At 50.8% G+C, this 70,075-nt stretch overlaps 2 protein-coding genes and 1 non-coding gene across 4 annotated transcripts; 1 reads left to right on the forward strand and 2 right to left on the reverse strand.

Annotated features, from left to right (window-relative positions):
• Nucleotides 1–15,120: 15,120 nt before the first annotated feature.
• ACKR1 (atypical chemokine receptor 1 (Duffy blood group)) lies at nt 15,121–18,355 on the reverse strand. The gene is made up of 2 exons (XM_007530595.3): nt 16,422–18,355; nt 15,121–16,143 (listed from the first exon to the last, which is right to left on the reverse strand). Exons 1-2 carry the CDS (start codon nt 16,440–16,442, stop codon nt 15,166–15,168), a joined length of 999 nt encoding a protein of 332 aa, XP_007530657.2. The 5' UTR covers nt 16,443–18,355; the 3' UTR covers nt 15,121–15,165.
• A 1,075-nt stretch (nt 18,356–19,430) lies between these two features.
• On the reverse strand, nt 19,431–46,244 carry CADM3 (cell adhesion molecule 3). Of its 2 annotated transcripts, XM_007530540.3 has the most exons (10): nt 46,027–46,244; nt 29,732–29,833; nt 27,465–27,605; nt 26,823–26,975; nt 26,081–26,218; nt 25,443–25,613; nt 23,399–23,489; nt 23,037–23,206; nt 21,217–21,342; nt 19,431–20,367 (listed from the first exon to the last, which is right to left on the reverse strand). In XM_007530540.3, exons 1-10 carry the CDS (start codon nt 46,112–46,114, stop codon nt 20,249–20,251), a joined length of 1,299 nt encoding a protein of 432 aa, XP_007530602.2. In that variant the 5' UTR covers nt 46,115–46,244; the 3' UTR covers nt 19,431–20,248. The 2 variants fall into 2 exon arrangements, with proteins under 2 accessions (XP_007530602.2, XP_016046981.1); XM_016191495.2 differs by lacking the exon at nt 29,732–29,833 and having other exon boundaries at nt 46,027–46,243.
• Nucleotides 46,245–59,350: 13,106 nt separating this feature from the next.
• Nucleotides 59,351–59,424, forward strand: TRNAR-UCU (transfer RNA arginine (anticodon UCU)). Its single transcript has one exon. It is a non-coding gene; the product is annotated as a tRNA-Arg (tRNA).
• Nucleotides 59,425–70,075: the final 10,651 nt, after the last annotated feature.

Consider the following 70,075-nt stretch of genomic DNA (forward strand, 5'->3'; position numbering starts at 1 on the left):
CTTGTAAACAGGGCTGATGGCCATACCTCCTTCTCGGTCTTTACCTTCCAGAAGCAACGTCTCCACCTCTTCACTGGAAGTAACTCCCTTCTCCTTTACTAGTCTCTCTCTGTCCCTTCCCCGTATGACATCCCCACCTCCACACACCTGAAAACATCTTATCTGCAATGCTATCCACTCCCTCAGCAAACTCCTGTTTATTCTCTGCGCCTGGCTATGAGCTCGGCACACATTTGTGGTTTGACAGTATGAATGGAAGTGTGGCGCATGCTTGAAGCCTTGAAGTATCTGGGATCCAACTCAAACCCCCACAGAGACTTGATTTAATTCAGCACATGTAAAGTTGGAGTGTTGAACTTGTACTTGGCCCTGTACCAAAGATTATACAGGACCCAAAACATGTGTCAGAGTTTCTTGGGAATCTGTGGACAGGCATGACTCATACTCATGAGGAGATTGCACCCAAGGGGGTGGTGGGAGGACTTGATAAGAAAGAGTCCTTAAATCACAATGCTCTTTCTAAGCTCCTTTACGTTGGTGGTCTGAAAGTTGGAGCACATTTCCCTAGGAAGAAGCCTTGCCTTAAATTTCATTCTGTTTCCAGCTTTGTCTCACCATATTTTGCCACAAGAGTTGCACATTGAAAGGATGGGAGGACACATCCTTTTGAATTCTCTTGTTTTACAGAAATGCAGTGACTTTCTCAGGTCACAAATGAGTGAGCTGAGATTTGAGTCTCATCATCTTGAAGTCCCATCAGTGTTCATCCTAGTGACAGTAAGGATAATTATGTAAATAACAAAAGCATGGGGCTGGGCCATGGTGCACCTGGTTGGGTGCATGTGTTACAATGTTCAAGGACCTAGGTTCGAGCCCCCAGTCCTCACCTGCAGGGAGAAAGCTTTGTGAGTGGTGAAGCAGTGTTGCAGGTGTCTTTCTGTCTGTCTCCCTCTCTACCACCACCTTCCCTTGAGATTTTTGGTTGTCTCTATCCAATAAATAAATAAAGACAATTTTACAAAAAAAGAAATAACAATAGCATTACCTGATGTCCTGTCCTCTGTCCCTCCTGTTAAGCCCAGTTGGGTTGGCTCTTAGACCATCCCTTCTCCCATCCCTCCATCTCCTTCCTGTCCATCCCACCTCTGAAACTGTCTCTTTAAGGAATTTCCCCATGCAGCTGCTTTAGTGATTGACCTGAAAAAATTAAGCCAGATGGCAGCTAGAGTAATAGCTCAGCTTTCAGAGCACAGGTATTTTGTGTCTGGGTTCCCGGTTTGATCCCCAGAACCACATGTACTAGTGTGGAACTCCTGACTCCTCTCTTGTTCTCATTCTCATATGAAAGTCTCTCACATCTGAAATCAATGAAAAAAATGTTTAAAAAAAAAAAACCCAGACCATCTAGTTTCTATGCTTAAAAGATTTCTGAGTCCACATGAGCTAGGGAGAAACTTCACCCTTCCTGCTGGGAAGAACAATGTTCTCCCATCTCTGAGTACACCTTTGCCCCCACCCCTAGCCTCCCACCCCCTTGGCAGCCATGTATACCTTCTCTATTCCACTCTGCTCAGACCTATTCTTCTGGGTCTGAGCAGAGCGCATGCTCCTCATACCAGGTAAGTGCCATCTGTCCTCAGTGACAAGTGGCATCTCCCTCTCCCCTGGTTGCTTTGGTCACACCTTAAACCATTTCTGAGCTCACACCTATCACTGTAACATGAAAATAATCCATTTAGACACCATCTCTGCCAAGTCTGTCAGCACTGAGGAAGGGCTGTATCTTATCCTGTCTGTGTCCTCCTGTCTCAGCCACAGTGAGTAACACACAGTAGGTACTCAGGAATGAGTGTTCCTGTAACTGCATTCTCTGATCTCTTGTATAAACCAAAGGTGATCCTACCAACAGGGAATTCATATCATTTGACCTTGATGGCTACACTCTAAACAATGATCTTCTCCTCATGTGAGGGGACTGAGACATTTGAATGTCCATGCACACTGAAAATGTGTGCAAAGATATTTACTGAGGGGTTGGACGGTGGAGTACCAGGTTGAATGCATACATTACTATGTACCAGGTTCAAGCCCCCAGTTCCCACCTGTAGGGCAAAGCTTCATTATACATTGAATCTGTGTTACAGACATCTCTCTTTTTCTCTCCCTCTTTTCCCCCCTTCCCCTCTTATTTCTCTCTGTCCTACCAAATAAAATAAAATTATATTTATTGACCCATCCACTCAGCTTCTGTACCTGCAGTTGCTCTTCCCTCACAGGAATGGGAAGGGGGATGTTCTGGGAGGTGGACAAGAGTCAGAGATTCAGGGTGTACACTGGGGTCTTCTTCTAAAACACAGAGTCCACCTGGGAGCTGATCAAATAGTCAGTCCAGCTGAGGGAATGAGGTAGGTACATGGCTATTTCCCTTCTCTCTCTTTTATTATTATGATTGTTATTATTATTTTACTTCTATATTTATCATTCAATAAAGAGAAATTGAGAGGAGAGGGGGAGATAGAAAGGGAAAGAGACAGACAGACACCTGCATCCTTGCTTCATCACTCATGAAGCTTTCCCCCTGTAGGTGGGGACCCAGTTCCTTGTGCTCTGTAATGTGAGTGCTTAACCAGGTGCATGACTGCCTGGCCTCCATCTTATCTCTCTCTAAATTGCAACAGGTGGCAAAGAGGAAGGAACAAGCAGTGACCAGGGACTCCTGTGGGCAGGACAAATGCAAGAAGTCACATGCAAGATAGGTGAGTCCTTCTCTATCTCTCTGACCCAGAATTGTCACTGGTGAGGAGTCTGGATAGTGACAAGATGGTGTCATGGGGTGGGGTAGGAGAGGATGACAGTGTGTCTGATGTCCAGCAATGAGCTATAAGCTGGCTGTTCACCAGAGCAAGATGTGGCAACATCTCAACTCCTTTTAGGAAACAGGCACCATTATGGTTAACTGGAATATTGAGACAGGTGAAGCCCCTGCCCCAGCAAGGCAGGAGTTTTCCCCAGCTTCTGAGCCTGGGCTGGAGATCTGGAGAGTGTCAGTGTAGTACAGGAAAGGAGCCCCATAGCTGGATGGCTGGGCATGACTGAGAAATGAAATTCAAGTCAAATAATGGTGAGTCATCCTGATAAGAAAAGGAGCAGGCAGCTAACAAACCCCCTGGGGCTTCCCAAAGAGCTCTTTGATGAGCTGGGATTGAATAAAGAGCTGCTCCAGAGAGAAGGGGGAAGCACCTCTCAGCACTAGTCCTAGAGTTCTGAAGTTCCTGCCAAGACAGTGAAACCCAGTGCCCAGTGTTCAAGGAGGGTGTGTGTTTCTGTCTGCCCTGAGCTGTTCTCAGCAACTGGCTTCTCGGAAGAAGCATAGGTGAAGAATCAGAGAAGCAAGGTGGTTAGTTTACTGTCTCAGGGAAAAAAAAGCCATCTCTCTCTCTCTCTCTCTCTCTCTCTCTCTCTCTCTCTCTCTGTGTGTGTGTGTGTGTGTGTGTGTGTGTGTGTGAGTAGGGGGTCACATGCAAACAAGCGCCAGTATGATGCCCCTAAATTCTGTGTCCCCTCCTACTTATAATATATTTCTTAGGCACCACAGACAGCAAAAATGCTTAGGTTTGAGGCAAACTATGATTTCATGTAGTGTTTATCCTATCAAGATTTATTTTTTAATATTTATTTATTTATTCCCTTTTGTTGTCCTTGTTGCTTTATTGTTGCAGTTATTGATGTTGTCATTGTTGGATAGGATAGAGAGAAATAAATAGAGGAGGGGATGAGAGAGAGAAGAGAGAAAGAGAGACACCTGCAGACCTGCTTCACCACCTGTGAAGCAACTCCACTGATGGTGGGGAGCCAGGGACTTGAACCGGAATCCTTCTGCCAGTCCTTGCAGTTTGCGCCACCTGTGCTTAGCCCACTACACTACTGCCTGACTCTCCTTGTCAAGACTTAATTCATTTATTTATCTGGAGAAAAAGAGAGGACAAAGCTATTTTCTGGAATATGTGGTGCCAGGAATTGAACCTGATGCCCTGATGTATGCCATTCCTACACTCTACCCACTGAGCCATCTAGCTATCTCTCCAGTAGCATATGTGATTTATAAAGGGACTGTTCTATGTCTCGGGAAGTATAAAGTAATGGGGCTAGTGGAGGTGATAACATGGAAACATATCATTTTGTGAAGCTTCCCTCTGTAGGTGAGGACTAGGGACTAGGTGGTTCCATGCACACTGTGATTGATGTGTGTTCAACTAGGGGCAAACCACCTGGTCCCTCTTGAGCCTTATTTTATAGGGAGTTCTGGATTCGAACCCCAGGCATCATGAATGACATCACCATTGATGGTGAAGCAATGCTATAGTATCTCTACTTTCCTCTGTGCTTTTCTCTCTCTCTTAAATGAAAAAAAAATTGACCTAGGCAGGTGGTATCACACAGAAATAAGCATTGAGTGTAGCATTAAATAAGTAATAATATGAAGAGTTCCTAGTTGCTCCCAACTAAGGATTGTTTTAGGATCCCAGAGCCAAGTCAAGAAGGTTTAGATGATCAGAAAGGGGGGTGGAGGGGTGTGGAGGTGAGAACCGTGGAAGCCAAGACCCTGAAGCCATTGGCCAGCTGTCCCCTTTCACTGCACCGAGCTGACTGGCTGATGCTTATGCTGAAGGTGGTTTCCTAGAGAGACGTCACCTGCCTCTCCACCCACATCCAGGGATTGAAAGTACATGGTGGAGTGGACACTGCTATAAGGAGCTGTCCCAGTGGGGTAGAGCCTCCTGTGACCGTGGCCATGGCTATGGCACATGCATGACTCTCACCATTCCATGAGCCTTACCCGGCTCTGCCTTCATGGCCCTGGGTTGCCTGTTGACAATGGTGGCTCTCTCCTGTGACAGGTGAGAGGAGGGAGCCATGTACTCACTGAACTGGGTTCAGGTTAAACCAGGCCCCTGTGACTGTCTCTTCACTGATAGGAGAGTATGCTCTGTGTTCTGTTAGTTTAATCTGAGCTCTAAATGCATCCTGACTTGGGGCGTCTGAGGGGAGCAGAGAGAAGTCAGAAAGTGGGGTCACTGCATGGATTGGAAGCTAATCTGGGAGCAGGGTCCTCAGATTGAGATTTTAAGCCAAACAACCCCAGCACTAATGATAGATGGTGGGCTGATACTGGGCTGGGTACCCTGCCATCTGCCTTTGGCAGCTCATTAAGGAGAAGGAAATGGAATGCCGGCGAAAGAGTAGTCTACTCTTAGACTGCGTTTTTTGTTTTCACATTTTGCCGCAGACTGGTACAAAAATTGTCACAAACTGGCAGCAGTCCACAGACCATTATTTGGGAAACATTGGATTAGAGGGCTTTCAAGGTTTTCTTCTTCTACAATCGCTTGCTGCGAAACCGCGCATGCCAGCATCTCATGATGACTCTCTTACATGTCGTCTAGGATCTGAAAAGGGTCCCCAGTGCCAAGTGATGTGTCAGGTTCATTCACAGCATTAATATAATCCTCCCTGCAACCCTGTGCCATTCAAATTCTCAGTCCACCTGTTGTGGAGACAGAGACTCCGAAAGGCTGTTGGGCTTGGCTCACGTCACACAGTGTGGAGTCAGGCTTTGGTCTCTGCGTCTGGTGCCTTTCTTCACAGACACAGCATTGTGGCTGCTACTGGCCAGTAGCAATGGACTATTTATTCCAAGTGCTTTCACAGACTCTGAGTTCTTAGGTGTTACCTGAGTGTCCACTCTGCCAGCAGCCCTAGTGAGGACAGGCTTTCCTCTCTGATATACAACCTGAGAAGAAGTTTGTCCTCCAGGACTGTCCTCCCAGTGTGGGAAAGAGATCAGAACACAGTGTATCTCTTTTAGAATTTTTAATTTTTGTTGGTGATTTAAAAGGTTATAAGATAATAGGGATATAGTTCCACACCACCCCACTACCAAAGTTTTAGCACCCTGCACCAGGATAACCATCATAATTCTCCCAAGTTCTTAGAGAAGGCATGTTTACTTTTTTTTTTTTATAAGTTTCTGCATTTCCGTTCTCTAGAGTTCACACATGAGGGAAATCATACAATACAAATCATCAATGCAAGTTGTCTTTCATTTCCTTAATACTTCACTAAGCATATTCACTTCCAGTTCCATACATTTTGTCCCAAAAGACACAATATTATCTTTTTTTAATTGCTGAGTAGTACTCCATTGAGTATATGTCCCATAATTTTATCCAGTCATCTGTCCATGGGCTTTAGGTTGCTTCCATATTTTGGCTATAGTGATCTGTATAACTGTGAATATGGGGGTACATTTGCCCCATCAACATATTATTTTCATGTTTCTGGACAAGTGCTCAGGAGTGGTGTGGCTAGGTCATAAGGTATTCCCATTTTGATTTGTATAAGAAGCCTCCATACTGTTTAACATGTGTCTTTATCTTCCCCAAGCTTGAAGCCCACCATTCATATCCTGAGAGACCAGCAGCATCCCTGAGGGTCTTTTTGAGTGTCTGTGCCTTTGAAAAGCTGGTGGGCCCACTCTGCTGTGCTGTGAGCCCCCTGGCAAGAAAGTCAGATGCTGGCAGCAAAGCAGAGGGAAATGAGCAGCCTGGCTTCACAGCTGAGTCACAGGAAGCCCATTCTGCCCTGTGAGCCAGGCTCACTTTACTGCCTCCCTAAAGACAGGAGAGGCGTGGCATGCTCAGGGTGCCTGTGCAGGGGGAATGTCTCCATGTGAGCACTGGGGGACGAGGGCATTGAGGTCTGCATGTACACATGTCCTCTGTGGTGTGAGCACAGAGCACAGGGTGTTGAGGTCTCGCCAGTGCTGTCTTCAGTGAGCACATCAAGTGTGAGCTGGGATTGCCCCCACTCCCCCAATTGCCCCACAATGTCCACCCTCCCATCACACCCTTGTATACTCAGTCCCATGTTGCCCAGAGCTGTGGGCAGGTGCGAAGGTGGTGAGAAGAGAAAAATCTATTCTTGACAAGGGAAGGTGTGATTGTCACAACTACTGAGGCCTGGCAGTGAGTGCTGCAAATGTGGAGATGAAGGCTAGGCTGCTGTGTGTGGGGGTGGCCCTCTGGGAGGCCACAGGAAGGGGGCTCTGCATGTTCTCCCTTGGGCTGGGGGCAGTTGGACAAACATATCATCAGGATGCCTCCCCTGGAGCTGAGTTTGAGGGCTCTACAGCATCTGGTAGTCACACTCAATCATTAGAAATGTTTCTTGTTCTGGCCAGAGGAGGTGTTCCTGTTCCCATCCTCCTGTCCAGTGGTGAGGGACATTAGCATTGTCCTATGTGTGGATCTGGCCACTGGGGTCTTCAACGCTCTTGTCTGTGAAAGAGGAAGACAGAGGGCCAATCATCCACTCCCCCACCCCCAGGTGTGAGAGGGACACAGACACAGTACAGAATCTCTACCAAAGTGTGGAGTGGGGGTGCCCCATGTCCATTTTGTGAGAGGCCCATGCACCCAAGGCCCTGAACTTACCCCTGCCCTGTGCGCAGGCACAGCACACAGTGTGTTTACACTGACTTGTCCTTGCACACGCAGTGCATACAGCACACACATATATCTCTGCCTTTGCACACACTGGCAGCACACGGTGTGGCTGCACCGAACACTTTGCACCTGGATCAGGAGCAGGCATAGACTGGCCTGAGAACTTTGGCCTTGAGTGAGCAGCTCTCAGGCCACAGGTGAGGTGACCTTGGCAGCATTTGTTTGTCCTGCTGGAGAAGCTTGTGGAGTAAAGCAGACACCCCACACCCCAGAACAGTTGGTGGGACACAGAGGCTGATGCCAGGTGGGGAGCCTGTTCATAGAGAGGAAGGTGGGGATCCACCCTACAAAGAGCCTGAAGAGGGGATGTTCCTGTGTTCCTGGGAATGACTCCCATTCAGTACCAATGGCCACAGGCTGACTGGGCAGGTTGGGAAGGTAAGGGGCCACTGGGTGGGCTATGGCTCTGCTCCAAGGTGATACTCTGGAGTGTGGACAAATTGCAGGATCTCTGTGGGGGGAGGGGAGCTTGTTTGGAGCTGGGTAGTGGAGATCAGTTCCCTTGCTTGCCGAGTAGCAGGGTCTGCAGTTCAGCAGTGAGGTCAGGAGTTGGGAGACAACATGGGAAAATTAGGGGTGGGTGGGAGTAAGGGGACAATAGAGGGGAAAATTAGGGATAATGGGATGGAGGGAGGGAGGAAAAGTCAGAGTAGATCTTAAGGGCCACAACTAGGGCTAGGCATTTGGAAGTAGGGACAAGGGGCAGGTGTTGGGATTCAGAGGTGGGATAGATATTAGGGACAGAAATATGGGAGTGCTAGCATCCCAGCCCCTCTCAGATCTTTGCTCTGGAGGTACCCTGCTCTCACTGTTTAGTTCCTGCCTCATTTTGGCCATAGCTTTTGGTCATGATTGGTCCCAACCATAGCCTCTGTGAGCTGTGAGCCTGGCAGGCAGGAGTCACCTTCTCAAGTGAGCAAGTCTTAGCTCTGATGGAAGTTCAAGACCAGGCCCCACAGGGCTCAGCCTCACATACTCTATACTTTCCAGAACAGAAAGGATCCTCGAAGTCCAGGTAGATGGTTATATTAATGTTGTCTACATTGGCTACTAGAGAGAGACCTGGCCCTCCAAGACACGTGGAGAGGCTCTGGGCAGCGAGTCTGTCATTTCTCTACTCTAGGCTTTTGCTTAGAACTCTTCCCTTTTTCACCCCTTACCCCACCCCACTCCTTCACCCCATGCCACCCCTTCCCCCCAGTGCCATCACCCCTAATTCTTCGAACGTAACAGGTCTGGGGGGGTGGCAGTGCAGCTACTGGCCACTAGAGGGCCCCTGGACTCCAGGGACACAGCTGACTGGTCCCGCCTGCCCTGTGGCTTCCTGGAACCCGGGGTGCGGTGTCTGGGCCTCTGGATGCAGGCCCTTGGCTGTTCTATAAACCAGTCCCCAGGGAACTCAGAGATGAAAGTAACCTCCACTAGAGCTCCGGACTCCGAATCCATGTGTCTGGGCCTTGCCTTCTCACTGCACAGACTCTCATGGGGGCTCAGAGTCTCCTGGCTGTGGGTTCTGACTCAGGACATGTGAGGTTGAGTCAGGCCTGGGGTCTGGAAGGGGAGAAGGCAAGAGCCCATGGACACTGCCAATTTGGAAGACAGTCACCTAGTGTGGAGGATCCCTCCCACACAGTGATGTCACTGCCCCACCCAGCCAGTCCTGCTGTTCTGGGAGCTTGTGAGCCCTCACTGTAGTGACCCAGCACTTGTCTCTAACCTCATCTGTCACTAAGCACCTATGTTTCTGATTTCTGCAAGTTCCATAGTGCAAGGTCCCCTTATGAGAGCTCGCTTTTAAGGGGAAGGGGGAGGACAAAACAGTGTCCTGTGTGTGCATACATGTGTATGAGCATATATGATCACATGTGTAATCTAAACTACTGGATAATGCTCCCATCTGGAACACTTTCCCTCATGGCCACACTCCATCTCTTTTATGCCTCCCTTTCTCATGTTCCTGTTTCTAAACCCCTGGTACCTCCAGGCTGCCCTGCTTTCACATAAGGACACTTAGGTTAGTGAGCCATTGACTCTGGTGTTTGCTCCAGGGTCAGTCCACTACCTCTCTCTCCCTATTCTCCCATAGAAGGTGGGGTCAGCTCTGACATGTTCCATCAGGGCAGGAGAGGGTGACGTTACCCACCATCAGCTGTGTCCTACCAACCAGATTCCCCATTAGCCCTTTGGCCACCTGCCCTGTATGTGGCTGTATACACGGGAGCTCTTGGTCAAATGAAATGATTGTATTTTTTTTCCCCTCAAAATGTCTGTTGTGCTTGCTTGGTGTCTTCCTGCTTTGTTGCAGCTGATTTCAACACCCCAGGCCTGGACACAGCTCTAGGAAGTGTTCTCTCATTTCTGCAGGCTCTGCTGTCCCTGGCATCATTCCTATGGCTACCTCCTTCATACTTCCAGAGCTTTATGTCCCTGCCTTCTGAGCAGCACAATGCAAGTGAAGTGACTGTCCCATAGGGAATGAGATGCTGCTGAGGTCAGAACTGTTTGGGCTGAGCAGAGTGTCCTCCTCTTTTCCTGGATCACAGGCAGGAAAGGCTGAGGGTGTGAAGAGCTTCCCACTCCACACCCATTCCTCCCCCCTCCAAATTTCTTGAAACCCTTGGCTTCTAGAAATCACCACTCCCTGGTGATTTTGCTTGTGTGTGTGTGTGTGTGTGTGTGTGTGTGTGTGTGTGTGTGCGCGCGCGCACGTGTGTGTGTCAGGAGACAGTCCTGGATTGGTCATTGTGACTTGCTGGAGGGTCTCAATTGGAACACTGTGACCAGGATAGAACAGTGGAGGTGACAAGGATGTGTGGGCGTCCTCTGTGTTGTGGGACCCAAAAGTATTTGTTATCTGGGAAAGTTCTGAGAACCATGCAGGGGAGGGACAGAAGACTGAAGTGCCTCACAGACTTGGATGCAATAGACTCTCACAACTTTAAGTAGTCAGAAGTCCCACCCTGAAGAAAACCACTGACAGGGCCAGCAGATGGGTCACCTGGTGGAATGTTGGTAGTCTTCGTGTTGATTTGGCCCCCTTCCCCCTACCTCTGAGAGAAATGGTTTGGCCCTTGCTAGTTTCATGCCCCTCTTTCTCCCTGCCCCTTATGCTAAGGACGGGCAGAGTACCAGCAGCAGCGGCAGAGGAAGAATGATTGGGAAGCACATGGTGTGGTGATTTGCCCGTTCGTGAATAAAGATATACAGCTTCCCAGCCCAGTCGTGTGTCCCTGAGTCTCTGTCTCTGTCTCTGTCTACCACCGCAACTCTAGCCCGGCCTGCTGGAGCTTTAGAAACTTTAACAACAGTGGAACATGTGACATCCCAAGTTTGAACCCCGGCACCACACAGGAATACCATGGCAGCACGGAGGGAGCTTCATGGATAGTGGAGATGTTCTGAATATCTCTCCCTCTCTCCCTTCTCTCTCAAAATCAGTAAAGAATGAGAAATTGTCCTGGGGAGGTTGCTCAGTGGTATCACATGTGTGCAGGACCCTCGAGTTATTCCCCAACATCACATAAAAGTAAAGAAACACCTGCAGGGAGACAGGAAGCACATGTAGGTCCAGAAGGGTGCAAGGAGGTCAGTGAAAGGTACTCACATGTGGGTTTGAGACCCTAGAGGCAGCTCCCACCCATAATAGGGGAGCCCCAGTGCTGGCATTACCTCAAGGAAAGATGGTAGATAACAGTGCCCTCTGAACCCACAAAGGAAAGAGTCCTGTCCCAAGATCACTGTGTCCTGCTCCTGTCAGAGAAATAGGTTCCTGGCTGCTTCACCCATTTTTCCCAATTGCTGCCTGAGGGCTGGAAGAAGGGATCTGTGTTCTAGCAGGTGTCCTCAGAGTTCTTTTGCCCCAGGACTAGAAACCCAGTGGGAACACACCCTGCTCATGCATATTTAATCAGGATGTGATGCATGCTGCTAGAGAGAAGGTTTTACTCATAATTTAAACACATCACAAACAAAGAGAGGTGCAACATTGCTTCAGGGGGTACAGGCACCAGCCTGCTATGGGGAGTCTGTAGGTTATAGAGCAAGCAGGATGCACTCCCTGGGGGAGCTCAGTTTTGGGAGAGGTGACATTTGCCCTGAGATCCCAAGGATGGATTGGCATTGGCATGGAGACACTGGAAAGAAGAGACATCAGTGTAAAAATTTAGGGAGAAGGGGCCAGGTAGTGGTGCACTTGGTTGAGTACATAGATTATAGCATGCAAGGGCCCAGGTTCAGGTCCCTGGTCCCCCTGCAGGGGGAAAGCTTCATAAATGGTGAAGTAGTGCTGCAGGTGTCTGTCTTTCTCTCCTTATCTCCACCCCCTTTCAATTTTTCTCTGTCTCTATTCAATAATAAAAAAATAAAACAAAACTTTTTTAAAAAGGTAAAAAAAAATACTTAGGGAGAAGGGGGTCCCTTCCAAGGACCATACCTGGGTGGGGTTCCTGGAGTGTGGGCTTGGGGAGGGGTAAAGCCAAGGCCTGGCTCTGGAAGTCCTGTAGGCAGGGTGGGCTCAGATCTGTGTGCAAGCATGTTTCCCTAAAGAAAAGACTTAGAACCTACACTGGAATTTCCAGGGTGTCCCTGACTGGCTCTTCCCCAAGAGCTGTCACCCTGATTTCCAGGAGGCTAGGCCCAGGCCCTTCAGAGATATAGCCAGCACTGGGGCTCCCCTATTATGGGTGGGAGCTGCCTGTAGGGTCTCAAACCCACATGTGAACGCCTTTCACTGACCTCCTTGCACCCTTCTGGACCTACATGTGCTTCCTGTCTCCCTGCAGGTGTTTCTTTAGTTTTATGTGATGTTGGGGAATAACTCGAGGGTCCTGCACACATGTGATACCACTGAGCAACCTCCCCAGGACAATTTCTCTGGCAGCAGGGGTGAGGCTGGAACCTTAGACAGAAATCTCAGGGAGCAGGTCACTTTAAGTGACCCCACAAAGGGACGGGGGGCAGTGTGGGGGTTGCTGATAGGTAGCTGGGATCCTCCCTTGTCTGCCAACAACTGGGAAAACAGAAGAGGCATTTGAGTGCAGAGACATCCAGAGAGCTTCTTAAATTCAAGTGACAAGAAGAAGCCCCCCCTTCCCAAGAAAATTTCTCCCCCCAGTCTCCTCCACTAATTGTCAGGAGACCCCCTACCCCATGGGAGCAAGCCACCTCTGCTTGTGGAGTTGATTCGGAAAGACTTGGACTTTTTAATTAACCTAAACACTCACAGCCGTCTGCGAGGTGCATTCTTGTTAATTAAAACAGCAATTCTCCGTGTGCCCAGACGGCGGGCTGTGGTTGTCAGAATAATTAGAAAGCATAAGACGGTCTTCGTGCAGATCTCTGGCAATTAGAGCTGGCGATGAATTGGGTTTGAAATCCCAGGGACGTCTCAGTGGGAAGTCCTCTGGGAGGCTGAGAAGGAAGGTGGGCTCTGGCCATGGAGGAACAGGCTGGGTTGAAAAGTATAAGGACCAGCCCCTTTTGTCCCCCTGGTCCCCTAGAGAGGCCAAACAGAGCTGAAAGAACTGGCATGTGTGAGATGTACATACCTCTCCTCCCAAAGCCACTTGCTGGGTCTGTTATTCTTCCAGAGGATTCTTTCTGTAGCCAGAGGACCAATAACTCACCTCCAGCTAAAGTCCCTGCCAGCCTGGAGATTAAATTTGTACGAGATTCTAAGGAAGGTGGATTTGTATTCTTGCTGGGTTGTGGAAAAGACATAGGCTTCAGAGCCTTTGGGAGAGGCTGGGGGCAGTGTGGGTTTTACCAAGAACAGAGAGCACTGAAGACATGACTGGGCCAGGCAGGGCTGGGCTGGGAGAAATGACCTGCGCTCAGTCTAGATAAGGACCATGAGGTCTGGTGGAGCGGGATCTGGCCAGGGGCTCTGCTGGGACCGCTTATCAGTAGCTGGTGTCTGCCTCTTCTTGGAGAGATATGGAGTCATGTGGTCTCTAACTGGATGTACTAGGAGGTGGGGGGGGGGGTAGTGGTGAGGGATGGAAGAGTGGAAAGAAGAGGAGGAGAACAAGGAGGAGGAGGATGTTTTCCATCTGGTTGTGGGGCAGATGGATAAAATAGTTGCTGGCTCTCACACTTTACCCCCCTGCCCCAGGTTGGCCCTGGAAGCTCAGGGAAGCTGAAAACACCCTCCTCTCCTTTGCACTGCAGGGGCTTCCCTGTTCAGTCCCACCTAACATCTGGGAAGAGGATCAAGGGCCAACTGGAGGGAGATGGAGAATGAGGGGAAAACCTCACTGAGCTGAGATAATGCTGGTTTACCCAGGCTCTCCTTGTTCCTCTGGTCCTTCCTCTTCTTTCAGTGGCAGGATGTCTCCCCTTCTTGATCTCATCCCTAAGCCCCGCCTTTCCATCAAGGACCTGCCAATCAACTGCTCACCCTGTGGTTGCTAGGAGACAGGAGGTAGGAAGGGCTTCCAGAGACTTTGTCACCCCAAATACACAGCTTTAGAAAAGCTCTACCAGCCTGAGTTGCTCCTGTACATGCCCCCCCACCCACCCACCCACACACACACCATTAGTCTCAAAGTCCAGAGTTGGGTGTTGCAGGGATTGGGGGAAATAAATGGTTTGGCCAGGTGTATATTATAGCTCATCTTTTGGAAAATGGAAAGACCCAGATGGATGCTACATGCCACTCAGATGTCCCCCAGCTTTCCCCTAAACTTGACTGAGAGGGCTGAGCATCCTCCAGGGTCCTTATAAAGAGGACAAAGCCTTTGGGACATTTGGGAAAATTTGGGGTGGCCAGGGTACAGGGGCACCCTGGGAGACAGACAGGAAGGCTAGGGGGGAGAAAAGGGTTATGGAAATAAGGTTCTCTGATCCAGAGCTGAACTGAAGGGGAGAAATCAGAGCTTTTAAGCTAGGAGTCAGGTCAACCTTCCCTGTTAAGTTTCTCTTCCTTCCAGCTTCTTGGCGGAGGAGGAGCTGAATGGGGTTGTGACCCCAGGAAGCAAGTGCACCATGAACTATGCAAAGTCACATAGGCAGGAGCCTCCGACAGGGTTTTGAAGGGGACACCCCCTCACTCTACGGGATCAGGCCATGCTGAGCAAGAGCACTAAGCTCAGCGATAACTTCTGATAGTGGCTTCTAGAATTCTCTGGGGGTGTCTAGGATAGGGGTTCCTCAGGCTGTGGCCTCCCTTCTGCCCAAATGGCCTCCAAGTAAAGCTAACAGGTCTTGAGGAGGTGTGTGTGGTGGGAGACTAGAGAGGGCTCATTCAGGACTCCATCTCAAGTCCTCTCTGGGTGTGACTCCTGCTTCCCTGCTTTCTGCAGTTTCCTTCTGTCCTTAGATGCAAAGCCATCACCCCTACACTTTTAGGTTGAGCTGTGAACTCTCCTGCACACACACACCTGGGACCTGTCTATGCTTAGATGGGTGTGGCCCCATGCCTAGGAGAACACCTTGAGCTCAGATGTCCATGCCTCCTTGGCCTCCCTGACTAGTCAGGGAATCAGGAGCATTTGACAGGTAGGCCCTTCTCCACTCTTCTTCCTCTGCTCCCTCCCCAGGAGAAATAAGAGATTGCTTTCTTCATGGGAACAGCATAGATTTTAATTGGGGCTGCAGGGGGTTAGGATTTACCAGCAGGGGGCTCCAGGTAGGAAGTTGGTCCCTCAGGGATGGGCAGGGGGGCAGGGCGGGTTGCCCGGTGGCAGTAGAAGGCCAGGAGCATCGGGGTGGCCACACAGTGCAAGATGGCCAGAGCCTGGGCCAGGTGCAACAGCAGGTCCAGGGCCTGCTGGGTGGAGCACACAGACAGCAGCACCACCCGGAACTTCACCAGGGTTTCCATGCCCAGGACCACTCCATGAGGTCCCCAGAACAAGAACCAGACCCACAGAACATCCACCTGGGGACATGGGCCCCGGCCCAGTACCTTCTTTACCACCTTGACTCCCAGTAGGCCCAGCGGCAGCAAGAGGAAGATGGTGAAGCAGGTAACCACGTGAAAGGCGTACAGTGGGCCCGTGGCCAGGTTGAGAGCGCAGTGTCCTTGGGGGGTCTTGCTGGACAGGGCAATTGGCAGCCCCAGCAGGATGGCCACTAGCCAGAGTCCCAGGGGGAGCCCCAGAGTGAGCCTGGGGGTCTGGACTGCACCCAGTTTGGGGCCCAGGCAGGCCAGGAGTGCTATCAGCAGTGCCTGGGCGAAGGCTGCACTGTACCAGCCCAAATGGGCCACTTGGCACAGGGAGGTGGAGAAGGCAAAACCCAAGCCCGGAGCCATGAGGGGCAACACCACACAGAAGAGGGTGCAACCCACTGCCAGCTGTGCCAGGAGGGGGCGGCCGGCAAGGACCCTCCAGCCAGATAGTGGTCTGAAGAGCTCCAAGAGCACTGCGGCGCTGGCCAGGATGCCCAGGACGCTGGCCACGATGAAGAAGGGGAGTGAGGATGCATCCAGCAGGGCACAGGAGCGGCAGGGTGCTGATGCCCCCAGGTCTAAGTCATCATAGTCCAGCATGTCATCGTAGAATGACTCATTCATCCCCCAGTGATCGGTTAAGTTGCCCAGGCTGCTGAAACTGTCATTAGCTGTGTTGGAAGAGTCCTGTATGACACAGGGCAGAAGGCATCATGGCTGGTCCCTAGGGGCCTGCCTGGAGGGGGTGTCAGTGCATCAGATAGCTGGCAATGGAAAAGGGATCATGGGAAAGCAGGGAAGCTCTGGATGAACAATGAAAGAGGCAAGCTGGCTGCCCAGGTGAGAGAGAAGGGGGCAGGGAAAGACTTAAAAGCAAAAAGGAGAGGGGGAAGAGGTGTCAGCAAAAGATAGAGACAGACAGACATGAAGGCCTGGGCCAGACAGGAATGACTGTGGACACTTACCCAGGACAAACAGCTTCCCATGGCTTCAGGTGATAAAGATGGAGGAGGCTAGGAGGCCAGGATCAGGCAGGAGGAAGGCGGGTGCCGTCTGCAGCTGTGCCTCCAAGATAAGTGTGGAGTCCAAAGAAGCCTCCTCAGACCTGGCAGGCCTTGTGGGTGGGGGTTTAGGAAGCTTGTGCTCCACACCCTCCCCTGCTCATGGGGCATGGCCCAGCTTCCTGTTTTGAGGCTGAAGCCTTCTTGTGGGCCCTGTAGTCGGGAAAGGGAAAAGGTGGGTCCAGAGAGGGGTGTTTTCCCAAAGGTGGAGAGGGAGGCGGAGGAGCCAGGGGCTTCCCAGCAAGGAGGGCACCTGAAAGTACGAGGAAGGAAGAGGGGCCAAAGGTGAGGTATGCGGCAGAGATAAGGGTCTGCTGGGAAGTCCAGAGGGGGCAAACTTGACACCCGTCTGCCACTCTTCCAGCCCTTGAACTTCGTCCAAGACAAAAGAATGCAAAACTGATCTGTGAAAGGGTGTGTGTGTGTGTGTGTGTGTGTGTGTGTGTGTGTGTGTGTGTGTGCACATCACCTGTGGTTTGTGAGGTGTGTGTGCTGTCTGTGGTGTATGTTGTCTGTAGAGTGTTCGGTGTGGACATTATCTGTGGTATGTGAGGGATGTGTGTAATGTCTGTGGGTTGTAATTATTGTGTGTTGTCTGTAGTGTGTGAGGTGTGGGTATTGTGTAAGGAATGTGTATTGTCTGTGGTGTGTGGGTACTGTCTGGTGTGTGAAGGTGCTGTCTGTGCTACGTGAGTGGGTGCTGTGGCTGTGTGTAGTCTGGATTGTCTTTGATGTGTGAGGGTGTTGTCTGTGGTGTATGGGTGCTTGTGTGAAAGTGTTGTCTGAGGTGTGTGGGGTGTTGTCTGTGAGGGAGTGTGGGTGGTGTCCCAGTTGGATCTGTGAATGCCCACCCCCTTAGGAGGGTTCATGTGTAGCAGAGCTGCCCTGTGCCAGTTGGGATAAGCCTGTCCTTCTGAGATCTGTGTTGGCCAGTGCTGTGTGCACATTAAATGCTGTGCGAGCAGGTTGCCAGTGTGTGTGCAGCTCCCTGAGGTAGGGGTGTGTATGTGGGCAGCTCTAGGTGGCCTCACGCAGCTTCTGAAGGGACCTGGCGTCAGTCACTACAGTAAACTTTTCCATGGGAGGGAGCACATGGCTGGGGATCTGGGGGTCCCATAGGGTCATCTTTGTGATGAGACACAAAAGCTTGGAGCTCTGCTCTGACCTGGCATGTTGCCAGAGAGAACATTTCTTGTGGGGAGGAGAGAGAAAGAGTATCTGTCCTGCAGAGGATTCCACAGCCAAGCTCTGCTCTTTGGTAGCTCCATGGTCCCTGCTCTCTCCCATCTTGCTTCTTCCAATAATAGCCTAGACTTCAGAGGCGAGGGCGGGGGTGAAGGCAAAGGCAGAGCCTGAGGTGCCAGGGAGAGCATCGGTGTTCCATATTTCCGAGGAGTGATGCACAGAGGGAACAGAGTCAGCTCACCATTGTGTACCCCAAGGAAAATGGTCTGAACCTCAGATTTCATATGGAAGTGAAAGAGCAAGTTCAGGGGAAGACTATTGGTGCTGTCAGGAAGGGGGATGAGGTGAGGTGTCCATCTCCAAGTTCACGTCCAGGTTCACCTCCAATGGGTCCACCACCTGAGCATAGTCAAGCCAAGGGCAGGGGAGCCACTAGGCGACTTCCCCCAAGTCACCTCAAAAGCCAGAAAGGTGAATATGTTCCAGCGGTCAAGTCCAGCTGCTTCCACACTGGACACCCTGGCAACACTGTTTTCCCAAACCTGGCACCCCTAGTCGGTGCCCATAGCCCCCACCCCCAAAAGGAGCAAGAGCAGAAGAAGGAGGCAGCCCAAAGACACGGTAACCAGATATATTGAGGGTTGCCCCTCGAGATTAGCACAGGAGTTAGAAAGATTATAAAGATACACGACCCCACCTGGTACCCCCCCACAGACAGACACACACAGCACAGCCCCCCCCCCCCGCCCCATACAAATATGGCTTCTGTGTAATATGGACAGAGTGGTTCAGCTCAGAGAAGAAAAGTCATTTCTGATAGCAGGTGCTGGGAGATGGGGTGCCCAACAGGCCAAGGCTGGGCCCCCCACTACTGGAACATGTGGGGCCTGCCTGGCCAACTGGTGGCTGGAAAATTCACAGGGCAGTACCTGAATGGAAGGGGCAGAGCTGCCAGGCAGCCCCCAGAGCAGAGCAGGGAGGGAGGGCGCACGGGGTGAGGAGGAGCAGCCTCATCTCCATGGCAACCCACTCCCCCCAAGGAAGACAGAGGGCACGCAGGGTGGAGACGGGAGGGCACAGGGCATCACTCGGCACGCTGGGCACAGACAGGAGAAACTGTGTCACTCCAGGTGGCTGCTTGGCAAAGGTCAAGGTGCATAGCAACAGTTGCGGCACTGATCCACGACTGCTGGAAGGGACACTGAGGCCAGAGCTGGGTGGTCTGTATATTTGGTGAGACAAATGGCCAGTGGAGCGAGAAAACATGGGAGCTGTTTCCACCCAGACAGAGGAGCAGTGCGGGGACCCAGATGGAGCAGGGCCCCTGGTCAGCACAAAGTCCCTGGCTTGAGGTGACCCTCTACTCTCTAATCCTCTCATGCCCCCCAGTTCACCCAATGTCCAGGACTCTTAGTCTCTCCCTAGCATACACACACAGCCACATCTGCACAGGGCACACAAACCCAGTCACTGCACACAGAGACAGACACACTCATGCACACACACACTCACACGTGATATAGACCCACACACATTCACCTGGACACACACACACCCACCCCGTGCACACACAGGCGTGCATGTTCTGTATGCACACCTGACCACAGGAGGGTACATGTGCAGCTACACGCACATGCATCCCACTCACATACACGCAGGTATACAGACACGTGCACACACACACATGCACAGAGTTCACATTATCCCTCAGTCGGGGCAGGAAACAGCTCAGAGCAGTGAAGCGCCTTTAGTATTTTTGTTGTTGCACCTGCCTGGCTGTTGCAGGGGTGAGGGGGGGACACTGGGGTGCCTAGGTGGGAAGGGGTAGGTGGGTAGAGGATGGGTGAAGCCATGAGAGGAAGGGTGCAGGAGGGGTGCTGTGCAACTATCTAGGGTCTGAGAGGCTGACCCCATGACCACTGGACAAGTAGTGACCACCTTGCCTGCTGGCCCCAGGGCTGTTCCCTGAAGGACGTCCTTCCTCTTTAATTCCCCCTGCCACAGGCCTGTGTCCTGCCGCGATGGGGCCAGGGATCCCCATGGGGCTGCATGTCTGCAGGTCACCCGTGATGGCCTCAGTCACCCTTCTTCACTGGGTAGAAGAGGCTGTTGGGGACACCTCATCATAAATAGATTGAGGGGTGCAACCAAGGAGAAACTGCCCTTCTGTGGAGGATGAGGGATACAGAGACCCCCTGATGGAGCTCCTTGCTGGTCCAGACCCTCCCTGCCTCCCCTCCTCACACTTCCCTCAGCCGGGGCCCCTACCACTCCAGCCTGGAGACGGATTGGATTTGGGATTGTTACAAAAATAATAATAACCCAAACGCAGAGAAGCCACAGAAAGGGCTGAGGGCACCCCTCCCCCCGCCCTCCTCCCCCCCATTCCAAACCGAGTACAAAACCGCACCCAAAGCAGACATTCTGTACAGGGGTGGGGGCCGGGGAGCAAGCGGGAGGACGGCCCAGGGGTCACTCTGTACAAGTCCAGTTGGTGACGGCCCAGCAGTCCCCATGGGGCTCTGAGGGCGCAGGTGGAGTGTCCCCTAGATGAAATATTCCTTCTTGTCATCACTGCCTGGCTGCCCGCCCTCTGCGTTGATGATGGCCGTGTCCGCGTCTGGGGCGTCGTCAGAGCCTTTTGCCTCGTGGGTCAGGTAGGTGCCTGGGAGGGAGGAGGGGGAGAGAGCTCCCCTTTCAGTCCCTGAAGCTCGAGTCCACCTGTCCATCTACTCCTGTGTGTCTCCCCACTCCTGAGTCTTCTGCCATTGTTTCTAGGCTGACCACGACCCCCGTGGATTCATGAATCCTGCCTTCAATTAGGTTCTCAACCTAATCACACAGGCCAAAAGGGGTTCACACGGGCCTGTCTGTCCATGTTGTGTTCATGTATGCATGTATGTACATGTGTGTGCACACCCCCATGTGCGAGTTGATGCATTGTGCACATGGGCAGAAACATGTGTTTACATGGGTGGACTTGTGTGTGCTGAGTGTTGGTTGCATGCACCTGTGTGTGTCTGTATGTGTGTGTGTGTCTGTGTGAGGTCCTGAGTATCTGGACACGTGCACAACCGTGTGCATACACATCTGTGAGGTGGTGATGGGGTGGGAGACGCAACTCATAAATGGTCCATTAAATATCTGGCAGTTGAGAGAGTTCCAGCTGTTCTGGAAGTAGTGACAGTGAAAGTAGTGACAGGGGTGTGAGGAAGGGTGGTATAGCAGTGGGGCAGGGCAGGAATCTAAGAGCATGGAAGGTGTGTCTGGGCACTGCAGGGAGAAGTGCAGGAAAGGAGCCATAGTGAGGGTGGGAGCTAACGATCAGGAAGGCCTGACTCCCTGCAGGAGGTGGGAGGGTGCTCCCAGGCCTATGGGTTCCTCTGGGGATCAAGTGGTTGTATTTTTTCATTCTGAAACCTTCCCAGAGACCAGCTGACTCTCAAAGCTCCTCCCCCCACAGCCCCTCCCTTGCCAGCCCAGCCCCCCCCCTCCAAGTGCCAGAAACCCTGACCTTTGTGCCGGATCAGGTAGTGTCCCAGGAAGATGAGCAAGATGAGCAGCAGGAAGACGATGAATGCCACAACACCACCAATGATGGCATGGTAGGTGCTGGGGGAAGACTGCACTGGGCTGTGGTCTGCAGGGAGGGCATGCCGCCATTAGGCCAAGGAGACCCTTTGGGGTGTGGGGATGCTTTGGGCTGCAGGGGACTAATGAGCTCCAGGGAGAGAGGGACTCATCATTCATGGGGGCTGGGGGTATGAGTGTGTCCCTGATTGCACCCTAGTTTCCTGTGCAGTGTCTGGAACCCGGTGATTGCTAAGAATTGATGCGCTCATGAATAACTAGATGAATGGGCTCTCACGCAGCCCTTCCAGCTGAGTTCCTGGTACGGGTTGCCTGACCTTGGTCAAAGGGCACCATTTTTCATATCTGTTCTCTCTCCTGATTGCTTGCTCTCTCTTTTCCTCTTTCTCTATTGCTGGGGGCAAGTTGGTAAACCTATCCCTTCCCTAGTCTCAATCTTCTTTAGCTGCTGTTGCTGCCTGAGTGGCTTCTCCAGGACCTGGGGTCAGTAGGAAGGAGAGCAGACTTCTGAGCAGGACCTGGCTTTCTGGCAGTGTGGCTTAGAAGACATCAGACATAGAGCACCATAGAGAGCAGGGCTCCATCTTGGCGGGGCTCCAGGTTCCAGCAAAGCCCCAGACCCCTTGCTTGCTCCATAGGGTGGGGGTGGGAGTGCTGGGACTCATCTCTGCTCTCACTCATAAGTCTGGGGAAAAGCAAAATAGAGACTGAAAGTATGGGGCACAAGGAGTCTCCCTGACTCTCACCCACGAGACAGCCTCTGCTTTAGACACTCAGCTGGAGCCTTTGTGTGTAGACACATGTGTGCACTCATGGGTGTGATGTGCCTGTGCAATGCACACTGTACTCTGGAGTTTGAGTGTGTGTGTGTACGCATGCATGTGCCTGCACCTTGGTGGATGCAAAAACTCAGCTAGAGAGTGAACACATGTGTGGACACACAACACAATCAATGGGGCTACATGTGTGTGCTTCTGTGACCAAGAGACCTGTGGGGTCACCAGCTGCAGGTCCCCACCTCCAGGTTGAGCTTTGTGAAATGTCACTATGGGGAGTTGGCATCCTCAGCTCCCACGTTCCCAGGAGATGACACAGTGGCTCATCCACCACTAGGTGTCAGCACTGGGAGCACAGGCACCAAAAGAATGTTCTCAGCATGGGGGAGGCCCCCTGCCTACCCACCCCCACCCCCCAGAAAGGACCAGGACTGAGGGTCTACAGTTCCCATGGTCAGTTCTCAGCAGTGGGATCAGAAAGACCCAGAGCTGTTCTCCAGTGGGGACAGAGGTCACTACCCCTTCCCAGGTGTCAGGAAAGACCTGGCTGATTCCATCCTTAGCCCAGAATGTGTGATCTCAGTGCCATCCAGACAAGCTGCTACTGAGGGAGCAAGGCTCCCTCTTCTCATTACCTAGGTGGTTCCTTCCTAAGTCAGCAGGCACCTCAGGGTCCCCTGAGGCCTCCCCACTGGGCCACTGAGGCAGGCATTCAGACATCACCTTGTGCCCCTGGGATCCTGGAGAACCCCATGTCTCCCCACAAGGGGTTTCTGTGTTTCTCACTGAGGCCCAATCTGAGGTCATTCCTTTGGAGGGGGATCCACACTCCATCCCCTCAACAGATGCAATATCTGAGCAAAGAGTCCAGGCTTTCTGACCTGTCTGGACCCAAAGTATAGTGTGCAGACATCTGGGGAATGGAGAGGGGGTGCTGGATGGAGGGGGATACTGGGACAGGACTCACCATTCACGTTGAGGGTATAGAAGGCCTTGGAGCTGCCCATGTTGCTGGTGGCAGTGCAGCCATAGACACCGCTGTCACTCTTGTTGAGGAAGGGGAAGAGCAGGGCCCGCTCCTGCGCCATCTTCAGGGGCGGCTCACTGCCCTGCTTCTCCCACAGGAACTGCTGTGGACTGTGTGGTCAGAAGACAGCCATTAGGAAGCAGGGGCATAGTGAGCTATGTGTGTGTATGGTGGCTCCCTGGGGTCCCATTCCAGGAAGAGGCGCCCTCTAGCTTGGATCTCATTTAGTGCAGTTCCTTTGGTCTCAGAGGACATGGCTAGTGGGCTGGGGAGGGCCTGGGATACGGAGTTGGGGGTCTTACACAGGGTTGCCTCGGCTCTCACAGTGCAGTAGCAGCTTCTGACCCTCTCGGGGGTGCGGTGGGTCAGGCCGGATCACTGCCGTGGGTGTGTCTGTCAAGGAGGAGAAGGTGTCACTGCAGAGCCCCTGGGTCACCTAGATATGCAGCTTGTCCCCAAAAGGTAGACCAAGGATCACCAACTAGACCAACCTCGCCCAGCATGAGAATCTATATTTATTTATTGAGTTAGTTATTTTAAAATTTTTAAACAGGGCCAGGTGGTGGCACACTTGGTTAAGCATACACATTACAGTGTACAAGAATGCATATTCAAGCCTCTGGTCCCCACCTGAAGAAGGAAAGCTTTGTGAGTGGTGAAGCAATGCTACAGATGTCTCTCTGTTTCTCTCCCTATTTCCCCTCCCCTCTCAATTTCTCTCTGTCTCTATTAAATAATAAAGAAAAATTAATCAGAATGCACTACTCAGTTCTGACTTATGGTGGTGCCTGGAATTGATCCTGGGACCTCTGAGTCCCAGGAAAATCTTTTGCAGAACCATTATGCTGTCTCCCCAGCCAACTACCCTCACCCAGCATAAGCACATGCTATGCTGGGATGTGTAGCCTTGTAGAGGCTGACCTCAGAGGCTGAACACTTGTTCAGCCTCTGGGGCCCTGGTCTATTTCTTGGGACCTGGTTTTGTCTGTCTGACTAGAGAGAGAAGGTATGTGCATCCCACAAAGCCCCTGGCATGCAGATGGGATGCCACCTGGATTTCAGACCCAAGACACAAAGATGAGCCCTCTTTCACTGGTGCTCTGGGCCTTTCAGCCCTCACAGACCTGCAAGGGGCCTATCCCAGAAGCAAGGCCTGAACCCCAGTGTATTCAGTCCAGAGATGAAGGCTCTGATCCTAGAGAGATGGGGTGGATTCTGGCTGCACAGAAGAGACTTGAAAGACTCCCAAGAGGGTTGGTGGCACCTGCTGACTGGGGCTGCTGGGAAGGTGGGTCCAGATAGCAATTAAAATATCATCAAGTATGGGTTAGGGCCTGGTAAGAGAGAGTGTTTCTGAGGATACAGCAAAGGTGACTGCTCCTTCCCAGCAAACAGGGCACAGATGCAGGCTGGTGGCCTACACACAGAGACCTCTGTTGGGGTTACTGGTTGAATGACCGGTGGTCTGTGGGTCCCAAGAGATGGCTTAGAACCTGAAGACTGAGCTGAGGTTTAGATGGGGTGGGAGGCTCCCATCCATGCAGAGTTTCTCATCAGAACCTTCTGTAAACAAAACACTGATGTTACTCAGTCCTGTGTGGACACCACATCCTGTGTGTGTCCACAGACAGGTTGGTGGAGCAGACACAGGCTGTCCAGGGCAATGGTGTTGGTGGAAGAAATGGTGATCAAGGAGCAACCCTGAGTAAGTATGACCCCTAAATCTGTCTTGCATTTGAAGAAGGGAACTAAGAGTTGGATTAAAACAGTACTGAAATTAGACATTTTAGAATATATATATATATATACATATATATACATATATATACATATATATTAATTGCAATCAAGTTTGTCACTGGGGGTTGGTGCCTGCACAATACATCCACTGATCCTGGAGAGCATGTTTTTTCCCCATTTAAAATGCTTTTTCTTTTTTATTTGATAGGACAGAAAGAAGTTGAGAGGGAAACAGAAAGGTTGTGAGGCAGAGAGACATTTACAGCACTGCTTTACCACATGGAAGCTTCTCCCCTATAGGTGGGAACTGAGACCTGAACTTGGGTCCTTGTGCATGGTAACATGTGCTCAAATGGGTGCACCATTGCCTGGCCCTGCCCCAGAATAGAAAGACTTCTAGTGATTTTGGAAAAGCAGCGAAATTCAGATGAGTGAAGACAAGAAACATGCTATTTTCTAACTCACTGTCTCCTGCCTTCTTCCTGTCTCTCTTCTTCTTTGGTCCCTCCCCTGAGCAGTCATCCTCATGTGTAACTCTGTGCCCCCTGCCTAAGCTCCTTTTCCTCCCCTCATTTCCCTGCTCTTCCACCTGAGCCCATGGCCTACACAGAACTTCAATGCGCTGAGCAGTGGAGCGGTCGGCTCCCTTGAGGGACTCATGGATCACTGAGCATACAATATCTGCCCCGTCGTCTTCCCGGGAGACCTGGAACGTCACGGAGCTGCTCACGGTGAAGGTCTTCCCATTGGGGTCTTCCTGGACCCGGGTTTGCTCTCCTAGAGAAACAGACATACAGACAGAGTTAAGCCCCACATACAAATATACAGACAGGGTGAACCCTATATACAGACAACACATATATAGTCAGAGAGTTCCACATCAGGCAGATAGACATATGCAGACAGGTGGTGCCCCCTTTGCAGGGTATAGGCACCTCTGGCTACACACAGAGGGCCTGTTTCAACTCAGATTTCCCTGAAATTGTGAGTGCATCTGTGCATAGGAGAACACACACCTTGGCATTTGTGTGCACATACCAACATGCCCCCTTCTCCTTCTGCTCCATGCTTGCTGTGCACAGACCAGATACAGAGAGGTGCCCCCTCTCCTCATTGCCCCACCCCCATGATCCCTGGGCAGGAGCAATGTACTCTGGGGCTCCTAGAAACCCCCACCATGAAGGAACAATGCATTATGGGGTTCCTGGTATCCCTGGCTGTGATTCTCATGCAGAAGCACCTACCATTGAGCTGCTGGTCACCTTTCTTCCAGGTGAGTAGGGCTGCAGGCTTGCTCCCAGATGACTGACATCTCAGTGTGGCTGTGTCTTTTTCCCGCAATGGCGACTTATAACCAGTGATGACAGGCTTCTGTGGGATTCCTGCCATAGACAAGGCATGGCTGAGAGGGGATGCTCACCCCACTCCCTTGCCCAGATACCTCCCTGGACCCAGAATCTCCTGGCTCTCTACTTGATTTCTGGTTGGTCAGTAACTCAAGAATAACCTTTTCCTATAACCTTCCAAGGGATGGAAGGAGAACCTGACAAGGAGGACATCCTGCTGGAGATGTGTCTCATAGAAGGACACAACAGCAGGACAGACAGACAGACAGACAGACAGACACACACACACACACACACACACACACACACACACACACACATGCAGGGCTGAGGCACAGGAGTGAGAGCCTGTGAGTGTGAGAACACCCAGGGTTGGATGTCCTAGAGTTCATGCACTCAGCAGTGAGTGGGCAGACAGCATGGTCTCATTGTCCTGTGGCCATTTGGAAGACTGTTCTGAGAATTAGCAGCAGGGGACCCTGGGGAGGAACTGGGACCCAGTGCTTTGGGCAGGGCATTTCATTGTCAAGGGCAGGTGAACTTTCCTGAAGCTGGGATTTCCCTGGCTCTGCCTCTAGTCTGTCAGGATGCTGGTGTGAAGTAAGTCTGGTGAGACTGTTGGTTGGGCTGGGAGCCTCACCAAGCACAGTGACTAGGGACTTGGCGGTCCTCACGGGCATGGTGAAGATGGAGCAGGTGTACTCGCCCTCGTCTGCCAGTGCCACATTGCTGATGCTGATGCTGAGCTCATGGGGTGTCGACTTGACCAGCTGGATCCGGTTGTCTCGGAGGGCTGAAGGTGTGGGGGGAGAGGGGTGACGGCAAGATGTTTATTTTACCTTCCACTTCACCCCACCCCCACTCTATGCCCCCCACAACTTGGAGGGGGCTGTTGATGGTTTGGGGTGAAAACTGCCCTGAGTTGGGTCATCTGGTCACTTTCCTGGACATGGGCCTTAGACACACAGTGGGGTGGGTGGCATCTGAGGAGTTTCTTGTGAGAGAAGACATACAGAGTCTTTTCCATCACCATCATGGAGACCTTTGGATGAAGTCCCTCTAGGAGCCCAGGATGCTGTCTCTGGAGCCCAAATGAGCTGCAGACACTTCTGTTTGTGTCTCATGTCTCTCAGTGCCCAAGTGACAGGGACATATCCTCAAAGCCATGTGACCCCCTCCTTGGCTTGGGCTCCCAGGAGAGATGACTTTGGGACACTATCTCTGGGGTCCTACAGCCCCGTCCCCATCCCAGCTGCCCAAGAGAGAGGACTCAGGGTGCTACCTCTTTTTTCTCCAAAGTAGAGTGTCTGCTGGGCAGGGTTGGACCACTGCAGGGATGAGTCCTCGTGTTCCCTCACTTGGCACTTGAGCACCACGGTGCCGCCCGCCACCACGGTCTCATCAGACGTCCAGGGCTGGCTGTCTGCAGGAGCAGAGCAGGGTGAGTCCTGGGAAGCTCTGCTGCTCCCCATTTCCAAGACCACAGTCTTGCTCTCATGCTGATGCCCCAGCCACCTGTCTCTGAGGCTCCTGAGGAGGATGGAGGGGCAGGGGAGAGGGAGGAGCTCCTTTTGCTTTTAAATAAAGTCATGTGTCTGCTGAGTGAATGGTGGTCATGGTGACCCCCCCATGCCCATACCCCCTGCCCCTGTGAAGAGGGCTTTCACACTGAACACGCACCACCCCTAAATGAGCCACCTGCTAATTTGAGAACAAGATATCTTGAGGCTAATAGTGGACAAGCCCCTGGGACTTTCAAGAGGCTTTTACCTAAAACCACAAAAAAAAAAAAAAAAAAAAAGACACAAAGTAAAAAGGAAAAAAAAAAACGTTTTAATACAGCTTTTCTTTTTTCCAAACAGATTCAACTTTACTCACTTAACTATGCCTCCCTAACACATCCTGTTAGCATTAGAACCTGGGTCAGTTGACAAGTCCCTCACAGCTCTGGGTTCTTCTAGAAAGGAAGCCTGCAGTCATTCCTTCTATGTGGAGGATGTTCTAGTCCATCCTTCCATGGCCAAGTTAAGCAAACAAAAAGACTAGCAAGGATTTGACAAGCTTCTTGAATCTATGCAGAATCTGTGTTCCTTTGTTCTATTCCTGTCACTGGAGGCTCCCACAACCCCACCACCCCTACCCTTGGCTGTGGGATATTATGGTCCCCTACCACCCACATTGTCCCCTATGCCCACAGCAGGGATTCTGCTTCCAGGATGGACTCTGTGCCCTCACAGCACTGACCTACACAGACCCACTGTTAAGCAACCTCCCTGTTCAATTCAAATTCAGAAGCAGACATTGTCTTTCATAGTACAAAGGGCTGAACAGGAAAACACTTGCTGCCTCCCCTCCTGGGAAGTTGAAGCAGCCCATGCCCCCTTGTTCTTTCCTTGGCACCAAAACCCCATTTTTCATAAGATGGGGGACACTCTAGTGAGCATCAAGGGCACAGAAGAGACTTGCAGAGGTTGGCAGTAGAACTGGTACTTTGGACTGTCCTTACTGGTGCTTCCAAGATATGGATTCAGAAATTAGAGCTACAATTACAGCTGTGTATGTGGGGGGTGGTGGTCGCTTGAGGACTGAGGATCATAACTCCCTGGTTTTGTAGGTGAGAACAGTGAGGCAATGAAGCTGAAATGCTGTCCAAGACCATTATGCCACCTGGGGATTCCAGCTTCAGCTAGAATCATCTTTGGGATACTGGAGCCATCATTCAACCTGGGAATAGAAACCTTGACTCTGAGTTCAGTGAGCCAGAGACTGAGTGGCTGGGTAAACATGGAAGTGATAGATGCCTTCAATATCTCAAGCTAAAGGGCAGGAAGCTGTTTGTTTACTGCTAGGCAGCCCTCTCATCCCCCCTGCTCAGCTCTACCTGCCACCCCCCCAAGCAGCTATGGAGACCTTTCTGAGCAGAAATTGTGAAAAGCAAAGAAGAAATTACCATTCATTTATAAAGAAAAACTTTTGAGCCCTCCCAGAGATAGCCTACCAATTTCTTCCAAGTAGCACATAAAAACAACCTACAATGGCACTGAGTTATGAAGAAGCCAGAATGCACAAAGATCCTCAGGGGGAGGCATCTCTGAGAAGGACTGGGGGACAGCTCTCTGTCTTGGGGTTATGCATAGACCACACCAATGACATTTGGGCTTTTCTTGCCATTTGTCATGACAACCGTACTCCTCTTTGGGCTCCTCTTGCTTTGTGAGTACACGGACCCAGGTAGGACTTTTATAAAAGAGTCACAGCACTAACTCTGGCACAGTTACTCAATAAGTACTCCCTGGCCTCTGGACGCTTTGGGGGTTACACGCAGACTGTCATTCTACGCCTGCTTTTCCTGAGTGAGGCTCTTCCCCCAGCTCGCTCTCTGTGGACAGAGGTGGTCCCAGCCCAGAGGGAGGGGAGGAGGGCCGGTGTGGTGTGCAGAGCTGGAACTATGATGGAGGGGTGACGATGAGCACGTGGTGGAGGGAGGGTAGATGGCACGTAGATGTGAAGGGTCTGTGGAGGGACGCTGGATGAGGGCCTGGTTCTCACCTTGACTGGCCAGCATGTCGGGGCTGCTCCAGCCTGGGGAGCTGATGGCCTCATCCATGGGAGCCAGGGTCCCCAGCTCCACGTCCTGCTCCTGCCAGGGGCCTGGGAAAAGAGTCTGTATCAAGGTGAGCCCTGTATACACTGCTGCCTGTAGGCCTGTACTCCCTGATGGCTTGGGGAGAGACTGGAGGAGAAGCTGGGGGCTCAGGTAGAGGCTGGGGATTAGGGAGATATTAGGGAAGAGGTTGGGCTCTTTGGGGAGATACTGGGGGCTGTGAGAGAAAGGCTGTAGGAGAAGTTGAGGTGGGGGAGTGGTTGAAGGCTGGAGGTTTGTGGCTGGGGAAGAGACTGATGGAGAAAGTGTGGTCTGGGAGAGAAGGTGGGGCTGGGGTAGCGTGGGGGGCTGGAGGAGAGGTTCAACAATTGTGGGGAGAGAGGAATTTGGGGGAGAGACTTGGGAAAAGGACGGGGGTATGTGAAGGGATATGAGGTAGGAGAGAGGTCTGATGATATATATTGGAGGGACTGGGGCTATGGAAGTTGGGTCACTGGGATGCCAAGAAGAAGGTGATTTCTCCAAGTTCGCTTTGAGGAGGGAGTGAGCCATGCTTTTGGGGACAGAGGGGCATGGGGGCCTCACCAGGCAGTAACTCCCAGCCAGCTTTAGGACTAGTTCCCCTACCTCATGGGGATAGGGATGATCGCACAAGTCCTGTGCCTTGGAAGGTCCCACAGGCCTGGGAAAGCAGGAATTGCACCTCTCTCTGACCTCAGACTTTCTGCCAGGTCTCTGTGCAGGAAACTACCACAGGTTGTTTCTAGCAAAGCTGTCAGCACACTCTGCACTTCCACTCTCAACCTGTGAACCCTGCAGCCCTGAAGGCCACCACCCCAGTTTGCAGAGAGGAAGTGAGCTGTCACCTGACCCAGGTCACACCTGGGGAGAATGTCTAATTGTAACCGAAAAGCATATTTATTTCAAGGTGAGGCTCTGGAGTGAAGGCATGGCCCCAACCTGCCAGGGTACCCAGACCTTCTAAATCTCCTCCGCCCCTGTCCCCTGACCCTTGGTCCCAGCCTGCGCCAGTGTCCCATCAGGACTCTGCAGCCCCGCCCCGGGCCCCGCCCTCTTCCGGAGCCCCGCGCGGTCTCAGGCTGTTCCCGGGCTGTGGGGAGGGACAAAGGAACCCGCGGAGCCAGTGTGGCCCATCTGCTGAGGCAGCCAATCAGGAACCCACCGCTGGGAGACTGAGCTGCCCTGGACTCACGGCTTTGGGGACCCCCAGAGCCTGTGCTGGCTGCTGGGGAGTCGGGGTCTGTGTGGGAACCCCAAGATCAGTTCTTCTTGGGAGTGGAGTAGAAGAGGTCAGGACGCAGTAGCAGGGGGGAGGGACATGGAGGGTGGGCCCTGGGGCCAAGAGAGACCAGAAAAAGCAGAAGTGAGGGGCCTGAAGGAGAGGGGTGCAGAATCTCAGAGCCCTCTGACCCCCAAATCTCCCTCCTCTCAGTGGGAAACCTTAAAGCTCTCAGACTAGAAGAGGGTGCAGTACTGGTGGGGGTTGGGGAGTGTGGAGCTGGAGTCTAAAAAGCTACCTGGTAAAGCAGGTAGGTGGCACTCGCCCCAGAATGGATGCCAGGAGGCCCCCAGACCCAACAAAGGCATTGGAGGCACCCAGCCCTTCCCTCTGCCCTTTGTAGGCTGCAAGGCTGAGGACCCATGGAAGAGGCCTGCTTGGTGGTGAGTGTTGAGTGTTTCCTCCATGCTGTGTTTGGCGGTCCCCCAGTTCAGCTCAGTTTGGGGATGTGTGGGAGTGGAGAAGGGTGCTAAGCTACAGAGTAGGAGGTGGGGGAGCCAGGATAGGAGTGTAGGGAGTGGGGATCGATGCATCTCCATCCAGGGTGCCAGGGCTCCAGGTGAAGGCTGATACTGCTGTTGAGTGTGTGTGTGTGTGGGGGGGGGGGTGGAAGGGCGGCCCTGTGCCAGATGTGACTTTGGCATTACTGGTGGGTTTTTTACCTTGGGTTCATTTGGTGTTAGAAGAATCTTGGCAGCCAGAGACACTGTGGCCCAGGGACACACCACCATGCCCTAGCTTCCCTGTCCTAGTGACATGCTCAGCTCCTGGCCTAGTTTCTGGGTCATTTGTCCCTGCCTTGTCCACACTCTGAGCCTGGGTGGCCTGGGCTGCTTATCTCTTCTTCACACCTAGCAGGATGTATGACCTGTATCACTGTCCTCAGCATACTCTCTCCACCCTCCTTGTGTCTCCCCCTGCTCCTCCACTGCTTTTCTCACACTCACCTGCCACACCCCCCAACACACACACACACACACACACACACACACACACACATCACCTTTTTTTTGTTTCTTGCATGGGATGAAGAAGTGAAATGGTCACACGTTGGTCATCCTGACAGACAGACAAGCGGGTGAGGATCTGGTTTAGAGATCATTTCTTCTCTTGTGCCTGTGGCAGCCCTGCCTAAAACCCAAGAAAGTTTGCTTACTGCTTGGCGTTTCAAGAAGCTGATGCAAAATCCAAAATGATATTGTGTCCTTCAGGACCAAATAGATGGAACCGGTAGTGATTATGCTTAGTGAAATAAGAAGTGAAAGACAACTATCAGCTGGCTGCACTCATGTGGAACTTAGAGAACTTGAAAAAGCCAGTAATCCAACTGTCTCTTAAGATTTTGTGAGAACTATGCTGATTATTGTTGAGAGGATCGGAGGGTGAGGGCACAGAACTTTGGTGGTGGGTTTTGTGTGGAACCATACCTTGTAATCTCATAATCTTGTAAATCACTATTAGTCACAAATTTAAAAAAAATGGACAGAGAGAGAAGCATAGCCGATGCAGAGGTAGCTAGGTGCTGCCCTGGATATGTGTGTGTGTGTGTGTGTGTGTGTGTGTGTGTGTGTGTGTGTGTGTGTTGGTGGTGGTGGTGGGGGTCTCCCTTTGCTGTTGAAAAGTGCTCAAACTCACATCTCCTCTGGAGATCTGCCTGTTAATAGGCCTGAGAGCCTGGTGGCTGTTTGTGTGGAACTGTGCAGGTACTGATTATTCTGAGCGGCTGTTCCTCTGGGACAGATGAGTGATTATGATGCTGTCAGCAGGGACAGGGGTGAGCACAGGCAGGGACAGGGGTGAGCACAGGCAAGAGGACCTGGATGCGACAGTCCTGTGTCTTCTTTGGATCTGGGAGAGTGTCACTTGTTTGTGACATCAGCCTCCATTCCTCCAGGGATTCAGACCAGAAAGGGAGGCTGGAGAGTGCCCGAAGGGTGGAAGTAGGGGAGATTTGGGTGAGCAGGTACCTAGAGGGAATGTGCAGGTCATGCTGCTCCTTGCTTGGAAACCCATACTGATGTCCCTTGTCACCACTGATTTACAAGTCGGGCCTTCAAGGGCTTGTGCTCTCTGAAGCTACTATGTCTCTCACCTTTATACTTTAGCATTCATACCCCAGCCACAGGACACTACCCAGAACTCTTCTGCAAACCTTTTCTTTCCCTGCACAGATACTCCTCTTACAGTAACTCAGTAGTACCCTTCACCATCTTACTGTTTAAGTCCTATCCACCCTTAGAGCCTACTTTTGTGTCACCTCTTTCAAGAAGTCTTCCAAGATTGTACCAGAGAGATTGATTTCTTCTCTCTCTTGGTTGCAGTTCTAGATCTGCTTTTCTAACATTATGCACCACTGTCTTACTTTGTACAGCAAGCTTTCCCTTCTAAATTGCAAAAATATTATTATTATTATTATTATTATAGCTGGGGCCATGAGTATGCATGATTTCACTGCTCCAGGGATAACTTTTTCATTCTTTTTATGAGAGGGGGGAACTTCCTTTGATGTTGTGATACTTCCTTTAGTATTAGGACTTGAACTTGGGCCATATGCATGGCAAGGCATGTACCCTACCTGGTAAGTTATATTTTAGCCCCGCCCAAGTTGAAAAGATTCTGAAGGGAGATTTAATATCCAAGGCTCCTGGGTATCCAGCACCATCCTATTACACACAGAGAGCGCTTCATTGAAACTCACTTAGTACATGCATCAGGGATGCTGGGCATCTCCACTGTGAGAACCAGGCTCAGCAGCTGCCAGCGAAGGGAAAAGATTAAAGCAGGAAAGACAGAGCAGACAGAGGTGCAAAAGAGACCACCTGGAGGCAAGGGCTCCAGAATTCTGTAAAGTGTTGGAGCTCAGACTTCACTGATGCCCATCCAAGTGTCAGGGTTCAAGTTAGGCATGCTGTCTCCATTATCCGGGATAGCATTGTTCACAGCTGTCACCATGCTCATGTTAAGGTGAGACATGAACCAAGATGCAGAGACTAACTGGGACTCATAGAAGTTGGAAGGGAGGGCAAGTGTGAATTCTTCTGACTATAGAGACTGAGCCCTGCACACTGCTTCCCTCTTTGGAAGCACCTATTGTGTGTGTGTGTGTGTGTGTGTGTGTGTGTGTTTGTGTGTGTGTGTAGGGGGGGTGCAGGGACTACAGAGGAAGGTCCTTAAGTATCATGGCCTAGAGGCCACATACTCTATCTGTTACCTGCATGTGACAGTAGCTTGTGATATAACTTACTGAGCCACATGCCTGAGTGGGGTTCTTCATGTGCCTTTATCAGTAGGAGCTACTTCAAAACCTCAGAGCCTTCCATGTGGGGCCCCTCAGGGATCCAGGTGGCAGCACACTTGGTTCAGATCCCCAGAGCCCTCACTTCCACATGCATGTGCTTGGGAGCTTGTTCATTTTGGGGTTCACTTCTCCTCGGGCTCCAGCATCTTTAGGATTCCCCACATTCCAAGGAACCTAGTAGCCCCATTACCTTGATGTCTTTTTGTTTTGAGGTGTATTTATTTTTACAAGAGAAAGGGAGATGAGAGCACTTCTCAGCTCAGGCATTTGTAGTACTGGGGATTGAACCCAGGAACTCAGACGTACAGATCCTGTGCGCTACTATTTAGATATCTGCCTTCCCGTTTGCCCTTTTGATTGACCGCTGAAACTCAGAGTGGAACAGATGGGAATGGAGACTCACTGCCATGACTCAGTTTCCCTCATAGCACAAGGCTTCACACATAGTAAATATTCTGGGGGAATTTATGAAAAAATAAGCAAGTGGCTCATATTGATAAAAATGTGATATGTCCTTGATTGTGGTGACTCTACTGGCTGGGGCTTACCCTGAGAGGGGGCACAGCCCTGCATGCTAGTGTGTGTCTTTCCTGTTCCATCAGTCTGGGGGCTCACTGTGCACAGGACATAGTATCTCCAGCATGACAACTGGAGTGGGTGCATGCTCACCGTGGGTTCTGACCCCACTCCTGGGCTGTAAAGAAAACTTTCCTGAGTCTGAGCTGCTAGTGATGATGATGGTGATGACTCAGCACTTCTCCAACTCCTGAGTTAAAAATACTCTTCTCCAGTCCTCCTGGCATTCCTCACGACCGCCCTGCTGGGTGGGTGGAAGGCTATCTCCCCAGGAAAACTCTGGAGGTTGTAGCTCAGCACCCCCAGAGACCTCCCATCCCCCAGCAGACAGTTTCATGCTTGACCTTTCCTGGTCAGTGTGGGTTCTGGAAAAAAACATCAGCATTAAAACCCACAGCCCAGCCAGGGCTACATTTTCCTTCAGCTATGACTATCTGATTCTGCCCTGGGAGGAACCTGGACCTGGCCCATCTGAGTCCTGATTTTAGCAATGTCTCCAAGGTTTGAGGAGTCACTTTGTAAGGTGCATACTTGTACCCACTGAGCTTTCTACTGGTCTCATGTTTTTTGTTTTTCTTAACTCAGCACCAGGGGATGAACTGAGAGAATCTCACACACATACAACACCACTGAATGACCTCTCCGGCCTTTTTTTTTTAGATTTTATATGCTTAGAGAACAAAACAAGGGAAATACTAAAGCAATGCTCCATCAACCACTGGGTTTCCTTGGTGCTGTCCATGGTGCTCCCAGGAGCACAGGCCCTCTGGATATGGTAAGATTCCATTGAGAGACTAGGTACAGCCCCTGGCTGAGGCAGGGCTCTTCATGCTGTCTCTCTCAGCGACTCCCCAAGAGCCCTGGAATTTCCATCTTGAGACCTGAAGGGCCCATGAGTGGAAATTCCCTCCCTGCCTGCCTTCTCTTTTCACCCTGTCTGAGCTGCCAGTCTCCCAACACCCAGCACCACAGTGCTGCCACTCTGGAAGCCTCTGTCATCTGAGTGGCCTCCTCTTCCTGCTCATGGGCAGAGGGTCTTCTGTGGGATCTCCCTCAGGGCCAGCTGGCTCAGATGCCCTAGCTCACAGTGGCATCTGGATAGAGCAATCAGTCCCCATCTCTGTCACCTTCTCATTCCCTCTGCCTTCTGGGCTCCTCCCCCAGCTGCTCTGGTGTTTCCTTCTCAAGGCTTGTTTACCTAGGTGCCCTGAGCAGCCCAGAAGTCTCACATCACCGCTGTCTGCTCTTCTGTCCCAGGAGGCTCATGGTGTAAGGAGAACAGACAGGAGAAGGGAGGGGACAGGCCTCTCACAGGTGCCCAGCAGCCTCTCAGTCTGGTTAGCTCTGGACTGTTGTGCCATCCAGTCCAAGCAATTGAGGTTTGATGGTGGCTCAGCCACTGAGGGTCACAGCCAGACCCCATGCACCCTGCTGGCCTCATTTTTTAAGGCTGTTGAAAATCAGACTTGGGGCAGACGAGACAGTGGGGCTTACGCAGAAAGCTCAACTTGCTGTGAACTCGTACTTTCACTGAAAAACACCCCAGCAGTTCCAAAGGCATCCCCATATCCCAGGGTTGAAGAGAGTAAGAAACTTAAACATAGTCCTGCATATATGTATCAAGCAGCTCCTAAGTGCATTTATGTAAAAATCTCTGATGTATTTCCCAAAACCTCATAATCTATTCGCAAATCTATTCAACCTCCACCCACCCCATTTTACCCCCCCCACCCTCTTTGTGACCAGAAGTGGCATTTTCTGGAGATGTTTTTGATCCTGTCACTCAATTGTGACAGTTTGCTCTTCCTCTGACACCTCTTCCCCCCCCCCCCAGCTCACATCAGGTAGACACAGAATCAAGGCACAGAGAGGGACAGAGACTGGTGCAGGTCGCACAGGCACACTCCACACCTGAACCTCCATTATCTGAGATCAGTCCCCTGACTCTCCTGTCCAGAGGTTGAGCTGACATTGAGTATCACTCCATTTTCGGTGGCACCAGTGACCCCACCCTGTCTGCCCCTGGTCCCCTTGGGACACTGCCCTCTGGTACTCAGAGTCAGAGGGTGGTCTTGTGCTGGCTTCTGTCTGCTGGGGAGGTGGCTGTGTGTGACAGAGAAAAAGAGGTGAGAAGCAGGGCAGGGCCTCTCTGGGGCTAAGAAACCTGCAGGCAGAAGTGGGCTGGTGGCCAGCAGAGGGGCTGATCACTTGTTCTGATTCCCCAGCACTGAGACACTGAGACGGGAGTGGGTGGCCGAGAAGAGGTGGGCCGGCTGTTGCTTCTCTTTGTTGAGTCAGTGTTCTGGGTGCATTGACTCTGAGAGAGAGCCCGTTCTGCACTCAACTAAAATAAGTCCCTTTGTAGCCAAGATGGCCCATGGCAGGAGCTTTGACTGGGGACAGTGGGGTAGGGGCCTTGATCTATAGAACCACAGGTCTAGTTTGGGGCTCTGTACTAATGTCTGTGTTTTGCACATGCAGAGCAAAGGGGATCATGGCGGCTCTGGAGGAGCCTGCCTGTGTGTGTGCAGGGATCTGGCTTTCACCTGGTTTTCCACCGATGATGGTCTTGAGAGGGAGTAAAGGAAGGCTTGGAGTATCCCTTTACCCCATCACCTCATTTCCCACCTACCAGTCTTCAGTTACAAAAGGGGGGGGGGGCGGCGGCGGCAAAGCCAGGCGTCTGTAGCCCTGACAGGCCTCTCTCTCAATGGAACAAAGTCAGGAGCCCTCATCTAGACATGGAGATGACCTGTAAGCCAAGTGTGGGGACACCAGACCTTTCCTAAATGGCATGCTGTTTTCACATGGATGTGATAGAATGGGAGGGTAGATGGTACCTGTTTGGGGACCATTCTCAGAGAAAGTGAGTCTGGAGTGAGGACAGCAGAGCTCTGAGGCTCATGGGGAGCAGGTGTGAGTAAGGGGGAGCAGGGTCCCCAAGGATGAGTCTCATCCTGGGTGGATGGATGAGTATCAGCTGGGGGAGCCCTTGCTCCTACCCTCCAGGGCTTCAGCACCCACACACTGCACAAATGACCCAAGAATCCCTTTCTCAATAGACCCCTCCTCAGTCCCCTGCTGGGAGCATCTTGGGCATGTCATCCTGCTGTGCAAGGCTTCAGGATGGATGGGCTGACCCGTGAGAATCTGACACTAAAGCACTGAACCTACATCTTGACTTTTTTTTCTGTTCCCTTCACTGGGACCTGGGAATCAAAAGGGGTAACAGCTCAGAGCAGTGGTTAGGAACATCATAGGAAGAAAATGTCAGAAGAAGAGGGAAAAGGCGTGGGGGGAGAGAGAGAAAGAGGAGAGAGACAGAGAGAGAGAAAGAGAGAGAGAGAGAGAGGAGAGAGGAGAGACCATGCTTTGGGTCTCCTTCTTTTACCCAACCTTAATGGCAATTGTATCCCTTCTTCCATTTTTTTCCCCCTCACTTAGATGTATTTCACCAAGAGTGGCATTTGGATCCCTTAGTGTGACTTGGCCTTACTGGGAATGGCACTTTTCATGGAACAGACACAATCTGCTCTGGGGCTGTATCGCTTGTCCCCCCCCCCCCCCCCAGCACCATAGCTACCCTGTCACCATACCTGCACTGAAGTCTTTTCTTGGATGAGGACACACCTGCCTTGGTTCTTCACCAAACCATGTATATTCTGACCTGGTCTGTATTCCTTGGCTTACACACAAAGCCAGTTTTTCCTATGTGCATCTCTGTTTTTATTTTTCCTCTGGCATAAACACACAGTTTTTCTTATGACCCAGATACAGAGCCCTTCTTGCAACCCATTACTAATCAGAGCCCCTCGCTTCCACAAAACCATATGGCCTAAGCACAGACATTCTCCCTAGAGCAGATTCCAGGCTCTCTTCTACTTGGGTGCCCAGGAGGGACCTGAGTTCTCGCCTCCCCGGGGCCAAGGCTGCATCCATCTGTCACTGACATTGGGCTGCAGGGCTTGGAAAGCAGAGAGAGCTGGCATTAAGCAGCCACAGAGGAGACATGGAAATAAAGCGGGCCTAGGGCTCAGTGATGGTGCTTTCTATATTTGATATTACAGCACAGAAACCAGGGGGAGGAAACATTTGTTTGGAAAGATCGTGTTCTTAAGAACCAGAAGAAGAGCTACAAAAACGGGGAGGGAGGACCCCCGTTCTTTTTGCATTTGCTGGAGGGAGGACAGGTGATTGGGAACAGATGGTGAAACTGGCTTGTATTTTATTTTAATGCAAGAACTTGGCCCAGGCTCTCAAAGGCTGACCCAGGCTCTGCTAAGCCCCAAGTTCCTTGTCATCAGTGCACTTATTAGAGTCTTGCTGCATTCCCAAGAAGAATCAGGTACTTAAGTCAGACATTCAATAAGCCAGTTTCACTTTAGGGAGCTATTTTCCTCTTCCCATCTGAGGCTTTGGCTGGAGTTCTAGAATCAGAGTAGGAAGCAGAAGAGCCAGAGCTTAGAAGATGAAAACTAGATGATGAAGCCAGGGCCTGCACATTTCCATTGCAATCCAGCATTGGGGGAACTGGTGCTTCACCCTGCCTTGCCTTTATCTGGGATTAGAAGAAATAAGGGTAGAGACAAGGAATGGTTCCTTTAGAGATGGATGGCTGTGATATCTGCCTTCATTTATTTCTATTTTTTCCCCAAAGACAAGAGATGGCTCTGACCCTGCTAACCCTGAACTGGAAGTAAATGAGCCAAAGGTGCCTATAATTAGCAATCAATACTCAATTAGGTCTAGCTGGGATTGGGGAAAGTATATCCTCGGAAAGGATCACATTTTAGAGCTTTATATTCCTTAGATTTCTTATTCTCTAAGAGATGACCAGGAGGAAGATGGAGACAGCCAAGAGGGTGAGAATATCCCAGAGGAGAAAGCTCAGAGAGAGGGAATGATAAACATACTGGAGCAATGTTTAAATCCCTGATTTAGCAGCCTTTCCGGAATGCCTTCTGTTCTTCCTGCAAACAGGGCTCAGGGAGAGAGGAGTGGATGGGAGAACACTCCAGCTGTTACTGTAACCCTAATTCTGTCTTCCTGAAGGTTTGCTCATGGAGATAAATCACTCACATTACCTGCCCTTGAGGAATGAAGTTTCTCCTTGTATCAAGTCAGCAGATGATGGAGGGGCCCTGGAAATTGTCTCCAGGACCCTTTCCCTTTCCCTCCCCAGCTAGATGCTGTTATAGGTCATTTGCAGGTGCTGGCTGTGGTGTGAGCTATTGTGCAGAAATGAATGTGGGAGGGGGCACCCGCGTTTAGGGGAGAAGCCAGTACATCTCTGATGTGAGGGGAAGAACAGGCTGCCTGGTCTCAGACTGGCAGAGCCTGAGCATCCTCGGCTTCTTGCCGCACATGACATCATCTGCTTATTGGCAGAACCTCCAAAGAGCAGTAGAGTCCAATCTAAAGACGATTCTCCTGAGAACTGGCCAAGGGCTTGAGCTCTGGGATGGCAGGATTAGATTTAAAGCCATTCAGTACTCTGTAAGGTGGTTGTAAAGCTGAGGGGCATGAGTCAGGGTTTTGATACTTGTTTCTCTGCTTCTGGTACTTGAAAATATCTTGGCATGTATGCTAAGGGAGAAGAGAAGTGAGGTAAGGTACTGAAACAGCACAGTCTGGACTGGTGATTGGACTCCTGTGTGGTATTCAGAAGCGTGTGTTCCTAACACAAGTGGGACTTGCATGTGAAGTGACTGTTTGTGCAGTACTGTCCCAATTGAACACTTAGCTCTGCTTCGAATCCACAAGTCCTCACAGAGTAAAACACTGGAGGTGCTGGTCACTGGAGGTGCTGGTCTTGAGAGCATTTCAAACAGCATTTCTTATTAATCTCAGAATTACCTGCTCTTTCTGTCCATTCCTGCATTTAATTGGCTGGCTGAGAACACTCTTTGGATTTCTGTCTTATGCTTTTACTTCCTTGTTCCTGGGGGAGCAGGCAGGGATCATTACTTAGATATGGTGTGTTTGTGGTGGTGGTGGGAATGAAGAGACTTTACAATTGTTCAGAAGCTTCACTGTGGGTAGGAGAGAGATGAGGCAGCTAGCCAGAGGGCAGGACCATGGAGAGCAACAAGAAGAGCCTGGAGAGGCACTGTCAGGGTCCAGCACCACGGAGAGCTCCAAGCACAGGTAGTTCTGCCGAGACCCAGAGCAGCCCTGTGGCCAGCTGTCCAACCAAACTGAAGCACAGGCTTCCAGCAAACCACCTCACAGCCAGCTTCAGAAGGCCACCTGAAGGACTTTATTTGAACCTGTCACATACATACCGGGAGAGTGAGGAGCACCACCAAACTGAGTGCTAATGCAACTGTATAACAACTGGTGGTGATCCTGGAGGAGATGCTATCTTCTGCTGGGACTATGAACATTTTATGGCCCTTTTTGAATGTGGGAAATGGTGCCTAGTGTTTCCATGCCCTTTCAGAGACAACAGGGCACAGGAACACCAAATGGCACAACTTTTCAGATAAGGAGGGAACTACATCCGAGTCAGAGTCTGGACTTGTTGCTTCAGTGGGGAAGATGTCTTTCTTTTCTCAACCTCTCTTTTGCAAATATCTCCATAAACTTCATGTGCCTGGAACTCCAGAGCTAATTCTCATGTCGCCAGGGATGGTGCTTTTTGCTCTGATGGAATTAATTGGACCTTCACTTGGGTTGTAGGATCCCTGAGCATAAACTGGTGCTGACCTGATAAATAATCATGAGGACTGCTCATCCCAGAATGTCACTGAGATCTTAGAGTTCTGAGTCTTTTCCTGATGAACATTTCTTCCAGACTCTCTTGCCAGAGGGGTTCTTATCTTTCATCAGCTATTGCTAGTCTCAAAGTTTCTGGGTTGACCTTTAGTAGACAGTGTTCTACAGTTGATTTAGACAGGAAATACTAACTTTTCACAGGAGAATGAAAGGAGAAGATGTAATTACCAGTGTTTTCCAATACCCTGGAGTGTTTTTTTTTTTTTTTTTTTTTTACTTATTTTTTTCATTAGGGCTTCAGAGTTCCTGACCATCTTTTTTTTCCAGGTAGAAATAGAGAGGCAGAGGGAGAAAGGGAAAGAAATCACAGCACCAAAACTTCCCCTAGTAGAGTGGGGACCCAGCTCAGACCTGGATTGTGTATAAGACAAAGCTATCGTCCCACTCTACCTTGAGATTTTTCATTTCCTCTTCAGTATGGAGCTGGTGTGTCCCTCAGCTTGTTCTCCAGGCTAATCTGAAATTTCATCACTGAAGACTGGGTGACCCTAAGGGATTGCTCAGCTAGCCTACTGTTCTACTGGAGGAGGAACCAGCAGAGATAAGACTAGTTTCTGTTCCAGAGACCAACCCTAGGGGGTACATTTCTATGAAGACTGTTTTTTCCTCTTATGTGACTTCATGGCAAGTATTCTGGATCCCATTCTACTTATTGTTGGGAGCACAGGAAAGTAACACCAAGGAATTCCCTAATCACATCTAAGGCTTGGCAGATACTGGTGGCTGTTCTGAAGTAACTAGAACATTGAAAAGCTGTGTCTGTGGGGCTTCATGACTGCAGAACTATGAGTCACCTCCCAAATAAACAGTGAACATCTATAGCAAGCACTCAAGAAATTAGCTTAGAACCTTCTTCCCTCTTTGACTGGAAGAGGGCAGAAATACAGAGGGGGGGGGTGGGGCAGAGAAAGAGGAGGGCAGGGAAAGGAGAGAGAGAGAGACAGAGAGAGAGAGAAGTTGCAGGGTGGGAGCTGGTCCCTTCACTGTCACACCAGGGCAGAGGGCTTCAAACCCTGCTGTAGAGCTCCAGACTGTGCCTTAAGGATTGCCCAGAATGTAGGGAAGTCAGGAAGAAGGGGCTATAGGTTTTAGTTCTGTTTCAACAAGAGTTGTTCTCTTTTGATCTGCCCTGCTTATTTGCTAAAGCTGTTCAAAGGTGAGAAATTGCTGTTCTAGAAGGGACTACTCAACCAGTAGTGCTCTCCAGCCATTGGGGTTCCTAAACCTATTCCTGGAGATGAGTGGACAGATACGGTGTGTTCTGTGCCCAGACTGGCCCAGTGTCACTGGTTCTGCATGACATGAACCAAATCTACTATGTTTGTGCCTCTGATGCTTGGCTTCTCTGTGCAGAGGATTCAGCTTGAAGGGAGGGTGCATCCTGCCTTGGGATAACTGCAGGGAGGCAGAGAACAGGATGGAAGGGAACAGTCACTGCTCAGCTAGGAGCAGAAGCCTAGGCAGGGGTCCAGGTGTGCTGGGCAGCTCTGTGGGTAGCTCCCAGCCAGTGCCTACTGGGCTGGCCAGTACTTTAGGCATGAGCTCTGCACTAGGCATTTGGCCAGTGGGTTGCAGAGTGGCTGGCAGTGGACAGAAGGTCACTGGGAAGGGAAAATATTCATGCGTGGGCCAGTACAGTGCAGGCAGAATGGCTCTGACCCACTGTCTTCCCTGCCTGGGCCACCTTGCAGAAAGTCTGAGGCTGGCTGATCCCTTGTGTTCAGTGTTGAGATGCCCATAAAGGCATGACTCTGGGACATTTTATATTCAGGGGCCAGTGTCCTTCAAACCTGGAGCTGCCAACTCCTGCTAACACTAGTGGAGAAATGTGGATGCAAGGGATTTCCTCAATTCTGGATATACAAACCCTTCCTGAGCTTCCAGCCCAGTTCTTAGGGCCAGGTGGAGACATGACCCTTCTCCATTCTCCATGCCTGATTGACAGCCCCAGCTATTCCTACTCTTAATGAACAGAGTCACTGCCTTACAGTCCTGAGCCACCCAGACATCAGCTTGTCAGGGTGTCATATCTTCCCACCATTCCTCTTTACTGTTCTCTCTAGCCAGTGGATACATGCACTGTCCAGCACCCTCCCCAGGGTGCCCAGGCCAGCTCAGGGGAGCATCCCTTCTGCATGATCTCATCTCACCACCTGTGTCAGCCCTGTGCACCCACCTCCCATCACCAGCCCTGACTTTCTCAGGTACAGAAATGAGGGGCGGAATGAGTTGAGAAAGAAGGTTGCTAAGGATGAGCGTGCACTGTGCTTTACCCAGAGAAACCCAAGAACATGCACCCAGGACATATGGCTCAGGTGGTCTGCAGGCTACCCATCCATCTGACTCTTCCTGGGAACAGACACCTGTCCCCATCCTGACTTCCAGGCTCCCCCTCCCCAAATCTTCCTTGGCTCAGAAGTCAGTGCCTCTCAGGCTTCCCTGTAGGCTCTGTGTGGAGACATTTATAAATCAGGGGGCAGCTGTTCCCTCCTCTTCACCCCAGTAGGTAAGGATCAAGAATGTTGTGGGTGAGAGACTGGTGAACATGTGGGTCTGTTTTTCTTCTTCAGTGTTTACAGTCCAGAGCTGAGATCACAAAGCTTTTTTTTTTTCTTTTGTGGGTGGGGAAGTGGCAACTTTCCTTGGGGGTCCCAGCCTGCTGTCTCTGCACCCACAGCCAAGCAGGTGCAGCTCTGGGCACTTGTTTCCTTTTCATAGGCTCAGCAGGATGGGAAGGTGAGGTTCTTCCATCCAGTGAGTGTCCCTGGACCCTGCCTACCTCCCCTCCTGGGCCACCTGTCCAGTCCCCCAGGGGAAGGGAGTTCGACAAATAGGGATTGGAGGGCTGCCTTGCCTTAGGGATGCTGGTGGATAAGGGACTGGAAGGAGGCCTTGAGTAGCCCACTGCAGGGAGAAGAACTCAGGGTCCCCTTCCCCAGGGAGGTGGCCCTGTCTGGATAAAGGAGGTCAGGCAGAACCAAGCCCTCCTTGCTCCATCACCCTGGCTCTGGGCCTGTTTCCTTCAGAAGAAATTCTCTACATCATCCTCCGGGCCCCGCCCTGTGCCCATCCCTGCCGGCCATCCACCACCCAGGAGCGGCCTCCCCTTTCTCCTCCCCTGCGGCTCTCTCTGTTTTCTGTTGGCATCTGGCCTGCCATGGCCACCACCCTCCTCCCACCCCAGTTCTCCACATCCCAGCTCTCTGCAAAGGTTCCCCCCCCCCCCCAGCCTCCTGGGAGAGGATGGAAATGGGAGGATGAATTCCTTCAGTCTCTTCCCAACCTTCCTATCCTTCCTCCTCTTCCTCCTCCTTCTGGGGGCCAAGGCTCTGGGCTGTGGCACCCCTGGGGTCTCCTTACAAACTGCCCCTGTCACCCTCTTCTCCAGCACAGCCCCTGAGAAAGCCCAGGTGCCCCCACCGCGCTGACCTACATAGCCCGGCTGTGGCGGGAGGGAAGGAAGGAGGGAGGGGCTCTCCCCCAAGCCCCCCGCCCTGGCCCCGCCTCCTTCGCCAGGTCTCCCTGCCTCTTTGCCTAGCAGACCCGCGGAAGCTGGAGTGCCAGACCCAAGGGGGGCTGGTGGGAGGCTAAGCTGACTACCCCACCCCAAAAGCCCCTCTCCCTAATTCGGGGAGATCCGGGGCTGAACTGGGGGACGCTGTGGCTTTCCGGGTAGCATCCTCATGCCCCAAAATCCCCATCCCTCCAATGGCCCGCCCTCCCCTGCCTCCCCCACTGCCGTCTGGGCTTCTCCGCGGCGGCTTCTGCCACGGCGGGGCCCCGCCATGGGCCCTCCGCCCTGTGTTGTTGTTTCGCTCCAAGGAGAAGACCCCCCCGCCCACGCCCCCTCCAAAGCCTCACCCAGTCCCCCACCACACAGGGGTGGGGGCGGTGGACTCAACGATGTTTGCACACAGGAGGTTGGGGGGCTGTACTGCCGCCCCCCGCCGCCCTCCCGGCAGCCCCTCTAGACCCACAGATACAAACGCCCGACACACGCCCTGCCTGAAACGGCGACAGTCTCACTCCGCCCCCAACACACAGCGACACAGACACACCGACAAGCAGCACGGACGCCAGCGGGAGTTCCTAGACCAGCGCTCTGTCTGACCCGCCCGCCCGCGCTCTCTTGCGCCGGGTCCCCAGGGTGCGCGCCTGGCCCCCTGACATCCTCGGGCGGCACCGCGCTCCCCCGAGACGTGGAAGCCCCGGAGACCGCGGGGCGTGCGCTGTCACCCACTCTAAACAAAGCCCCAGCCTGCGCCCCCGCTCTGGCGCCCCCCACTCACCGTCCTGGGAGGGGGTGGCCCCGCCAGGCGCCCCGCGGCAGGCCAGGAGCAGGAGCAAGGGCAGCGGCAGGGCGCTGGGGGCCCCCATGGCGCGTCGGCGGGTCCCTGCTGCGCCGCGAGCCTGTCCCCGTGGGCTGCGCTGGGGAGCAGCCGCGAGCAAGGGCGCCCCGAGCCACTGGGGAGCCCCGGGCCGAGGCGGGAGCTGAGCTAGCCAGCGCTGCTGCAGTCGCCGGGATTAAATAGGGCGCTCGGAGTGAACCATTTGCTAGGAGGTGGAGGGGGAGGTGGGGGGCTGGGCTGAGCGCGGGGGGCCGGGCTGCCGCATTCCTCGCCGCCCCCGTCCCCCGCGCCCCCCGCGCCCGCCGCGTGGAGCCTTCCGCCTGCTCCCCCGGGAGCCGCGCCAGCCGGCCGGGAGGGGCTCAGGGGCCGCCGGCGGGGCGCTGGGACCCGCAAGCACCCCTCTTTCGCTGGGCAGCGGGAGGGGCGCTTGGCAGGGCTGGGGGCCAGCTGGCGAAAGTGGCCACTGCAGGCCTGGGCAAGGGCGTGCCCACAGCGGCTCCTTGAGCCCCGCCCTCCCTGGGGATCCCCCTGGAGCCCTGGGGTCCCCTGTCAACACTGAGTTGGGGGATGTCTCCCTGATGGGGACTTTGTCCAGGCTGTTCCCTGCACATTAAACCTTGTGCGTCTGACCCAGGGACCCCTCTACAGTTCAGACTCAATTTGTGACCTCACTCAATCACCCCCTACACTCAGACTTGGATCCCATGCTTCCTCTCCTCTCCTTTCCCCTCCCCTCCCCTCCTCTCCCCCACACACCTACTGTAGTAATATAGAGGGTTCCCTTTAAACTCTTGCACAACAACCATAGTCCACGGAGCTGCCCATAGTGCCCCCAATTCTCTCTGCTGCGCACTTTGCCATCAGCCTCATCCACCTCTGAGTATCGTTCTTTCTCCATCGTTAGGTGTTATTGATATTCCTGGGCGAGTGGTGTCATAAGGGTTTCAGGGAGCCTCTTCTCAGGCAGCACTGGGGAGTGGTGTCCCCTGGTCCCTGGAGTCCCTGCTCTGTAACCTAGGATCTGGGCAGCTCATCATTGTTCAAGGTATGAGACACATTTCTGAATTTTATAACTCCCACCCCTGTCAAAGACTTTTATACAAACAAGGATTCTTAGGATAAACTTGTTCCAACCTCTTCTCATACAGGTACAGCTGAGGTCTGATAGAGTTAAGTGGCCTCCCAAGGCAATGCCGCTGCCACTGGTGGAGCTTGCTTGCTCGCTTATGAGTGTGCACAAGTCACAAGCAGTGTGGCTTCTTAAGTCTCTCCAAACCTGTGAGGCTTTGTGCGTTCTAAGACAAGGTGCATCCTCTGCTCCTGCACCCTGGGTGAACTACGCTGGCACCTTCTTCTTGTGTATCTCTGACTTCTGCACCTGTATGCCCCAAGCCCTGAACCTGAGCCTGCCTGCCTGTCTTCTACTCCTATACCTCCATATCCTCTACTCCTGCAGCTGTGTGCCCCCTGCTCCTCCACTCTATCTCCTCAACCCCCGGACCTGCTTTCTGTCTACGCCTTTGTTTTCCCCACCTCATTTTGGTTATTAGGAAAGCTTTGTATAAAAGTCACTTGCTGATGGGGAGACCCAGAGTGCTAGTCCCCAGAAGGCCTTCCAGGGGTCACTCTTTCTAGAGGGCTCCTGTGGTTTCTGGGAGAGAACCCCATCTGCTCTTGGACATTTCCAGCAAGTTGGCTAGTCTTCGCTAGGAGCCTAGAGCTGGCAGACTTCTTGCAGCTTCTTCCTGCTCCTCTGACCCAGGGCTTTCTGAGGGAGTGGATATTCTCTCCGCCCCCCCCCCCCCCAGCTTCCATGGAAGGAGCTTGCCTTGGGGCACTTGGACTGCAAAGGGGGCTTGGGAAAGATGGATTTTCTGAATAGGTTAAGTGGCCATGGTGAGTCCTGCAGAGAAAACGGAGGGGGTGTCTTTAAAGAGAGCTTTGGGGGGGTATCCAATCCCAGCTCAAGGGTCTTGATAGAGAAAGAGGATTAGTTCTGGAGCCTAAGAAGCCTCCCAGGCCACCTAAGAGGGCTTAGGAGGGGATGGGATGGTGCAGAGGGAGGGTGTGGAGGTGGTTGGATGAAGACTCCTGTGACCAACCCATCATGCTTCCTCTCCATCTGCCACTCTGCAGTGTCCCCCTGCTGCCTGAGCGATGATCTTTGACTGAGTGGATGAGACCCCCCCCCATACACTAAGCCCCTGGGGTCCTGGACCCATCTGGAGATGAAAGTTGTTTTTAGTGGGGTCTAGAGTTAGATGGACTGCCATTTCTCCAGTTTTCTTCTTTCTTTCTTCCTTTCTCTCTCTTGTCTTTCTTTTCTTTTTTTGTTTAATGCTCAGGATTGAACCTGTGACCTTTGGTGCCTAGGATATGAAAGTCTTTTTGTATAAGTATTATGCTGTCTCACCCAGCTCTCAGCCTCCCTTTCCATTTTCTGCTCCACCAGCTTTGGCTTGGTACTCTACTGTCCCACCCTGGCACCTTTTCCAGCAGGAATCCATCACTGGATTAAGAGTTGCAGAATCAAAGAGCTAGACTCCAAGGGTGCTGAGTGGGAGGGAGTGCCAAGCACACTCAGTTCTGAGCCTAGTGGAGCAGAGGGGGCAGGAGACATAGACACTGAAGGGACTATGGGGCTGGATGGGGTAGCCACAGAGACCCTCTGCTTTGTGACCCAGCTTTTGTGCCAGTGCCAGAGCACAGGGTAGTCACTCTTACTTGGGAACCCCACCCAGGATCGGGGCTCCCTAAACTTTTCTCCCTGTTCATGAGGAAGCAAACTCCATGGACAAAGACCCAGTGGCCAGGATTCTCCATCATGAAAGCCCAGCATGCCATGTGTCCGTGTTGGCCTGGGGTCTCTATGGTTACCCCACTCACACATGCCATCACACACACAGGGTGTCTCCCAGAGACTGGCCAAGGAGTGTCTGGGATTAAAGAGACAGCCACAGCCACAGAGGAAGCTGCGGGGGTGGGGGTGGGGCAGTGGGGAGCAAGCAGGCTGGCTGCCCTGTCCACTCAGCAGCTGTACCCCTGGGGCATGGTGGAGGGGTGTGTGGAATGCGCTCTGGCTCTGAGCTTGTGTGTGGGCCACACATTCCTGTCCCCATGAGGCTCCTGGGGCAGGGACTCAGTCATGTGCCTGTGTATGTATGTGTGGGGGAGTAAGGGGAGTTATTGCATATTCATGGGGGCCTGCGCACCTGTGAGAAGGACAACCCCTGCTTTGCGCACTGCTGCTCTGTACCTGGGTCGGTGAGTCTGCTTAGGTCTCTGCATTGCTTTCCTCTTTTGTTCTCCACCAGTGTCCTAGCCTTATGCTTGTGTCCATGACCAAGTCTTCATTCACCCTAGCAAATTCAGAACCCCCACCTGCATTTCATCCTTTCCTTAATTGTATTCACAGTCCTACCCTAACCCTCATCTACAGATGCAACTAATCTTCCTACCAGCCCTGATTGCCTGATCAAGTTTAACTTGCAATTTTATTCAAGCCCATAAGCCGGACCCCATTTATTGGAACCACCGCAACCAACCCAGGGGTGTTCTGGGTAAATGTCTGCACTTGTACTCCACCCCTCCCCAATCAAAGGTCCCCCGGTGTGGCTGAACTTGTCCACTGGGTGACGGTGACGGGTCTGGGCACAATTGTGCCATTTATAAACAGTGGGTGTGAGTGCCCTGTGTAGGATGGTTTGAACTCATAGCTAATATTGTTCCTCTTTTTTTTGCTGACAAATCCTGTTTCATTGATTTTTTTCCCCTGAAGTTCTTAGCCTGACTTGAATGGAAGCTAGCACCCTGTTTATTGCAAGTTCAGTTTTAAAGCATTTATTTATTTTCTGGAGACAGAGAGAAATTGAGAAGGAAGGGAGAAAATAGAGAGAAAGAAGGACACCTGCAGCCCTGCTTCATCACTCAGGAAGCCCCCCCTCTGCAGGTAGGGACCAGGACTGGAACATGGGTCCTTGCATATGGCAACATATGTGCTCAATCAGGTGCACCACCACCCAGCCTGAGAGTTTAGTTCTTAGAGATTAAGAGTGGCATTAGACAGATGCCAGATGGTCCAATAAACACCCTCTCCTGCCTGGAAGCCCCTATGCTGTTCTTACAGGGTCAGATGTGGCATGTTGTTAGCGCCTAAGAAGCAAAGTGGAAGGGTGACCCTGCTCCTTCTTGGAGGAAACCAAAGAGAGAGAAGCAAAATCATCAGAGGTGAAAGTAGAGCCCAAGAGAGAGCTCACCTGTTAGGCCTTGCTGTGTGTGTGTGTGTGTGTGTGTGTGTACACAACCCTGGGTTCAAGCTGTTAGGCCTTGGTGTGTGTGTGTATGTGTGTACACAACCCTGGGTTCAAGCTGTTAGGCCTTGCTGTGTGTGTGTGTGTGTGTGTGTGTGTGTGTGTGTGTGTGTGGTGTGTGTGTGTACACAACCCTGGGTTCAAATCCCTGTACCACATGGGAACACTTTGGATGGCAACAAGGGAAGCTCTGTGGGTGGTGGAGTGGTGCTTTGATGTCTCTGCCCTCTCATTTTACTCTCTCTGAAAATAATGAATGGAAAATTGGGCCTAGGAAGCCCTTTGGCAATGTTGCATATATGTGAGGCCTTGGGTTGGTTTCCTGTTATCACATACAACAGTGAAACTATGGGCACCTCAGAGAACAAAATACATTCAGTTAGAGGAGTGGGACATTTTTTTTTTTTTACCTCCAGGGTTATTGCTGGGGCTTGCTTGGTGCCTGCACCATGAATCCACTGCTCCTGCAGGCTGTTTTTTCCCTTTTGTTGCCATTGTTGTTATTATCATTGTTATTGGTGTCAGTGTTGTTGGATAGGACAGAGAGAAATCAAGAAAGGAGGGGGAAGACAGAAAGGGAGAGAGAAAGATAGACTCCTGCAGACCTGCTTCACCACTTGTGAAGCGACCCTCCTGCAGGTGGGAAGCCAGGGGCTTGAACCAGGATCTTTGTACTGGTCTTTGTGCTTTGCACCATGTGTGTTTAACCCACTGCACTACCGTGCTACTGCCTGACCCTCAAGAAGGACATTTTTTTAATTTAATTTTTTATTTATAAAAAGGAAACATTGACAAAACCATAGGATAAGAGGGGTACAACTTCACACAATTCCCACCACCAGAACTCTGTATCCCATCCCCTCCCCTGATAGCTTTCCTATTCTTTAACCCTCTGGGAGTATGGACCCAAGGTCATTGTGGGATGCAGAAGGTTGAAGGTCTGGCTTCTGTAATTGCTTCTCTGCTGAACATGGGCGTCAGTAGGTTGATCCATATTCACAGCCTGGAGAAGGACATTTTTTATGATGATGCCAGACGCAGTTGAAACCCTGTGCTAAATCTATGGGCTGCTGTTGCTTCTGCTGCAGACTCATGGTATCTATTGTGACACCTGTCAACCCTCTTCAAACCAAACCAAACCAAATCAAACCAAACCAAACCTCACTTTTCGGTAACACGGTCTCTACAGGAAACCTCCCAACCTTCCTGGGGGCCTCAGTGCTAATGAGTTCACAGCTTGCTATCTGCACCTCTGACCTGAGCCTGAATTCTTCAGCTCATAGATCTGGTGACCTTGAGCTTGCATTTATCCATTCATGCTCTGTGAAACCTACTTGGCTGGACTGATCACTGGAGGGCCCACTCCTGCTCTGTTCTGCTTCCTTTATCTTTTTCATGGCTTTTTTTCTTCCCATTTGAATAGCATGATCTTTGAGAGCAGGTCTTACTAGAATAATCTCTAGAGTGATTTTTTTAAGAATCTTTTTACTCTTAGTGCTTTGGTAAACTTGGAAAAAAATGTCCCAATAGGTTCTTAGTGTATTCTGCTGAATTAATCTGCAAGGGCACGCACATAGGACATGATCTGTATAGAACCATCTTTCCAGAAGCTCGGTATGAGTATGATGGCCTCCCTCAGCTCACCTCCTGCAGGTGTGTCTGTGCCTGAGGTGGGTGCTGGACCTGGTCTGCCTGTGTATTCGTTCAATCCCCATGGGCTAAACACAACATGTGATTCTTGGAATTGACTTGAGACCCTGCTACATCCTTTTGCTTCTATTCAATTGTGTAATATTTTCATCCTTTGAGATTGGCTTTTAATTTTGAAAGTAGCCCAATGCCTTGGGGGATACCGGCCCTGGGAGAAACCAGTGGGTCATGTAGGGCTATCTGAAGACAGGAGGAGGCTGCTTAGTCACAGTGAATGGCTTAGAGTGGGACTTGGAGCTTGGCCCCAAAGCCTGTTTCCAAGAAGAGTTCTAGAAAATTTGGCAGTGGTACACCTGGTTAAACTCACACATTACAGTGCACAAGGACCCAGGTTCAAACCCTTGGTCCCCACCTGAAGGGAGAAAGCTTCACGAGTGGTGAAGCAGGGCTGCAGATGTCTCTGTTTTTTCTCTCTCTATATATATATATTCCCCTCCCCTTTCAATATTTCTCTCTGTCTCTAACAGTAAATAAATAAAAAGACAAACAAGAAAATACATTTCTTAAAAAAGAAAGAAAATTTGGGGACCAGGGCATTCTTTTCTGTTTGTTAAGATCAATAAAATCTACTTGCACTTGGCTAAACAGTGGCACACCAGGTTGAGTACGACTTATTACAATGCACAGTATCCTGGGTTCAAGTTCCTGGTCCCTATCCACAGAGGGGGAGAACTTCATGAGCTGTGAAGCAGTGCTACGGGAGTCTCTCTTGATAGCTGTGTCTCACTCTCTATCTCCCCTTCCCTCTCAGTCTCTCTGGCTCTCTCTACTAAATTAATTAATTAATTAATAACATTTTACAAATCGAATCAAGATGTCACAGTCACAACTTGTGAAAGTATATGCTTGGGCCTGCAAAAGCACAGCAAGTTCCAGGTCCAGATTAGAACTCAGAGTCATTTTCTCCATACCTTATCGAATTTTATAAGCTATGCACAATGCACTTTGAAATTAGGTGCTTTGACCTGGCTGTTTGTTGCAGTTTACTGACAAAAACAAACAAACAAACAAACAAAAAAATCAACACCCTTATATGAACAGTTTTACTCTTTTTAATTACAAAATAAGATGAGCATGGTTTCTCTGACCCACTTTTAATCCCCACTGCATCTTGAGTCCCATTTTGTCTATGAGAAGTGACTCAGGTTTGAGGATAGGGTGCCACCCAGGGGTGCTAAATACTGGGTGATTAATGCCAGTCTGTTGTGAGGGTCTGCTTTTGAGAATTACAAGGTAAGAGTGGATGGTAAAAAATGCCCTGAGATGTGGCCAGGCAGTGGCGCACCAGGTTGATTGCATAGTACATGTTACCATGCACAAGGACCTGGGTTTGAGCCCCCAGACCCCATCTGCAGGACAGAAACTTCAAGAGTGGTGAAGCAGTGCTGCAGGTGTCTTTCTCTGCCTATCTATCTCCCTTTTCCATCTCAACTTTTCTCTCTCTCTAGCCAATAAAATACAGATAAATTAAAGAAAGAAATGTCTTGATGCTGCCAGTGGAGAGCATGAAGCTGCCTCCAGTGAGCGTGTGGCCCAGGAGGGGGCAGGCTTGAGCAGCCCATGACAAATGCTTCAATAACTTGGTCTGTCCGGCAGCACAGGACCAGGGAGAATGCAAGAAGGACATCTGTGGAGGACCCTACAGGAAGAAGGGCAGGAGACCAGTGTGCAAGGAAGAAGGTGTTAGGGAAGATGGACCAACCTTTGCAAACCCACAAGGCGGGAAGCAGTGGGCGATGGGAAAGGGTGTCCAGATGGAGGTGGTGCCCAGCTCTGCAGGGCCTGGGTGGGGGACGCCATTGCTGGATTAGCATTTTGCTGCAGCTCTGGCAGTGATGGATGGCAGGACAGACCAGGGCCTGGCTGCTGATTTATTCTGAAGCCCATCCCTTCCAGGCTCACTGTCCCACCCCGTGACCTTGAGTAGGCCTGCTGCAGGTGGGCTTGTCTAGTTCTGTGGGCAAGGCAGAGCACTGTGTGTGGCCCAGAGCCCACAGTGTAGACAGGCCTGAGGTGAACTTCCTGGCACCATGCAGGAAGGCTCAGTGACCAACTGTCCAGTGCTTCCCAGCACCTTGGGGCCCTGCCTGGGGTGGGGACATGGTGAACAGGTTTCTGGGGCAGAGTGAGTCCTGCTTGGTGGGTGGAGCATTAGAGGTGGTGAAGGAATAGGTGACTGGATCAGTGAGGTGAGAGACAAGGCCAGTGGGAGGCTGGTCCCCTGTCACCCAGTGTCTCCTTTCAGAGGCCCAGGGACTGACATGGACTCAAAGAGTCAGAACCCGGAAGTGACTGGTGTTCAGCTAGTAGTCGTTTCTGGCATGCTGTGTCCCCCTGTGTGTGTTGATAGTCCAGCCCTTCGATCTGGAGTGATTTTCACACCAAAAGAGGCAGTAGAGGCTCCATATTAGTGAGTGCATGTGACCAAGACTTTCACACAGAGGCCTTCTAAGCTAAGGTGCTAGCTGTGCATTTGTCTGCGTTGTCTGAGAATGAGGGAGGGCCTGGGTAGAATAGCACCAGCTATTAATAGAACATGCTGTGTTCTTCCCTGGGTCACTGACTGTACAGGCTCCTAAGCAGGCACCCCCATGACTCTTGGACCCTGGACATTGCACACCTGCTCTGCCTCCTAGGTTCCCAATCCAGCGAGCATCACTGTGTCTCGCCACCCCTGGCTTCCGTGGTGTTTTCTCCTGCCTTGTTCATCAGCCCGTGTGACTTGGACTTACCCATACCTCAGACCTCCTGCCAACTCACCACCCTTGACACCTCTGACCCCCTTAACACCCCCCCAAGCCCAGGCCACTCTGCAGGATGCCACCCACCTCTTCTGTACCAGCAGGCAGTCATCCTCTGCTGCTTTCTGACCAATCCTCCCATGCCCCCTGCTTTCTTTTTAGATAGAGAAGTAGAGAGAGTGTGAAAGAGGCCACAGTACAAGAGTTTCCTTCAGTGTGGTGGGGGCCAGGCTGAAACCTGGGTTGCCCACATAGCAAAGCAGCGCACTATCCAAATGAGCTATTATACCATCCTCAGACCATTCCTCTTATGTGTTTCCTGTCTGTCCCTCTTTCCTGCACATGTAAGCTCCAGGAGAAGGAAAACCCTGATTATGATCAGAGTTGAGCTGCTGGAAACTGAAGGTTGGTGCACACAACACCTAGCACATAGTATGCGCTTAGTTAATGTTGCTGAATGAGCCCTTGGGAGACAATCATCACGTTTGCAGGGGCAACCACGTCTTTGACTTTTCACTTTATTTTATGAATGAGGGCTTGGTGATTCTCTCTCTGCTGTGAACAGCCTCCCTGGGTTCATGGAGGGATAGTGTCTCCTCCCTTTTGTTTCCCTATAACACCCCTCGGGCATGTTGGAGGGGTGACCTGGCCCCCCACTGCTGCCCTTTCTGTCATTTGAGGAAGCTGTTGACCCTTCTCTCATTGATAGTTGGGTTCAGGAACTAGTGTCCTTCAGGACTTGAGCCCAGAGATCTTGTCAATTTGCTGCCCTGGAGGCTCAGGAGCAGAGCTGATGCCTCCAGGGTGGACACTGCTCTGGGCTACCTGGGAAATTGAACTACTACCTTCAACTGGACCAGCCCCGCCCCTGCTCCTGCACTGCCTCCTGCGCCCACCTGGGGCCTGTGTGTTAAACCCAGATCCTCCACACTGACTCCCTGACGCCCTCATGCGGTCACTGGTTCTGCCGTCCGCGAGCCTCTGCTGCCCTCGTGTGGCCGTATTGTTGTAGTGCAGCCCCTTTTTGGCCTGGCTGAACCAGATTTCATGACCTGTAAACCCCTTTCTTGTTTAACTGTCTTCTCTCTTCTGGTCTGCGTTTCCAGCTAGACCATAGTACTGTCCTGTTTCTGCCATAGACCATAAGTTTAGTCTCTACAGGCATAGTTTACCCATCTATGGAAGGGCAGAAATGTAACAGAATATTATAGAATCTCCTTTCTTCCTTTCTTTTTTTTCTTTTTAAATAAAAGTAATGAGAATTTGATAGTACACAAACACTCAACAATTGTTTAAGCCCCTTTATATGCTTTGAGTTCAGTCCTATTCCAGCTCCCTGTTCTGCTCCCCCCTTATGCCCATCCTCATATCTCCTGCCCTTGAAAAGACTTGAATAAGCTCTAGGCTGAGGGTCAGAGGACACACATGAGGACATAGGTCTAGAACACACAGGGAGAAGCACCTAGGACCGAGATTTTCTTCCAGACATATCTGTTGGTCCTTGCTTGGGGTGGGGTCCTGGATCGGACACTTGTCTACAGAGTGACTGACATGCCAGCGCTTGTATTGGGTTTCTGGGAGGAGATCTTGGGAACGTGGAGATGAGTGTGGAGGTGAGTGTGGAGGCTGTGAGAATAAGATGAGCTCTTCACATGTTCTCTCCCACCTTCTGTCGCTGGGTTGATAAGACCAGGTGTGGTGGGACCTTCCAGAAGCTTCAGGCGGCTCCCATTGAGTGGGTGGGGGTGGCTATGGAGTTGCATTTGTTTTCAGGCCACCAGGAGACAGTATGGCCCTGTGTCCTCTATGTCTCAGCAGCACCCCATGAATGAAGTTGGGTTGCAGAGGCAGTAGAGAGTCACAAATCTTCAGAGGGCTGCCTGGTTTCCACAAGGGGATGTCTGGAGCTTTCCCAAGCGTGTAAGTACTGGAAGGAGGGAAAGGAGGCACTGTATTCAGCTGAGTTCAAGGACTCAATTGCTTCTTTTCGGCCCCTTTAAAATTTATTTATTTATTTTTTATCATTTTCTTCCTCGAGTTTGAGCCCAAAGTCTAGTTAGGAGGCCCTCTTCCCTCTTCCCAAGAGCTGGGTCTGAGCTGTGTATAACAAGTGAAGTCTGGGACCCCAGATGGCTAAGTCAGGAATTCTATTCACAGGTGGGGGGTGGCAGGTGGGGATAGCCACTAATCTCTATTGGCAGAAGATGTCACCGTCCCACTTCATAAAAGGAAGCAAAGCAGTGATGCAGGTGGTCTCAGTTGGAGGCTTACCTGGCACAGGGTTACGGGCAGCCCTGGTGCTAGGGTTTTCTGCATTGGGTTGGGTCTGCACATGAACCTGGGGATCCCAGCCCTTGGTGGCCATGAGACCCCCTCCTTTCCTCCTCCCTTGTGTCCTTGGTGGTGAGGCCTTTCTTCCTTCTCTCACCTGGTCACCTGCCTAGTTCACCCACCCAGCCCTATCTTTCTGGGCCCCACATGTCTCAGCCCCTCTCTGGGTTGTGGGGGAGGCTCAGGCATGGCCACGTGGGCTCCTAAACTGGACATTCAGACAGAACTCACAGGGCTAACCACTTCCTAGGTGGACAAGAAAAGGTCTCTGCATCGAGAAGGGAGGTGTCTGTGTAGAGATCGATGCCTGCACTGAGTGGAATGAGACCAAGGTGATTGCACCATAGTACACCCCCTTTCCCCACTGCATCTCTACGCAGCCCTTTACGTTTCAGGGATACCCAGCCATGCCCTGGTTCTGCCCTTGAGTCCTCCAGGCCACTGTGCTCAGAGGGCTGCCTGATCTGGGTTCAGAGGAAGCCATGGGTCTTGTGACCTATTGTGACTGGGTGGAATCTGTGTTCCCTGGGACCAAGATTATCCTCAGTCCTACTTACCTCTCTGTCTGGGCTCAGGCTTTGCATTCACCCTCAAGTTGTGTGACTGAGCCCCTGTGGAAGAGCCCCCAGATCCAGCTCAGTGCTTCCTGCCCTCATCCAGCCATCACCTGGTTCCTGGTGGGGCTGAGCTGATACAGCTGATACATACTCCTGTCCAGGTCAGGAGCCTCCCTGGAGGCTGTGTGTGTGTGTGTGTGTGTGTGTGTGTGTATAAAAGGGTGTCACCTAGCAGAGAGGTGTCTTCCCTGGTGTTTAGCACTAAGGCAACCTTTTGTCAGGATGAACATGTCTCCTGGCCACTGAGCTGGGAGCTGCAGGGAGGTGGGCTGTTCTCCATGTGACTGGGGCCCAGAGAGCAGCAATTCCCATGGTTTTGGGCTGGCTGGGGTCCTCTGTAAGATCAAGGTGCTACTGCTGGCCAAGGTGATTGTCCTCAATGCAATGAGCAACATGGATAGTGAACCCATCCTTCTCCAAGTTAGTTGCCTGAGAGGAGAGACAAGAATGAAGGAGGGAAGCCTGTACCCATAGGGGTGGGGGGCATCTGGGTGTCCTAGGGAACTGCTGCCCTCACCCTTGTACTCATCCTCGAACACACACACACACACACACACACACACACACACACACAGAGTCACATGCAGTCACAATCAGACACGTGCATACAAAGTCACACACTCAGACACATCCATACGATCTCCCAGTTCACTCTCAGAAACACACACATAAGCTTACACACAGTCAGACATATTCACTTAACACACACACACACACACACGTCTATTCACAAATGTTCACACACACTGATACTTGTGCATACTCACACACGTATGCACACTCAAACTCATGCCCACACATATGGACACACACTCAGACACACAGGCACACTCACACATGCTCTTACATGTGCACACAGTTATGCACAACACAGTTGCACAGTTATGTGCAAACACACACACACACACACACACACACACACACACACTCAAACTCACCATGCTCTGTCTGCTCCTGTCCTACATGCTCCTGACCTACATCCTGTCCTACACCTCTCTGACTACACAAACACTATTCCCAGCTCTGAGCTGCCCGGCCCAGTGGGCCCAGTGTGAACACCCTGCTTCTGGGCTGCTCTGCTGGCTCACAGGGCTGGCTTCTTGGATGGCTTCTGGAGGAAGTCTCTCCTTTGTCTGATGGAGGCTCCCAGCTCTGCCAGCCTGCATGAGGCAGGATGGGCTGCACCCTTTGGGCTGGGGGAGGAGCCTGCAGGCAGCTTGGTAGAGTGGCTGGGCTGGGGCTTCTGCTGGATTAGCATTAGCATCCCTCCCAGTAAAAGCACCCAGTGCTCTCCTAGTGCTGGCCTGAGCTCCCAGTCTCACCCGGGCTGGAGGTTGTGTGTGAAGAGGACAGTCTGGGCAGCTCCTCCAAGCTGGGCTGGACCTGGGGCTCTGGGACTGCAGTGATTCCGGGGCTGGCAGGTGGATCTCCACTCCAGATTTTCCAGCCTCCCAGGCCCCCACCCTGAGCAGGGAGGCAGGATGCTGAGATGGCTGGGTGATGCAGAAGGTAAGTGCTTTTTCAGTTCTGGTGCTGATGCTGTGTGTGCGGTGAGGTCTCTGTGGCGCAATGGACGAGCGCGCTGGACTTCTAATCCAGAGGTTCCGGGTTCGAGTCCCGGCAGAGATGGTCACCGGGCAGGTGTCTCTTTTATTTTGTCTGCTGTCCAGAGAGACTCCCCATTATATTTATCCCTTTGGGGAGGCTCTGGGAAGAGAGAAAAGCCCTCTCCTGGGGAAACCTTGGCTTTGGCCTCTCCTCTCCTTTCTCAACCCTCTCCCCTTGCTCCTCCACACAGAACCTGCTGCAGCCTGGGTGCTGGGGGCTCTGGGCCTTCCCAGGAGAACCCCTGGCATATGCTGACCCAGATGCCAGGTTACAGGCTGGGGGCTTTTGGTGGAAGGGGGACTCCTTTCACTACTGACAACACAAAAAGTTGAATTTCCCATCACAAAGCTTGTCTTCCAGGAACAAACCCCCAAGTGAGCACAGACCTAAGAGGGCCAGTATAGACAGGCCACCAGTTCTGGTTCCCTCATATCTGAGACCCCAGGCTAAAGCTCAGCTCTCAGGCTCTGTGCTCCCAGAGGTCTTGTGCAAGCACATTCCCTGCTCAGAACAGTTTGTGGAGCCGCTTGCAAAGTCCTGGCCACCTTTGATTCCTGTGGTCCCTGTTTCGCTGCCTCCTCCCTAGTGGGCCTATGCTTCTGTTCTGGGGTCTGCCTCTTTCAGCTCCCCACCTGCCCTGGGGAACCTGAACAACTTGCTTCCCCCCCCCCACCTCGTGCTAGGGTGTTGGTGTCTCCCACACTGGAAAGTCAGCCCCTGCAAAGTGTTCATCCCACAGACTGGCTGGAGGGAGATCAGAGCTGAAGAGCACCTAGGGGTGCCTGCCACCTGGGGGTTACCAGTTCAGAGAGCACCCCCCCCCAGCTCCAGGACACATCCTTTGCACACTCTGGGGATGGGGGATGTATATACACCTGCAAATACTCCAGAGCCCCTGGCTCTGTCTGTTCTAGAGACATGAGCCCAGAGAGCTGAACTCAGGAGTGCTGACAGAGTCAAGGAAGCAGCTCCAGGGGGAGTGTCGACTCAGGGACCCTGGGATTCCCTAGGGTTCTAGGGATGAATGAACCTAGCGAGGAGGTGTGAGAGGCTGGAAAGTGAACAGAGAGGGGGGACCCCAGCTTGGAGGAGCCAGTAGGTGGGGGGAGGAAGTAGCACAGGGAAAAGTATTGAGGATGGGACCATGCAAGAGCAGGGGGATGAGAAGGAGGTCATTTTCAAAACCCAGCTCCCTGAATGTTCTAGAAGGAATAGGAGTCAGCCACATGCGTGGTCTGAGAAATCAGGAAGGATTGATCTGAAAGAGTGGCCCTGGGGTGCAGGGACATGGGTGTCAGTGGAGGGTGCCATTAGGGTTTCTAAGCCACAGGCAGGAGGGCAGAGCCACAACTCTGCAGGCATCCAGGACAAGGTGGAAGGGAGGTGGGGGGGGTGGTAGGCAGGCTGGAGCATGCCAGGAGCTGTTCCCATTTTAGCACTCTTCATTATGGGATGTCTAGATCCAAGTACAATCAGGCAGCGTGGTGTTAGGGAGCTCTGGGTTTCAGCAGTGATCAACTTGTGGCCAAGCTTGCTTGCTGGGCTGACACCTACACTGTTTATTTGTCAGCAGTGGGAGAGACTTGAGCTAATTTGAAAGCCTCTAGGAGGTAGGGTGTGAATATTCTAGGGAGAGAGAGAGAGAGAGAGAGAGAGAGAGAGAGGACTTCTGCAAGGTGATCAGGCAGGTATGTGTGTGGCTGGCGTGGGTGTGCACAGCAGACACACACACACACACACCCTGAATCCTGTTTAAAGTAAGTGGCCTTGCATCTTTTTGCAGAACTAGAAAAGAGGGTTTTGGGGTCTTTGGAAAGAACAGGTTATGCTGGGTTAATTATTGTGGGACGGGAACCTGATGAGAGAGGGGAGACAATTTATGGGGATATTAAGCAGGTGGTGTGAGAGACCTAGGAAGTGACAATGGATGGGCTCTGAGATTGAGTTCACATACGTGTGTAGTATGTATGTCTGTTTGTATATTTGTGATTAATACCTGTCTTCATAATTTATTGTGAGTATCTGTTACCCAATAGGAGACGTGTGTGTGTGTGTGTGTGTGTGTGGTGTGTGTGTGTGTGTGTGTGTGTGTGTGTGTGTTTGTGTGGTGAAGCAGACTGTACCTCAGAGTTGGAAGAAGCCTTTTTCCCCTCTGCCCATGTAGTTGTTTGGATCTCCTGAGGTTCACACTAGTGTTCTCAGGTGCCCCCTGCTGGACAGTGTCCCCACAGTGGAACCTCTGATGTGTATTCCCTGAAAATTAGAGTCCTTGGCCCTGTATTTCCTCCTTGATTTGGAAATTCCATTTTTAAAATGCTCTTTCATTTTTTTCTTTTGTGTATGAAAGCGTATTCACCCAGCACAGGTGACTGTGTCCTCAGAGGTGATAGATCCGACTTTTGGTGTTGGGCTTGCCACTGGGGTGACTGATTCTCTTGATCTAGGGCCATGTCTCCTGGATCCCATAAGGGCCCCCAAGGCACAATGGAACAAAGCCACATTGGGGTCTGCAGGCACCACTAGGAGATCACACCACTGACCTTCTTGTGACCTATTCACTCGTGACTTCAAGAAAAAGCAGCTTTGCCTGGAGCCTGCCCTCAGCACCACCTGCTAATGTGACTCTTCTCTTGCTTAGAACTTCCTTTGCCAGTCCTTCCTGGAGAAAGGGATCCTGAGCAGTCTCATCTGTGCCACTGGCTCGTGGCCCTGGAGCTGGAGATTGTCTACGTTTTGCAGAGGTTCTCCAACCTGCTCTAGGGACTCCCATGTGACCCTAGGTGACCAGGCTACCACACAGCTCTGCTTTCCTGGGGGATGAGGGAGGGTGTCAGTTAACTCACTCACCTCTGGGTACCTGCAGGGGCAAGTCCTGAAATTGACCCCAGACAGACAAATGACTTGGTGCAATAATTCTCATACTTTATAGAGTGCTGGGACAAAACGTGTGAAATACAGCTTCCTGAACCCCCCTCTGCCCCCCAGCCCTGGAGCACCTTGGAGCACCCTGCAGCACCCAGTCCACGTCATCTAGATGGCCCAAGAACTTGCATTTCTAATGTGGCAGGTGCTGTTGTTGAGACCACACACTCCAAAAAACCACAGTTCTCCATGCAAACTCTCTTGAAATTTGAGAAAATAAATTAAGAAAGAGCTCTTGGTTTTCATCTCTCGAATTCAAAATGTCACTAGGGGGACTGGGTAGTGGTACACCTAGCTGAGTGCACAAGTTACCATGAACAAAGACACCAACTCTCCAGTCCCCACTTGCAGGGGGGAAGCTTCACTAAGGGTGAATCATTGTTACAGCTATCTTTTTGTCTCTCTCTCTCTGTCACTCCTTCCCCTCTCACTTTGTTTCTGTCCTTTCTAGTTAAATAAATAAATAAATATTAAAAATACTTCTAAAATATCACTGAGACTTTGGTTAATAGAATAGAAATATTACTCAGGCTTGTCTGATAAAGGAAACAGGAAGCTAAGTACTTGGATGTCAGGAGCCTTTATTTAATTATGTGATGATTTTTGTTCTCCTCTGGGCTCTGACCCAGTGACACCCCAGAGCCAGACACCGTGATGCCCAGGTCCATGACCTAGGGCTGAGACATCGTCATACCTCAGGACTGGTACCCAAAGAGATCCCAAGATTGGGACCCAGTGATACCTCAGAACTGAGACTCAGTGACACTGGAGCCCAGTGATACTGTAGGACTTAAGTCTTGCATACCATGTCCTGGTTCTTATTTTATTTATTAAGCTTGTGACTTAATATTGATTCACAAAATTATAAAATAAAGGGTATAATTCCTCACCGTTCCCACCACCAGAGTTCTGTATCCTCATTTCCTTCTTTAGAAGCTATAGTAGTTTTCCCAAGGTGGCAGATATGGGTTGACTATTCTTTCTATAACTATCTGCCTATATTTACATATTTTCTCCCCCCCCCCATTGTCTTGCCTTCTCTTCCTTTCTAAGTCACACCTACATCTATTACTACTTCTGAATGTCCTTGCTTTTCTCCTCTTTTTCTCTCCTGGTCCTGACAGATTTGGAGTTCAGAGCCCTCTGGTCATCTTTTCCTAGCATTTCTGCCCCTCTGGGAGTATGGACTAAAATTCTTTTGGGGACACAGAAGGTGGGAGATCTGGCTTCTGTAATTGCTTCTCCACTGGACATGAGTGTTGGCAGGTGGGTTCATACTCACAGCCTGTTTCTCTTTCTCTAGTGGGGTAGGGCTCTGCAGAGGTGAGATTCTGGGTACTGTCCTTGTTCTCCAACATGACTTTTTATCCTGGCCATGGCTGACAAGGGTGGGGCTTCTCTGGGGCATCTTTGTTCACTCATAAGACCCTGGCACCCCTGCAGTGCACTTAAGACCAGGTAGCCATAATCAGATCTCATGAGGTGCAGTGTGTGTGTGTCTTCCAGAAAAATCCCAGGGATTGAGCTGCTTGTCAGAAGACCATGGTGGTGGCACAGGCTCTGTGATGAACAGGGACAGGGCAGCATGGCCTCTAGTCCAGACCAGGAGATGCCTTGGGTGCTTTGGGCCTCGGTGATGCCCACAGGGTCACATTTTAGATTGGGCAAAGCATCTGTATCTGGCGCCACAGAAATAGAGACACACCTGCAGGGCTGCCCCTGCTAATTCCAGGAGCAATTCTGGTTTGTGGAATTGCAGTTGTCTGAGTGACATGCATTTATTATATTCAAAAACTTCTGGTTCCTGGCAGAAGGAAGAAAAACCCAGTGGCTGGCTAGTAGTTCCCAGGAAAAAGGCTAAAGGAAAAAGTGAAAAACTTGTGTGTCTGGGAGTAGGTTAAACACACCAGAGTACAAAACTGTGTGAGATCATTCTTGCAATTAAAAAACTACCTAGTAAGTAGAGGAACCACAGCTTAAGCGTGGCTACACATTTTATTTTATGTAAGATGCATCCCTTCTTTCCTGGGGTCAAAGGAAAATTCTTAGAATTTGGAGAACCACTTAGATCCATATGATAACTTTTCTTTAAAATTTGCGAATGCATCCCTTATCATCCTATTGAATATACAATAAGAAACATTTCTAACATCCATCAGATGAGAGTCTCTAATTTTGCTGTTCGACTCTTTCTATATTTTGCTGAATTTTGATGGCTGGATCTATAATTTATTGAATGAAGTGTGCTATAATCTCTCAGTGATTTGTCAAATTGTTCCTGCAAGTCTATCAATTCTCTTTATATCCAGTAAGTCTATTTAATAATGTGTACACAGCGGAGAATGGCTATGTTGCTCCGATGCCTTCAACCTTTAATCATCATATAGAAACTGTCTTTAATGATGCCATCTCTCTTAGAAATTTCCTCAATGCCTATATAATAGAGCTATACCAGTGCCTTCCGGTTAGTATTGGGTTGATGGATCTCTTCCTGGTTGCTCCTTTCCAGCCTTTCTGGGCATCTGTGCTTCAGGTGTGACTTCAGTACACCACAAGAGAGGCCGACTTGGAACATTTCAACAGCAGATGCTTTAACCCATGACTTTCATTTGTTTATGTTGGGGTAGTCAATGCATTTGGATTTGGTATTGCTTTCTTGCTGTCACTTCTTTTATCTAACACCGGGCCTTCACACATGTACAGGGACATCACAGCTGGCCTCCTTAGGCTAAAAATTTTTAATTTTTAAATTACTGATTTAATAATTATTAACAAGATTGTAAGATAACAGGGATACAATTCCATACAGTTCCCACCACTAGAGTTCTATCCCATCCCCCTCCATTGAAAGCTTCCTTATTCTTTATCCCTCCAGGAGTATGGACCAAAATTCTTTTTTTAAATTTTTTAAAAAAATATTTATTTAATTTATTTATTCCCTTTTGTTGCCCTTGTTGTTTTATTGTTGTAGTTATTATTGTTGTTGTTGTTGTTGGATAGGACAGAGAGAAATGGAGAGAGGAGGGGAAGACAGAGAGGAGGAGAGAAAGATAGACACCTGCAGACCTGCTTCACCGCCTGTGAAGCAACTCCCCTGCAGGTGAGGAGCCGGGGTTCGAACCGGGATCCTTATGCCAGTCCTTGTGCTTTGCGCCACCTACGCTTAACCCACTACGCTACAGCCCGACTCCCCTTTTTTTTAATTTTAAAAATTTTTTAAATTTAGTTTCCCTTTTGTTGCCCTTGTTGTTTTTATTTTTTTTAATTTTTTATTGTTGTTGAAGTTATTATTGTTGTTATTGATGTCATTGTTGTTAGATAGGACAGAGAGAAATGGAGAGAGGAGGGGAAGACAGAGGGGGGGAGAGGAAGATAGACACCTGCAGACCTGCTTCACCACCTGTGAAGGGACTCCCCTGTAGGTGGGGAGCTGGGGCCTTGAACTGGGATTCTTAAGCCGATTGTGTGCTTAACCTGCTGCGCTACCGCCCAACTCCTGGACCAAAATTATTTATGGTGTGCAGAGGGTGGAAGTTCTGGCTCCTGTGATTGCTTCTCTGCTACCATAGACAATGTCATGGTTGATCCGTACCTCCAGCCTGCTTCTATCTTTCCCTAATGGGTTAAGGCTCTGGGGAAGTGAGGTTCCTGGACACATTGGTGAAGTCACCTGCTTGGGCTACTTTTTAAAGTTCTTTTGAAAGAAAGAAAGAGACAAACAGAGAAGAGAGATAGTACTGCCCCACTATTCATGAAGCCTCTGTTGCCTTGTCCATGGTGCTGGGACTTACGTCCAAGGTCTCATACATGGGGACGGGGCATGCTAGCAGAGTGAACTATCTCTGGACTCCTTCTTTCCATCTCTGGGCTCTGACTCCCCCCCCCCCCACTTTTTTGTTCTCCCTGTCATATATATATGCCATATGTATATGTCCACACTCAGATTCCACTTGATCTTGGCTCCCTGAGTCCTGTGTTATGATTTCTGTGGAGATGATTCATTTTTTATCTTTCAAGTCCAAGTAAACTGCCTTCAAGTGAAGCCTTTCAGCCTAAAGATTTAGGATCAAGTGGTTTTTTTTACATTGAAGTGAGATGTACATGGCATAAAATTAACCATGTTTCTGAAAATATTTTAATTAGAGCTAGAAACAGAGAAAGACCAGAGCACCCCTCAGCTTGGACTTATGGTGGTACTAGGGGTTGAACCTGGGACAACAGAACCTCAGGCATGATAGTCTTTTTCATAACCATTATGCTGTCTCCCCAGCTTAAATTGACCATGCTCAAGTGAAAAGAACAACAACAAAAATCTAGTAATTAGCACCTTCGTCAAGTTGTGCGATCACCACTTTTTAAAAAATTCTTATTTATGAAAAGGAAACATTGACAAAAACCATAGGTTAAGAGGGGTACAACTCCACACACTTCCTACCACCAGAATTTCATATCCCATCCCTTCCCCTGATAGCTTTCCTATCCTTGATCCCTCTGGGAGTATGGACATAGCCTCCTAAACTGAAGATGGGTGATCACCACTTCTATCTTCTTCCAAGCTCCTCTGAGTCCTCTTGGCCAGGTTTTGTGCCTCTCAGGCCTGAGTGAGTTTGGATTCTCTAAGAAAAGAGACAGTTCACACACTCAGGGTCCCCCCACAAAGAGGAGGTTGCTTGAATTTGCCCCTTGCTTGCCCCTTGTCCAGAAGCATGCCTCTATACATGCTGTCTTAGCTGAACTCACCTTCCAAACTGAAGCTGTGATGATGTGCCTAGAAACCTACTCACTGACACTGCTTATTTATTATGCCTGGATCTCTTCTAATCTCAAGTGCCCAATTCTGTCACTCACCAACCCTCATGGAGTTCAAGTGCTATTGGGTGCTGGGGGGTGGGGTGGGAAGTGGTGCAGGCAGCTAGAACATGTATACTATATGTGTACCCTGACACTTCTCCATATATGTGCACTGAGCCACGTGTGCATGTACGCACACTAAGTGTGTGTGTGTGTGTGTGTGTGTGTGTGTGTGAATGCTGTTTTAGCATCTTGTTTTTGCAGAACAAATTGGTATTTGGCTCTGGAGACAGTTACCTGGGTCAGAGTTGGACTCCTCTGATGAGATCTTTACTTCCTGGTCAGGTAACCTGCTCCTTTCACCTGTCCTCTTCCCTGATGTGGAGACAGAAGGTGCTTTGCTCCTTGGGGGCCAGTGGCTGGAGTGGAGAAGAGAAGGATGTGAGGGTCATCTCATTCTCTGCTTCTCAGCTTCCAACTTAGGCCTGTGATTCCCATTTCTTCCTCCATACCCCCCCCCCCGCCAACCATGTCCCCTATATGGGACTGTCACCCTTCACCATGCATCCCATTTTATAGCAGGCTGTGGCCCCTTGTTCTCCTGGAAGACAGGACCTCTGGTTGCTTTGTGGGCTGATGGTTTGGGCTGCATTTGGGGATAGTCTTTAGTTTGTGCAATTATGGGTTAACTTGTGCCTGGTTGGACCCTGCTGGCACCTATGATTCATGACTCAGGTCTCTGCATATATTGTGAGTAACTGCTCTTGTTATGTGGTGTGGTGTTGAGTCATTTCTGGGGTCAGATTATCTGGAAACACCATTTTGCTGGCTGCCCTCTTGGGCATACTCAGGCCCCATTTCTATATATTGCTGCTATAATTGTGTTTGGATGAATAGGCATTCATTTAAATCTGAATTCACACCTTTGTCCCTTAGGTAAACACAGGAGTGGATTGCTAGCTTCAAGATATTTACTGCTTCCCCCCCCCCCCCCACACACACCTGGAATCTTTGGCTCCCTGTCAGATTGCAGAATTTCAGACCAACTGTTTTTTTCCTTACCCGGAACACTAGATGCTTAGGGCTGTGCTTAGAGGGTCATCTTTGAATAGATCACTCTGTCTGTGAGACTGTCTGACTCACTTCCTGCATCACTTTCTGTCCTGGAAGCCCAAATCACAGGACTTTCTTTTTTTCATTATTTTTATTTCTATTTATTTTTTTAAATTTTATTTATTTATTATTGGATAGAGACAGAGAGAAATTGAGAGGAAGGGGAGATAGAGATGGAGAGAGACATACCTGCAGCCCTGCTTCACCAGTTGTGAAGATTTCCCCCTACAGGTGGGGACCAGGGGCTTGAACCCGTGTTCTTGCATACTGTAGTGTTTGCGCTTAACCAGGTGCACCACCTCCTGGCCCTCATCACAGGACTCCCTTTCTTTTTTTTTAAAAATGTTTTTGTTTATTTTTTTATTGGATAGAGATAGGGAGAAATTGAGAAGGGATGGGGAGATAGAGAGGGAGAAAGACAGAGAGACACTTGCAGCCCTGCTTCACCACTTGTGAAGATTTCCCCCTGCAGGTGGGGACCAGGGGCTTGAACCTGGGTCCTTGTGAACTATAATGTGAGTGCTTAATCAGGTGCACCACCGCCTGGCCCCATCACAGGACTTTCACGGGTGGCAGCATTCCAGTACCCTTCTCTGAAAGATCCTTTCACTGGAGGACCCCAAAACCAGGTCCTCAGCTTTGGCAATTTCAGTTCTCTGGATCGCTCGCTCATGCATACTCACAGTCACACACCAAAACACTCACATATGTGCTCCAGTCCTGCAGCCCAGGCACCTGGAACTTTGAGGAGGTTTGTGCATACATGAGTGCCTGCTGGTACAGTTAAACCCTTCTCAGGGCATCCTTGGTGAGCATCTGCCTTGTATGGCTGACCCTCCAGGCTGTGGAGGATGTGAGATGAAGGGTGTGCATGGGCAGCCCCTAGGGAAAGGGCTGAGACACAGTTCCACATGCTCCCTCATAAATGTGTCCACCTCTCTGTCATGTAGCCTCCTGCCTGCTGTTTCTAATAGACATCAGATCTGTAGGGGCAGAAATGGAACTGATCTTATCTATTAATTTAATTGTTTCTAATAGAGATAGAGACAGGAGGGAGCCATAAGCTAGAGCTGAATGGTGCTCTGGTAACAAAAAGAAAGAAAGAAAGAGAAAGAAAGAAAGAAAGAAAGAAAGAAAGAAAGAAAGAAAGAAAGAAAGAAAGAAAGGAGAAAGAGATTTTTAAAAGGGTGGAGATAGATAGCATAATGGTTATGCAAAGAGGAGAGAGAGAGAGAGAGAGAGGGAGAGAGAGAGAGAGGGAGAGAGAGAGAGAGGAGAACACTGAAGCTTCCTTCAATCCAGCAGGGGCCAGGATTGAACCTGGGTAGAGCAGATAGCAAAGCAACACACTAGCCAAGTGAGCTATGCCATTGACCCAACTCTACTTTGTTTAAAACAACTACATTCCAGGTGGATCAAGGACTTGATTTTTAGACCAGAAACTATCAGATACATAGAGAAAAATATTGGCAGAACTCTTTTACATGTAAATTTTAAAGACATCTTCAATGAAACAAATTCAATTACAAAGAAGACTAAGGCAAGAATAAACCAATAGGACTACATCAAATTAAGAAGCTTCTGCACAGCAAAAGAAACCACTACCTAAACCAAGAGACCCTTCATAGAATGGGAGAAGATCTTTATATGCCATATATCAGACTACAGTTTAATAACCAAAAAATATAAAGAGTTTTCCAAAATCTACAACTAGAAAACAAATGACACCGTCCAAAAATGGGGAAAGGACATGGACAGAATATTCACCACAGAAGAGAGACAAAAGGCAGAGAAACACATGAGAAAAGGCTCCAACTCTTTGATTGTCAGAGAAATGCAAATAAAG

The sequence above is a fragment of the Erinaceus europaeus genome, chromosome 9, assembly GCF_950295315.1.
Source record: "Erinaceus europaeus chromosome 9, mEriEur2.1, whole genome shotgun sequence".
NCBI lineage: Eukaryota > Metazoa > Chordata > Mammalia > Eulipotyphla > Erinaceidae > Erinaceus > Erinaceus europaeus.

What these genes read in the sequence shown, in the direction of transcription:
- ACKR1 (XM_007530595.3), bottom strand. Translation starts at nt 16,442, where the DNA reads ATGGGAAGCTGTTTGTCCTGG. An exon ending in TGGGAAGCTGTTTGTCCTGG is followed by an intron (nt 16,144 to 16,421) that starts GTAAGTGTCCAC and finishes TGTGTCATACAG; the next exon opens with GACTCTTCCAACACAGCTAA.
- CADM3 (XM_007530540.3), bottom strand. Translation starts at nt 46,114, where the DNA reads ATGGGGGCCCCCAGCGCCCTGCCGCTGCCCTTGCTCCTGCTCCTGGCC. An exon ending in TCAGCGCATTGAAGTTCTGT is followed by an intron (nt 23,490 to 25,442) that starts GTAGGCCATGGG and finishes CCTCCTTGACAG; the next exon opens with ACACACCCACGGCAGTGATC. An exon ending in GAGAGCCGAGGCAACCCTGT is followed by an intron (nt 23,207 to 23,398) that starts GTAAGACCCCCA and finishes CTGACCACACAG; the next exon opens with TCCACAGCAGTTCCTGTGGG.